The 69,694-nt window shown below is 57.0% G+C and overlaps 1 protein-coding gene and 1 long non-coding RNA gene across 3 annotated transcripts; one reads left to right on the top strand and one right to left on the bottom strand.

The window, feature by feature from the left end:
* Window positions 1-52,031: 52,031 nt before the first annotated feature.
* Window positions 52,032-60,034, bottom strand: LOC101433119 (uncharacterized). Of its 2 annotated transcripts, none has more exons than XR_188102.2 (3): window positions 59,965-60,034; window positions 52,563-52,691; window positions 52,032-52,431 (listed from the first exon to the last, which is right to left on the bottom strand). It is a non-coding gene; the product is annotated as an uncharacterized lncRNA (long non-coding RNA). The 2 variants fall into 2 exon arrangements; XR_001118492.2 differs by having other exon boundaries at window positions 52,032-52,428.
* Window positions 60,035-60,554: 520 nt separating this feature from the next.
* LHX5 (LIM homeobox 5) lies at window positions 60,555-68,525 on the top strand. Its single transcript, XM_004456145.1, has 5 exons — window positions 60,555-60,727; window positions 62,621-62,844; window positions 63,455-63,732; window positions 64,352-64,517; window positions 68,158-68,525. Exons 1-5 carry the CDS (start codon window positions 60,555-60,557, stop codon window positions 68,523-68,525), a joined length of 1,209 nt encoding a protein of 402 aa, XP_004456202.1.
* The last annotated feature ends 1,169 nt before the right edge of the window (window positions 68,526-69,694 follow it).

Below are 69,694 nucleotides of genomic sequence, written 5' to 3'. Positions count from 1 at the left end.
GTGGAAGTTGTGATGCCTTCCCTGAACTTCGTGCGCTCATGGGACATTTAATCCCACCAGGCAAATCCAGAACAGTTTTCCTGGCAGGAAGCAAGAGAATGTCATGCTTCTAAACTCTGAAAGTCCAGCCACAGGCACACAGGTCCTCAAGCCACAGCCCCCCCGAACTGAGCCTGACGAGGGCCGCCGCGCTCCCGTCGGCAGCCGCTTGCCGCGCGGTCATTGGCTTTGTGGTTCTGAGTGGTGGCCGGCTGGCAGCAGGAGCCGGGGTGGAGGTCCTCAAAAGAGGAGCACAGAGGAGAAAAGCTGGAGGTTGAGGACAGGCGCCCAGTGCCTGAAGATGTCCCTCGTGGGCCGAAGACGGCCCATGTGACACTGGAGCGGCAGAGCGCCTGCGTGTGCGCGGAGACGGGGCCCGTGGGAAGAGCCGCTCTCTGCAGCGGCGCCGCTCAGACTTGAGCCCACGTCAGGAGGGAAGGCTCGGGAAAATCGGGGTGCGGGGCCCCACCCCCAGCGCTGCTGATTCAGCGGGTCTTGGGGGGCCTGGGAATCCGCTCGTCTGACAATTCCCCGGGGATGCTGATGCCACCGGCCCGGGGACCACACTTTGAGAACCACTGGTCTAAGGCTATCAAATCAACTTGGCAACAGCAAAGACCTGCTGCCAGGAGCCTGGTTCTGGAGGGGGTGTTCCAGGAGGGGCGAGAGACACACCGAGTGAGGAGAGAAGGAAACGTCTGTCTTGGAGGAACTGACCTTGGACTTTGTCCCCAGGGGCAGCGAGGACAGGCCTTCAGAGCTCAGCTCTGGAGTCAGGAAGGTGTGGGTTCAACTCCAAGGGCACGCTCCTGAGCTGTGGGACCGCGGATGGGTCACGTGGCCTCTATTTCCCCTTCTGTAGAATAGAAATAACAAATCGGCTGTGAGTAAACAGCCTGTGTCCTCAGCAGGGCACATCGGACGGTGACCCGGGGCCTCTTCTCTGACATCGACTCTATTAGCAGCTGGCCCTTCTGCTGGAGGGTTCAAGGGAGAAAGAGGGCCCTGCAGCTCGGTGACGGGGTGAATTGCTCCAGAGGAGGAAAGGCTGGGAACTGGGCCTGAAATTACGATGAGATCTGGACGGGGCTGGAGACGTGGGGCAGCGCGGGGCAGGGAGCACTGCGTAGGGAAGGGCCCGAAACTGGCAGGAGCACGTGGGCAGAGGGGCAGGAGCAGCCTGGCGGGGGCTCTGGGCCCGCATGGGAAACAGAGGATCAGCCCCTCCCAGAGCAGAGAGGTGCAAATAAACATTTTTTGCAGCTTCCTGGAGACCCTGAGCCAGAACCACCTGGCCAAGCCTACTCCAAACTCCTGACCCACCGAAAGTGGGTGAGACAATAAATGTTTATGGTCGAGTTAAGCCGCGATCTGTACTGCATCTGTACTGCATCTGTAATTAGCTTGTGCGCCGGGAGCAGCCTTCAGCTCACGCCTGCTCAGCTCCAAGGGCCCGGATGGCCCCAAAAGGAGCATCGGCTCCTCGAGGACGAGGGGGTGTCCCTCACCTCCAGACCCCAGCACCCCGTGCAGAAGAGCCCCAGGATCACAGCTCCCCACTTGCAGCAGTGGCTAAGGGCGGCCCGGAGCTGCAGGAGGTGGGGCATAGGAGGACGGGCTAGGATACCGGCGCCTGGGGCCTCATGGCTGGCAGGAGCCGCGGGGCCTGGCTCGGGGGTTCCTGGGGTCTCCCTTGGACTGCCTCGGTGGGATCCTCATCCGCAGCCAGTTCCAGGACCTGGACACCAGGAAGCCGGATTCCCCAAAACGTCCTCGCTCGCTTCCCACCACACCCACCCAGCCAAGGCCCCCCCGTCCTTCCTCACCCCTTCCCTGATCCTGGGGTTGGAGAAGCAGAAAAAGGGGAACGAGAGGGCGTTGCTAGGGGAGACTGGACCTTGAAGCAAGAAGCAGGAGAAAGCACACAGGCCTCGGCATCCAGGGCCGGGATCTTCTCCTGGCCCTGCCACTGGCCAGCTCTGGGGCCTTGTGTTAGTTAGCTATCGCTGCGTGGCCGATCAACCCGAAACGTAGCAGATAAATATCATTATTTAGTATCTCTGCCACTTTCTGTGGGCCAGGAATTTGAGAGAAACACGTTTAGGCCCAAAGCCTCTCAAGAGGCCTCCACCGCCCTCAGCCGAGGCTGCGGTCATCTGAAGGCTTCACTGGGCCGGAGGACCCCCCTCCAAGAGCTCGTGTGGCCGGCAAGTCGGCGCTGGCTGTCGGCCGGGGCCTCTGCTCCTTTCCACGTGGGCCTCTCCACGGGCTGCCTGAGCGTCCTCCCCACGTGGCGGCCGGCGTCCCCGAGGCGAGAACCCAGCCCAGCCTCAGGAGTCACATCAGCACGTCCACGGTGCGGGTCACAGAGGGCGCCCCTGGTTCACGGTGGGTGGTCACTGCGACTACCCGAGGCTGTGAGTGCCAGGAGGTAAGGGCCAGGGGGGCTCTGCGGACCTCAAGCAGGAGACGGCCTTCTCTGCACCTCTGTTCTTTCACCTGAAAAATGGGGTACGTTATCCCCTCCCAGGCGGCCCCACAGGTATCCCATTTCCCCTCCCTCACTGCCCCAACGCCCTGGCCCTCTTTCTCTTCCTCAGACATGCTGTGCTCATTTGCGCCTCAGGCCTGCGCACCGGCTGAGCTAAGGGAGGGGGGTCTACCCCACCCCAGCTCTTTGCACGAACGGCTCCTTTTCATCTTTCTGCTCTCAGCCCCAAGCCACCTCCTCAGTGGTGGTTAGGCTAGTGTGTCAACACGGCCAGGTAACTGTGCCCAGGTGTTTGGTCAAGCAAGCACTGGGCTGCCTGTAACACAAGGGCATGTGTGGACTTCAGTCCCATGGACTTTACTGCAGTGGGAAATCATAGACGGCTGGTTATCATCACATCCGTCAGGGAGATCGGCATCAGCAGGAGTGATGCTCAACCCAGTCAGCTGAACGCCTTAAAAGGGGAAGTGATTCCAGCACTGAGAGAGAATTTCCCAGCTCGTCCTGGGATAGCCAACGTCTCCCAGAACTCGCAGTGCCTGGTTCAGCCTGCCTGCGGAACCTGGACTTGTGCATCCCCACGGCTGCGTGAGAAACTCTGATAGAGTCGCATACTCTTGACAGATACCTCTTGTTTTTTTATGTGTTTTTTTTGTTTTTTTAAAGATTTATGTGTTTATTTATTTCTCTCCCCTTCCCTCTCCCCCCCCAGTTGTCTGTTCTCTGTGTCTATTTGCTGCGTGTTCTTTGTCTGCTTCTGTTGTTGTCAGCAGCATGGGAATCTGTTTCTTTTTGTTGCGTCATCTTGCTGTGTCAGCTCTCCGTGTGTGCAGTGCCATTTCTGGGCAGGCTGCATTTTCTTTCACACTGGGCAGCTCTCCTTACGGGGCGCACTCCTTGCACGTGGGGCTCCCCTATGAGGGGGACACCCCTGCGTGGCACGGCACTCCTTGCACGCATCAGCACTGCGCATGGGCCAGCTCCACACGGGTCAAGGAGGCCCGGGGTTTGAACCGTGGACCTCCCATGTGGTAGGCAGACGCTCTAACCACTGGGCCAAGTCCGCTTCCCAGATACCTCTTGCTGATTGCTTCCCTGGAGAACCCTGACTCACACACCCTCAGAGGCCATCCCTGAACCACCACCCCTCACGGGAAGTAGCCCCTCGGTCCCTCTCTCCCAGCCCCTGCTCTGTGTCTGTCACAGCAGGAGTAACAACCTGAAAACTAGCCTGCTCATTCACTCGTGCGGTCTTTCCCGAGTGCCTCACCCACTAGATGAGAAGCTTCGTGAGGGCAGGGCAGCACAGAGAGAGCATATTTCCGTCTCTGCAGAAGGCGCACTGGCTGGTGCGGCGTCTCGAGCAGGGTTTCTCTGTTTCGGTGCCGTTGGCATGTGGGGCTGGGTAACTCTCTGTCCTGGGCCTGTCCTGGGCATTGCAGGGTGGGTAGCAGCCTCCCTAGCCTCCACCCACTGGATGCCAGTGGAACCGCCCCCCAATGTGGGTGACAACCCAAAATGTCTCCAACATTGCCAAATGTCCCCCGGGGGGGAGATGCCCCTACCATGTTGGACAGAGCAGCTGTAGACCATTTTTTACTAGATTGCCCTTTAATATTCTTTTTTTAAAGTTTATTGAAGGAGATCATTCATACCTGAACATACGTAAACAATAAAAGTTGTAAACCTACGAAGCAGACCTGCATAACATCACACAGGTCTCCCGTACATCACCCCACCACCCCAACCTTGCACTGTTGTGAAGCATTGGTTACAAACGATGAAAGAGCATCATCAAAATGGTACTACTCACTATAGCCCATATCTTACATTTGGTGTATTTTCCCCCAAAACACCCTATTAGTAACACCCCATATTAGTATTATGCATTTGTTATAGTTCGTGAGAAAACGTCCTCCTGTTTGTCCGGTTAACCACAGTCCACCTTCCACCTCTGGATTCCCCGTGTTATACAGCCCCAGGTTTTGTACAATCCATTCAAAATGTACACTCAGTGGCCTTCATTTTCATCAGAGTTGTGCTGGCATCACCTCAGTCAATTTTAGAATGTTTCCATTCCCCTAAAGGAAAAACCTCGTACCCCCTTCTACCCCCACGGTTATCTCTTAGAATTGATAGATCTTTTTGGTCATTGCTGCAAGACTATTACAACGTTACTGTTAACTATCTTCCATAACTTACGTTAGCTGCGATTTTCCCGTAATCGCCTTGTTCTTAACACTTTGTACAAGAAGAAGGTTCTTATAGCCCTTTTATACTAAAGGTGTATTTTCAAGCACTGGATAGAGAAGTAACGGGAAAGGGAGAATGGCACTCGAGCTCCTTGGCACAAGAACGTCTGCTTTGGACTTTTCACACCTGGGGGTGGGGATAAGGACCCAAGAGCTGATGACGGCAGTGACCCTAACTACAGACATGGACGCGTGACCCTGTGGCAGTTCCTTCCTCTTCTGGGCCTCAGTTTGTCGATCTGTAGAACGGTTGCAAGTGTGCTCAACCCACGGCTGTTCTCTGGTTTGGGGGTTGCCCTCTTAACAGCCAAAAAGAGTCCCCAGAATTGTCGCCTGGTTGGAGTTCCGTCGCACCCCCCTGAGTGGGGGGCTGGGGAGCGGGGGTGGAGATGAAACAACCCAGCTTGAAGCTGAGACTCCTGAGGTCCAGAGAGGCGGTGTGGCTTGTGCAAGGCCACACAGCCCACGAGCAGGGCGGGATCAAGCGTGTGCGCGCTGGGCATGCAGCCCCAGGTCTGACTCAGTCCCAGGCAGGCCTCGGCGAAGGTCAGACCCTGCCGGCGCCGACATAGCATGAAGGGGGCTCCAGGGCCAGGCGTGGAGGGGTCTCCCGTTTCCCACCCATGCCTTGATAACAGCTCACACTGACTGGCCACCTCCCGTGCGTTAACTCAGCGCATCCATGCGACAGCCCTGGGGCGGGAACTGCTTTTACCATCCCTGCTTTACAGAAGAGGTGGTCAAGGCACAGAGAGGTTTTCCATTTGACCACAGTCGCACAGCCAGGCAGTCGGGCTTGGAGATGCCCCTGCCCTCAGCGTCTGGCTCCAGACACCCCCCACTGTGCGACCCTGGGGGATCAAGAGGCAGGCCAGGCTAAGAAGGGACTTGCAGAGGTTTTGCTCAGCACGTAATAGCAATTTGGAGGTTGAAGCTGCCGCTGGAGGGTCAGAAAGTCAATAGAAAGACTGGAGGGCTGGACTCTGCCAGGAGACTTTGATTCTGTTCCTGAGATACTCCCCCATGAAAACCAAAGATGAGAAGGATCCTTGGAAATGAAAAACCTGAAAATAATGTCAAAATGAGCTGCATTTCCAAGGCTCTGAAGGGAGGCAGATGGCTGGCTCCTGTGGATCCAGGAAAGCTTCCCGGAGGAGGAGGTTTGAACCACCTCTTGGAAGAAGGGAGAGGTGCCCATCAGCACAACAAAGATAAACCCAGGTGGGGAGTGATGTGACCTGGAGCCAGAGAGTTCATCTTTGAGTCCTGCTTCCAACACATACTGGCTGGGCAATCCTGTATGTAATCCTCTCTGAGTCTCAGTTTCCTCATTTGTGAACAGGGACTAACCCATTAACTCTACCTTACGATGCCATTACACAGAGTGAAAGGATGTGAAAAGCTTTGTGAGTCGCAGAGCCACCTGGAGGTGTGTTCAGGTAAGTGGAGTCAGACGGACTCTTGAACTGGGTTCAAGTTCAGGCTCTGCCATGCGTGAGCTGTGGGGCCTGACAGGTGCCTGAGCCACTCTGAGGCTCAGTCTGCATGCCTGTAAATTGGGTATCATCACAATGTCTGCTTCATGGTGATTAGATGAGATAATGCAACACAGGTAAAATGTCTGGCACGGAATAAGCCTTCAGTGACTGTTAGTCATCGTTATTTCATTTTGCAAGACATACATGACACCTACTCTAGGGTAAGAACTTTTGAAGGTGATTTACTTATTCTAAGAACAATAATTCATTTCACCCTGTAACAGCCCTATGAAGGAGGATATCCATCATTATCCAGTCAGGAAAACAGATACCACTTTAAGTATTAAAACAGAGGGGGGGAATCAAACACGATTGTTACAGGTTTAGGATGTTAAATTTTAGCCCCCTGGTAACTACAAAGAAAATGTATTTAAAAGTTGTATATTAAGAAATGAGAAGGGACTCAAAATAGTACAATACAAAAAGATCAAATGAATATAAAGGTAGGCATTAAAGGAAGAAATTGAGAGACAAAAAAGGTACAAGAGATACAAAGACCAAATAGCAAAATGACAGGAGAAAGTCCTACATTATCATTGATAACTTTAAATGTAAATGGATTAAACACTCTAGTGAAAAGGCAGAGATTGGCCGAATGGATTTTTTAAAGTGTGACCCAATTTTATGCTGTTTTCAAAGGACTCACTTTAAATTAAAAGACATGAGTAGGTTGAAAGTGAAAAGATGGAAAAAACATATACCATGCAAATAGTAATCAAAAGACATCTGGGGTTGCTACACTAATATCAGATAAAATAGACTTTAAGTTAAAAACTGTTATGAGAGACAAAGAAAGTTACTATATATTGATAATGGGGTCAACTCAACAAGAAGACATAACCGTTATAAACATTTATGCACCTAATGGCAGAGCCCCAAAATATATAAAGCAAATATTGACAGATCTGCAGAGAGAAATAGATGATTCCACATTAATAGTAGGAGACTATAATACAACACTTTCAATAATGGATAGAACATCTAGATAGAAGAACTGAGCAAATGAAAGAAATCAGCAAAGTGGCAGTGTACAAGATCAACATGCAAAAAATAAGTACTGTTTCTGCAGACTAGTAATGAACAATCTGAAGAGGAAATCAAGAAAAATTTCCATTTACAATAGCAACTAAAGGAATCAAATATCTAGGAATAAATTCAACAAATATGTAAAGGACATCCACATGAAAAACTACAAAACATTAAAAAAAAAAATCAAAGAAGATCTTATTAACTGGAAGGACATTCTGTTTTCATGGATTGGAAGACTAAGATATCAGTTCTACCCAGAATAATTTACAGATTCAATGCAGCCCCAATCAAAATTCCAACAGCCTTCTTCACAGAATTGGAAAAGTCAATTATCAAATTTATATGGATGGATGAGGGGCCCCCAAATAGCCAAACCCTCTTGAAAAAGAACAACAAAGTTGGAAGACTCATATTTCCCCCTTTAAAACTTAATATAAAGCTACAGTAATCGAAACAGCATGGTACTGGTACAAGTGGGCGTATAGACCAATGGAATTGTATTAAGAGTTCAGAAATCAACACTCGTATCTATGGCCCATTGATTTTTGACAAGGAGCCAAGTCCACTCAATAGAGAAAGAATAGTCTCTTCAACAGATGGTGCTGGGAAAAAAAATGGATACCCATATGCAAAAGAATGAAGATGGACCCCTACTTCACACCACACACAAAAATTAACTCAGAATTGATCAAAGACCTAATATAAGGTCTAGAACTATAAAACTAAATATAGGGAAGAATCTTCAGGGCCTTGTGTTGGCAACAATTTCTTAGACTTTACACCAAAAGCATGACCCACAAATGAAAAATAAAATAAATGAAACTTCCTCAAGATTAAAAACTTTTGTGCACCAGAGAAATTCATTATGAAAGTAAATATCTTCATTCTACAGTATGAGAGAAAATATTTGGAAACCATATATCCTATAAATGTTTAGTATCTAGAATACATGAAGAAATACTACAACTCAACAGCAAAAAGACAATGCAATTTTAAAACAGGCAATAGACTTGAATGGACAATTCTCCAAAGAAGATATTCAAATGGTCAAAAAGCACATGAAATGACGTTCAGCATCATTAGCCATTAGGGAAATACAAACCAAAACTATGATGAGATACAATTTCACACCTGCTAGAATGGCTACTATTTAAAAACTGGAAAATAACAAGTGTTGGAGAGGATGTAGAAAAATAGGAATCCTCATTCGCTCTTGGTGGGAATGCAAAATGGTGCAGCCGCTGTGGAAAACAGTTTGGCAGCTCCTCAGAAAGTTAAGTATAAAATTGCCGTATGAGGGAAGTGGATGGCGCTCAAGTGGTTGAGCACCTGCTTCCCATGTATGAGGTCCTGGGTTCAATCTCAGGTACCTTCAAAAAAAAATGAAATTGCCATATGACCCGGCAATTCTGCCTCTAGTTAGTTAAATACTCAAAAGAAGTGAAAGCAGGGACTCAAACAGATATTTGTGTGCCAATATTCATAGTGTAATTATTCACAATGCCAAAAGATAGAAGCAACTCAAGTGTTGATCATCAGATGAATGGATAAATAAAATGTGGTATAATCATGCAATGAAATAGTATTTAACCACAGAAAGGAATGACATTCTGATACATGCAACAACGTGACTGAATCTTGAAGGCATCATGTAGAAGGAAAAAAGCTAGATGCTAAAGGACAAATATTTCCTGACCTCGCTGATATCAAACAATTAGAATAAACAAATTCATAAAGTCAGAAACTATAAATCAAATTACTAGGGGCCAGGGTGGAGGTAGAGAATGGGGATTGATGCTTAACCGTACAGAGTTTCCCTTCGGGGTGATGAAGTTTTGGTAATGGATAGCGGTTATGGCAGCACGTTGTGAATGTAATTGGCAGGACCGAATTATATATTTGGATGTGGTTAAAGGCAGACATTTTAGGTATATGTGTTACTAGAATAAAATTTTTTTTAAATCGTAGGACTGCACAAAACAAGCAGGGAGCCCTAACGTAAACGCTGAACGCGAGTTGAGAGTACAATTGCATACGAATACGCTTCCACCACTTGCAACAAACATATCGCACTAATACAAGGTGTCACTAATGGCAGGGGAGATACGGGAACTCTGTATGTTCTGTGATTTTTCTGTAAACCTGCAACCTCTCTATTGAAAATAGCAATTTTTTTGAAAAGAGGAAATTAAGGCAAGGCGTTGGTTATACCTGTTATAAGGAATTGGTTACAAGCCCGGTTGTCCCCCCCCCCATGCCTCCCCCAGGCTGAGCCCAGGGCCACCGGGCGGTACAGGCTAAGGCAGCCGAGAGGGGTCAGCCCCTGGGGGCACAGAGCAGACAGGGCAGAGCACGGCAGTGGGTCCCGGGTAATACGCCCAAGACTGGCACCAGTGGGGATTATTATTATCCCCTTAATACAAAGCGGGCCCTGAGAGGGAAGGGATGTGGCTCAACCAACTGGGCTCCCGTCTGCCATATGGGAGGTCCAGGGTTCGATGGCCAGGGCCACCTGGTGAGGACAAGCTGGCCCACGCGGAGGGCCGGTCCACGCGGGAAAGCCACCCTGCACAGGAGCGCCGCCCAGCACGGGAAAGCCGCCCCGCGCAGCAGTGCCGGCCAACGCAGAGAGCTGGCGCAGCAAGATGGTGCAACAAAAAGAGACACACGGGAAAGAAAATAAGAAGACGTAGCGGAACAGAGTTGAGGAGGCACAAGAGAATAATCACCTCTCTCCCACTCCGGAAGGTCCCAGGAGCTGCCTGATGAGAAGACAAGCAGACACAGAAGAACACACAGCGAATGGACACGGAGAGCAGACAATGGGGAGAATGGGGGCTGGGGGGGTAAATAAATGTTTTTTTTAAAAAAAGGGGGTCACTAAGAATTTAAGCAACTTGCCCGCGGGCACCCAAGCCCCTCTGGGGCCTGCGCCTCTCTTGCGGGGTCTCCACATTGTTTCTAAACATGCCCTGAGGGCTGGGGCTGGCTTGGGGGGGGCCACAGGCCAGGCCAAGAGAACAGGACCTGCGGCTGGAGGGAGAAAGCAGGCGCCGGTGCCGAAGGCAGGCAGCCGAGCTGGGATTTGACCTGGATGAGGACAATGCCCGAGCCGAGCTCGGGGAAGGGAGACGAGCACCTTCTCCGGAGCCGCATTAGCAGTGATTTCCCGAGGCGAGGGGGCCGGGAAGCGCCGGCACGAGTGTGGCCCATTTGTAATCGCAAAGCAAGCATTTTTCCACCCCTTAATGGGGGACCCAACCAATCGGCGAGGCACCCTATTTCTCTCTGTCGTTCCCCTGCCAAGTCAGCAGGCTGACTGATCTCCCCCGGGTGATTAATTTTCCCCTTGACACCCTGGGGAATGAGACATTTGTCCCAAGGGTAGAGAGACAAAGAGGCAGGGCTGACGCGCAGAAGGCAGCGTGGCAGACCCGGCCCGCCTCCCCAGACGCCCCACGCGTGCAGGGGGTTGCGGGGCTGGGGGCTCGGGAGAGTTTGCGTGGCCTGGGGTTTAGCAGAGGCTGCCTGGAAGACCCAGGAGAGCAAATCAGAGGATACCAGAGCTGCACTGGGGTTCAAGACAGAATCCTGCGTGCAGTGAGCCCAGGCCAGGGTTGTAATTTAGGGGCTGTTTGGGGCTATTTTACTTCTGAATTCCTAAGAGTCTGGATTGAACCAATTAAAGGATTTGTCCCATGGAGAGGGCAGGTGTTTAGAACACATCTTGGCTCTGGGTCTCCCTTCCTCCTATTTTAAAGCTATTACCTGGAGCAGGGGTTCTCCACCTTTTTTGTTCCACGGACCCCTTCGGCAGGCAGGTGAAAACCACGGACCCCTTACTAAGTCCGCACCATTCTGGGTATTATTTAATAAATATAGCATGCCCTCATCAACACATCCCCACAAGAATAATGCTTTTTTGCATTGCAATTCAAGCTCACGGACCCCTTACTAAGAAGCCCTGACCTTGAGGTTGCAGGCTCAGACCCTGGAGCCATACCTTCTGGGTTCAAGTCCTGCCTTGGCCACTTACTAGCTGTGAAATTTGAAGCAGGTTACTCAACCTCTCTGAGCCTCGTTTCCTCATTCATGAAATGGGGCTAATACTAGTCCCATCTCATAGGGTTGCTGGGAGGTTCTAAATTTTAATGGTCTAAAACCTCAGAACAGGGCCCGGTGCATAGCAGGTGCTGCATAAACATTAGCTATTACTCTTTATGCTCGTGGAATCAGACAATGCAAGGGTCTCTCAAACTTGGGCCACTTGCAAATGTCCAAGTATGCTTCTTGCCACAGTAGCGCTGCTAACACAATTTACATAATATGCTTCTTTAAATTGATTCTGGGTTTCATGCCAGTTTATTTTAAAAGAAAGCCCTTTGTCCGGATGTTAAATGGCAAATCACTTAAGAAGGTAACTAGGCAGGGAAGCAGATTTGGCCCAAGGGATAGGGCGTCCACCTACCACATGGGAGGTCCAGGGTTCAATCCCAGGGCTTCCTGGCCCACGTGGTGAGCTGGCCCATGCGCAGTGCTGATGCGCACAAGGAGTGCCCTGCCACGCAGGGGTGTCCCCCGTGTAGGGGAGCCCCATGCGCAAGGAGCGCGCCCCATAAGGAGAGCCGCCCAGGGCGAAAAAAGTGCAGCCTGCCTAGGAATGGTGCCACCCACACGGAGAGCTGACACAACAAGATGACGCAACAAAAAAAGACACAGATTCCCAGTGCCACTGACAAGAATACAAGCCATCACAGAAGAACACACAGCAAATGGACACAGAGAGCAGACAACTGGGGGGCGGGGAAGGGGAGAGAAATAAATGTTTTTAAAATCTTAAAAAAAAAAAAGAAGATAACCAGGCAAATTAATTCCTTAAAAAGAAAGCATCATTATTAAATTCTAGCTACTTGCCGTCACCTGCTGAAGGATCCACGCCTGGGCCTGCTTTCTCCTGCTGAAGGGTCAGCTAGTCTGGAGCAGGGCTGTAGTTCCAAAGCGGTACCCCACAGAGCCCGTGTGCCCATGGAATGGAAAGGGCTGAAAGGGGACGGGGAAGGGCAGAGCGCTCTCCCGTGAGGCTCAGCGCCGGGTGAGGTCCTGCACCCCCTCTCTGAGCGGCAGCCTCACCTCCCCCCCGTGCAGTCATCCCGGGCCTGGCCGCCCTGGTTCCGGCTAGTGACCCCTGGGTGAGTGCACTCACCTCTGCAGAAGCAGCAGTGGTTTCCCGCAGGCTGGTGGTAATAGGAGCTCACCCAGGACTGACGAGGGGCGGGGGGCGCGGGACCCCTCTTCCTGCAGGCTTCCACCTTGGTTTCCCGAAGAGTGACACAGAACACCGGTGCGGGGTGTCCTGCCCTCGGTCCTTTCCTGCCCACTAACCCAGGCTTTCCTGTGCCCGCTGGAACGGGGACCATGCCCTGTGCTTTCCCAGGCTTGTGTTTTGGGGGGAGGCTGTTCAAGCCTCGGCGGGTGAAGACCCCGAAAGGATAACGGGAGGAAGCAAGAGCCGGTGGCCTCTCGGTGCCCTGGGCTTGGAGGTGTAGGGAGGCTAGGAAGCAGCCGGGGGCTGGGAGGGGAAGTGGCACTGGGGTACATGGGCTCCTTCTCCCCTCTGCCTCCGCCTCTCCCCCATCCGAGGATTTGGAGGTGACTCGTGCCGTCAACCCCTGGATGTCCTCAGGAAACCCGGGTCAGGGCAGTGATCCTCGACAGGGGCTCGGGGGCTCTTATGAACTCCATCAGCCAGCATTTATTGACCACCTACTGGGTGCTGGGTTGGACTCTTCTTTGGACTCTGCCTCTGCACCTAGCACTTAGCCTGGCACATAGATTACCACATGTTTATTGAACGACCAAATGAATAAATGAACAAATGGGTGACTGAAATGATTGGATGGATGGATGGGTGGATGGGTGGACAGATCAGAGTTTAAATAATCAAATAGAATGAATAACTAGTGACTATTTCAGAGGTTTTTTGGTCATAAGCAATAGAAACTAACTCTAGCTAGTTTGATCAGGAAGCAACTTATCAGACAGCTATTGAGCAGCTCCCAGAAACCGCCAGGAAGGTGGGAGAAGGAGGTTCGGGAAATAGGCTGAAACAGGGAAGGCTGGGACCAGCGAACAGCCAGGGCTGCGCCACCTCTGATGAGGAGCCCACGGTGACCCACCGCTCCTCCGTGTGCTCTAGACCACGGACCCGGGACACTGAGGCCATGAGCAGGAGCCCAGGCCATTCCTGCTTCACATCCGAAACCCCAGGCAAGGGCATTGGCTGAGCTGAACCCCAAGACCCGTAGCTGAGTCCTAACTGCCAGGGGCGAAGAGAAGGGGATCTGACACACGCACGCCCCGACTCCATGGTCTCCCACCACGATTCGCCCCATGGAAATTCCTCCAAGCGGAAGCAGATGAATGAAGAAATGAATTAGTGTGTGTGTTGACTAGATGGAGACTCAGATGAGCAGAAGGATGACGGCTGGATGAAGGAATGGAAGAAGAAGGGAGAGAGGGAAGAAAGAAGGGGAGAGTACGAGAGGCTGGTAAAGGATATTTGACTGGAGGAGGAAGGGAGAGAGGGAGGGAGGGTGCTGAGAGGTGAGCTACTATTAGGAGGCTCGAGTTCAGCAAAGGCGATGCTGGCAGCTGAGGCGTCTAGGAAGGGCGCCGAGAGGAGACCCTGGCACAGGACCCAGGGGCGACCTGTATGGTCACTTTGCCCTGGCGAGGACCCTCCCTCCCGCAGGATGCGTCTCCCCACTGTCCCCGCCTACACGGGGACCTTCCCACTGTGCCCCTGCTCACTGGAGCACCCTCCCTGCCCCTGCACCTCCACCTCCCACCCATCCTGACCGGGTTCAAGGCCACTTGCCGGGACACCTCGCAGCTGGCAGCAGGTTCCCTCCTGGTTCTGGCTGGAGGACGCCTGAGAGTGTAACGTGAGCTGGCTTGTGCTCTACCTGGGAGCGTGCCCCTTGGAAGCGCTCCGTGGGCTGAGCAACACTCAGAAGCTGGCCAACGAGATGAGCCGCGGTGTCGTCACCGTGGATGAGAGTGCCCTCGGCACTCACCGCACTCACAACGCGCCCACGTGCCAGGCACTGGACTCAGCTCCTCTAAATGCTACAGCTGACTGGGTCTCCACGACAGCTCTGCTCCCCCACCTTAGAGATGAGAAAAAGAAGGCTCAGAGAGGTTAACTAACTCGCCCGTGGTTGCACAGCTCCTGCCTGCAGGAGTGTCCCTCGAGAGCTTGTGTAATCGATGACCCCAGCCTCTGGTTCACTCTAATGGGGATCTGCAATGAGGCTGAGGGGGCAGGCAGTGGGTGTCGCCTTCTCTGTAGTTTGGGCACCCAGACCAGCACCCCTACCAAGGGAGCCATCGATATAAATCAGTTGTCCCTGAGCCCTGAGAAATCTTCCGTCCCCCAGCCCCTGTGTTTCTCCTCAAATGCATATTCAAGATCTCCCACTGTGAAATGTGTGGGTCTGGGCCACTTGCCCAGACATTTGGGCCAAACACACGGTGCCCGGGCCGTTTCCCTCCACCCTGGGGCTGTACGTGGCCCACGTGACTCCCACATCTTCCAAGAAGGCACTTGTACAAGGTGCTCACGGCGGCCGCCAGGCAGGACTCGGCCTCCCGGTTCACGGAGGAGCCGCTCGGGTTCCTGGGGTGGCCTCTGCCAGAGGGGAATGGCAACGGGGTGGAAACAAGGGCCGGGTTTTGCACGAGCCTTTCTAATCCAAAGCAAACAGAGAGCGCCAGGGCCGAGAGCACGGAAAGCAGGCCCTGCCACGCGCCCGGCCGCCGGCGGCGCACGAGCCACCTGGCTCCGGTCAGCACCAACCTGCCCCTTCGCTTGGCAGCAGCCGGGGGGACCTCAGGTGCTTCCTGGCCGGGTGACGGGAGGAGGCTGGGCCGGTGCCCTGGGCCAGGCCGGGCTCCCGTGGCGGGCTGGACGCAGCGGGCTGGGCCAGGGCGCCCTTCCCGCTGGAGGGCGAGGGCCAGCGCGCCACGGTGCGGGGGGTTTTGTTTCCTTCCTCCTGCTCCTGGCAGGGGAGCCCAGCGGAGTTGGCTGCGAGCCCTGTCCCTGGAATTTGCCATCTCAATTAGGACCCAAAATGAGCGAAACACCTGACAGGGAGAGGAGGGAGAGAGGGAGGGAGAGCAGCCGGGAGGGGAGACTTTCCCTGCTGCTCCTCCAGGAAGCACACGTCCAAAGGGAGCGAACAGAGGAGGCTTCAACTTCCTCCAGGTGAGAGAGGGCAGGGCCGTAGTCCAAACACGCTCAGCAGGGAGGCTGGACGAGCTGTCTGACCACTCACTGCGTAGACTTACCTGCAGCGGCCACCCGCACTGCGCCAAGGACGGTGCTGCACGCTCTCCGTGCACCGTCTGCGCCTTCCCGGCATCCCTTGCAAGGCAAGTATTCACTCCTTCATGCCCACAAACACGCACTCAGCACACACAAACCCACATACCACTCCTCTCTGTCCTGGGGATTTGGTGGTGACCTTTCTAGACAGACACAGTTCCTGTCCTCATGGCGTTCAGTGGGGGACACGGGCAATCAACGGGTAAGCAAGTCACTAAATAGCAGAAGTCTTTGGGAAGGTCTCCCGACAGAGGCAGGCAATACCTGAGCAGAACGGGATGGAGAGGAGGTATGAGCCATGTGGGTGGGGGAGAGCCTTCCAGGTAAGAGAAGAGCAGGCACAAAGGTCCTGAGGTGCAAAGGGGCTTGGCGGGTGTGCGTGATAGCAAAAGGACGAGTAGGACTGGCCGAGGGGCGCAGCGGGCGATCAGGCAGGGGGGCACGGGTCGGGTCTTGGAAGGCATGGGAAGGAGGCAGGATTTGGAGGGTGTTGAGCTGGAGTGACATGATGGGGTTGTGAATTTACAAAGAGCCCTCTGCAGGGGTGGGAACTGGGGACGCAGTGAAGATACTGAAGCGTTAAGACAGGTGAGAGGGGAAACGGACTTTGGCCCAGTGTTTAGGGCGTCCGTCTACCATATGGGAGGTCCGCGGTTCAAACCCCGGGCCTCCTTGACCCGTGTGGAGCTGGCCATGCGCAGTGCTGATGCGCTCAGAGAGTGCCCTGCCATGCAGGGGTGTCCCCCGCATAGGGGAGCCCCACGCGCAAGGAGTGCGCCCGTGAGGAGAGCCGCCCAGCGTGAAAAGAAAGAGCAGCCTGCCCAGGAATGGCGCCGCCCACACTTCCTGTGCCGCTGACGACAACAGAAGCGGACAAAGAAACAAGACGCAGCAAATAGACACCGAGAACAGACAACCAGGGGAGGGGGGGGGAATTAAATAAATAAATAAATCTTTAAAAAAAAAAAAAAAAGACAGGTGAGAGAAGATGGGGACTAGGGTGCTGGCAGTGGGGATGGGAGCATTTGAGCCAACAGCCTGGAGATGGAGCCAGCAAGAGCCAACCCTCTTCATCTCCAGTAGAGGAGCCTGAGGTTCAGAGTGGCGATGTGACTTGCCCAAGTTCCCCCCAGGGGATTGCCGTGTTGCCCACACGAAAACCTTTCCCTCTGTGCCCCACATCATCCTTTAAAGCAGGACTCGGCCAAGCTGCACTGTAAAGTCAACATTTCAGATTTGCCACCCGCCAACTACTCGCACTCTATCATTGCAGCTCAGAAGCTGCCAGGGGCGGCGGACTTGGCCCAGTGGTTAAGGCGTCCGTCTGCCACATGGGAGGTCCGCGGTTCAAGCCCTGGGCCTCCCTGACCCGTGAGGAGCTGGCCTGCGTGCGGTGCTGGTGCGCGCAGGGAGTGCCCTGCCATGCAGGGGTGTCCCCCATGTAGGGGAGCCCCACATGCAGGGGGTGTGCCCCATGGGGAGAGCCACCCAGCGAGAAAGAAGGAGCGGCCTGCCCAGGAGAGGTGGCGCACTCACAGAGAGCTGACACAACATGATGACGCAACAAAAAGAAACATAGATTCCCGTGCTGTTGACGACAACAGAAACGGACAAAGAAGAAGACGCAGCAAATAGACACAGAGAGCAGACAACCGGGCGAGGGGGGGTGGGGAGGGAAGGGAAGAGAAATAAATAAATAAATCTTAAAAAGAAAAAAAGCAGCCAGAGGCTCTGCGTGGACAACTGGGCCTGGCCACGTGCCCCTAAGACTTGATTTACAACTCGCCAGGCTGGACCAGGGACCGTGGTTTGCCGACTCCTGATCAAAAATGACCCCGAAAGAACCTTCAGAAGAATTGAGCGACGAGGAATCAGCTAAAGGAGGCAAAATAACCTGACTAACTGATTTGGATCCACGGGACAGAATGTCTGTCCTCAGAGGAAATAAAAATGCCCACGGCAAAAACAAAACAAAAACAATACAGCTCAGCAGCTCCCGCATGGAGCCCCGGGCTGCCCTGGATGCCCCGCACTGAAGCGGGGAAGAGGGCCGAGGCGTCGGGCTGGCGGCAGGGCCCGAGGAAAGCGGGGCGCCCGCGGCCAGCCCAGGGGTCTGCGTCGCAGGTGCACGGCTGGCAGAGCCTCCCCGCCGTCCACACCCTCCGCGGGCCCGGGGGGGGCGAGCCAGCCACAGATGCTGTTCGGGGGCACAGTACAGGCTGGGGGAAGTCGGGAGAGGAAGCACCCCGTGGGGTCCCGCTGTCACCTGGGCTGAGACGGCTGGCAGGGCTGGCCCAGCGGCGGCCGCTCTTCTGTCCTGCTGTGGGTTTATGCCTGCGTGTGTTCGTGGGTCTTTGGGCAGGAGCGTACATTTTTTTCTTTTGGGTTTGTTATTTGGTTTGGCAAAGGGATTTCAGCTTTTAAAACAGCCCCGCGCCCCCCTGCAGGCTCGGATTGCATCTGTCCGGGGTGGGTTTCAAAGCCCCCAGCTGGCTCTCGGGGGCGCCGGGCTCGGGCAGCCCTAGGCTGCATGTTCTCAGCCAGGGCCAGAAGCAGCAGGCAATAGGCAGGGACCTTTCTGGTTGTCCTAACAGGGGCGTGGGAGGTACGCCCAGCCCCGAGGGGGGGAGGCCGGGGAGCTGTCAACACCCCACAGCGCCCAGGGCGGCCCACACCTCAGAGTCACCCACCCGAAGCACCGAGAGGGCCCGGATGTGACCTCGCCACGGGACCTCCGATGGGCGCAGCTCAGGGAAGCCCCCAACGGGAAGTCCTGCTGTCAGAGGCTCTCCGCTGAGGCGTCAGCGCCTCCGAGAAGCCCCCCCGGGTTCCCGCCGGGCTTGGGGGGTGCCCGCCCCTGGGCGCCCACAGCCCCCTCTGTGGCTCAGCCAGGGCCTGGCGCCGGCGAAGCCCGGCCCAGCATTACAATAGAGGGGCTGAAGCGGGGACGCGGTCACCCGAGGAGGGAGCTGAGAGCCCAGCAGGGGCCGGGGAGGTGACACGCCTGGGAGACGGGGACACGGGAAGCTGCTTCCACCCCTCACGGGGAGGCACGGAGGAAGGAGTGGCGTTTGGAGTCTGGGCGCTGGGGTGCCTCAGCAGAAGCTGGGACCACGGCCAGGGACCCTCCAGAAGGACCCGGCGCCACAGAGGAGAAGCAGCTGCTACCTGAGCAAGGGGGGGACACCGGCTCCTCCCTCCCACCCACCTGCAGTCCCCTGCCGTGCCTCCCCCTGCCCCAGCCCAGGTGGTGCTGGGAGGCAGCACCTGGCCACAGGTGAGCCGAGCACCAGCCCACCGCACCCTCCTCCCGGGACTCCTGCGCTGTGCCTAACCCCCCGCCCCGACCTTCCACCCCCCAGACTGGCACCCCCCCAAGGGCTGGGCCCTGGTGGAGGAAGCGCATGTGGGTGGAGACACCCTGGCTCAAGCCACCCTGGGGTGGCAAAGGTGTCTCCTGGCTGGAGTGGACTAGGGGGCAATCCCGTGCCCCCAGCTTCGGGAGTTTAGAAGTCAAGCAAGGTGGTGAACAAAATAGCTGGAAGCTGACACCTTAGTGGGAGACAGAGAGGAAACCAGGCAACAAATGCAGCAGATAATTTCAGAAAACTCTGTGTCCTGGAAGGAATAACGTGGCATGATCCAAAGTGATCAGGCAGCCGGAGCAGGAGCTCTTTTCCCTGAGGAGACGTTCAGGTAGAGACGGGAAGGAAGTAAAGAGCGGAGCCATGCAGAAAGGACAGCAAGTGCCAAGGCCCTGGGGTAGGAGCGTCCTGGGGGTGTTTGGAGAACCGCAGTGAGGCCAGTGTAGTCAGAGCCTAGGGTGGGGGGAAGATGGGAGAGCGAGTCAAGGACCAAGAGTTTTAGGGCCTTTTTTTTTTTAAAGATTGATTTTTTTTTAATTTATTTCTCTTCCCACCACCACCCCCCCACCGCCCACCCAGTTGTCTGCTCTCTGTGTCCATTTGCTGTGTGTTCTTCTGCGTCTGCTTGTATTCTTGGCAGAGGCACCAGGAATCGGTTTCTCTTTTTGTTGCGTCATCCTGGGCAGGCTGCACATTTTTCCTGCAGGGTGGCTCTCCTTGTGGGGCACACTCCCTGTGCGTGGGGCTCCCCTACGCCAGGACACCCCTGCGTGGCACGGCACTCCTTGTGCAAATCAGCGCTGCGCATGGGCCAGCTCCACACGGGTCAGGAGGCCCTGGGTTTGAACCCTGGACCTCCTATACAGTAGGCAGATGCCCTATCCATTGAGCCAAATCTGCTTCATTTTTAGGGTCATATAGACTAGAGTTAGAGACTGGGTTTTAGTTTAGAAGGCATGGTAAGCAGGGGAGAGCTGTAGCAGAGGGGTGATCCTTGTGTTTATCAGGTCACTCTGACTGTTGTAAGGAGACATGGACCAAGATGAACAAATGAATCGAGTTTTCATTGAGTCCCTTGAATTTTTACAGCCTGGAAATAGCCCCCACCCCCCAAAAAAATGGGGACCATTAAAAGACTGGCACACCCTTTTGTCTTACCAAGGTTGAAGATGTTAAAAATTTTAAAAACCTACCATCTCTCGTCACCTTAATTTTATAATAGGAAGGACATTTTAGTACCCAAAAATATATATAATAATGAGGGAAGGACATTATCTCGGAATAAGGAATTGTGCTTTATATTAAATACATTCTGCTTCATGGAAAGTTCCCCCTTTTGTCCTTTCTGTTCTCATTTTCCCTGAGGACAGGTGAACATTTCCTCAGGCCCTGGGGTTCCCCGACCCAGCCCTGGCCACGGGAGGATGGAGCCCAGGCCTGGCCCTCCAAGAGGGAACGTGATTCTACCCCTCTCCCTGCCGCTCCCCGAGAGCTCTCCAGGGTTCCCCACCCTCACCCAGCGTAGCCCCCCAAGCTTGACGGTCAATGGGACCCAGAATCCAGGCGCCCTGCCCAGGGGCCTGGAAGGTGTCACTGAGCCCTAGTTGATTTAACAACTAATGAAAATCAGAACTTATACGGGCTAGGTCTGTTCCAAGAGCTATAGATACATAAATTCATTTAGCGATAATAATTATAATATGTGTAATATATAGGCTATTACTAAATATTTTATAATTACAGGAAGTTTTCTACAGTAATAACCCGATAAGGCAGGTATTTCATTTTCTCTTGAGAAACTGAGGCACAGAGAGGTCGAGTCACTTGCCTGTGGTAACACAGCACATAAATGGTAGAGCTGGAATTCTGCCATGCTCTCTGACTCTGGTGCCAGGGATTTTAATATTTCCATATTATTTAAATCCCCTTTCTCTGCCCAGGCTCTAGCAGAGAGAATTGCAGAGGGAATTCTGGAGGGAGGGAAGTGTGAGTGGTGAGGACGGGGCAGAGGGCTGAGCGGGCAGGGGAGATGCCCGGAGCGGGGGCACTGGGGAAGGACTTCGATGACCAGGAAGCATTTGGGCCTCTCTCTCACCCTAAGAAGCCCCCACACCCTAGCCCTGAGCCGGGGCTTTCCCTAAGGACACGGCTGAAGAGGGCAGGAGAGCCCCTTCAGAATCTTCTCCAAGACCTGGGTCCCACGCCCCTCTTCCTCACCAGGTCCACCCTTCAAAACACCGGTGCACACCTACTGTGTGCACTGAGGATACAGATGTGCAGAGGCTGTCTCTTCCCTTTTCATGCTGGTGCAAATGAGCGTGCAATTACAAAGAGAGGAGGAGAGCAGGCTCAGGCCACGGAAGACAGGCCTGGGGACACTGACGCCGGGAGCCAGTGGCCTGTGGGCTCAGGTCTGGAAAATAGGTAGGAAGGGCCTGGACCCAAGTCGCTCAGCCCTCCCCGGGCTTCGAACAGGAGTTTCTGATTCCATCGGTCTGGAGTGGGGCACCAGCTCCGGTGGTCTTTAAAATGTTTGCCCAAGGGATTCCGATGCGCAAGCAAAGTTGGGACACTCCGGCTTAGGTAAAGCAGGGAGAGAGACGTTCCAGGCATCGGATAAGCTTGAGCAAAGGCCCGGGGGCTGGGAGGAGCTGGCTGCTTTGGAGGACTGGAAAGGAGACTGCCAGAGGAGGTGGGGGGGGGCAGGCAGCAGGCCCTGAGGGCCAGGCACCCAGTGGGGCTGCAGGCAGCAGAGGGGGAGTGTCAAGGAGGACCTTTGACAGGTCCCTTTGTTTCCCACCCTGGGGGTGAGAAAAGGAAGGAGTCAGTTCCTCTGGCCCCGACAAAGAGCTTTCTAGAATCTTGGCGCTGGACAGACCTCTCCTCCTGATGTCTTTTTCACCCTCCACGCCCAGCTCTGCCCCAGCAGTCTGCGCAGCTTTGCCATGTCTCTGAGCCTCGGTTTCGCCTGCACTCAGATGGAGATCAGGGGTTCTGCTTCCCGGAAGAAGCAAGTGAGATTTCGTGGGGCGGGAGGATGGGGGGCGACATGGGGGATGGGGGGTGAGCAGGCAAATTGGGCGCCTGCTCGGCGCCAGGCCCTGTGCCGGGAGCTGGGGATGCAGGAACGAGCGAGGTCGGCCGCTGCCCCCAAGGAACTCACGTCCAGGCCGAGAAGGCAGAGAGCTAGACGCGTGCCCAGAGAGACCGGAGGGGGTGCCGGGGCAGGCGGGGGGCCTCGCCGCGCTGTTTGCCTTCCTGCCCCGCGCTCGGAGCTAAGGTGGGGCAGCTGCGCCCGCGGGAGGACAACGGAGAGGGCAGGGAGCGGAGCGGGCAGGCAGGGGGACGGGCAGCGGGCGGAGGGCGGGCGCGGGGGTGCAGGCACCTCGCCTTTGGGATCAGAGGAGGCGGCCCCAGAAAGCAGTCGGAGCACACAAAGGCAGCCAGGAGGCCGCGGAGGAGCCTAATGCAGCCTTTTAAAAAACAATAAATAATAGCGCCGGTGATAAATGCAGCCCCTCGTCTGAACGGGCGGCTGGAGGACTGGCCCCTTCTTTCTAATCACTTAATGACCCCCAAGAGGGCGGAGGGGGGCCTCTCAGGGACACCCCCCCCCCGCCCCTCTCAGCTCCACGGTCCATAAAGAGAAGCTCGTTCCTTAAAGAGGGTCATTGACAAACCTCCTCATGGGGGGTGGCGGGGCTCCCGGGTGACACACCCTTCTGGTCGGGGACGAGGGTCACGAGGAAGGAATTGGCTCGGAGGCCCGAGCACATGAGCTCCCGGCCGGCCGCCCCCGCCCCCAGCTCTCCAGCCAGGAGCCCCGCGGCTGGCACGCTCCCAGGCAGCTATTATTGCTTCCCCCATTGTCTGGGCCTCCCGCACCCCTGCCCGGCCCCCCCCCCTCCTCCTCAGACCCCCCCCTCCCGCCCCAGCCACCCCTGCGGCCCGCCCTCCGCCTGCATCCAGCCTCTCTCATAATAGCATCCTTTTCACGGAGACAAATTGTCCAGCCTCAGGATGCACCTGAGGACTTGCGCCCCTTAACAAATGGTCTTTTAATTTTCTACCAGAAGGGCAGAGGGAAGGGGGCTGAATCAATCACACATCCATCTTCATCATTGCTGCCAAGGGACTCTTTTTGCTGGCTGGCTGCCCCTGGGGAAGATGGGGTGAAAGAGAGGAAGGGGGTGGGGGGCGCCGTCGGAAGGGCCGTGGGGGAGGGGCGGCTGCGGGGAAGCCAGGCCCAGAGGCTCCCGCCTGGCCGAGGGACCGCCCCGCGCGCTCCGCCTTAGCGTTCCCTGGGAGTCAGACCAGCACCACCCAGGGAGGGAGGTATTGCCATTTTGACAAACCGGGAAACTGAGGCCCACATAGGAGATGGTCTTGCAGCAAGGTGGTGACAGAGCAGGGATGGGAAAGCAGTCTGGGCTCTTGGCCGCTTCCCGCAAAGGCTTTCTCCTTCCGCCCTGTCCCCCACTTACGAGCTTCCTTCTCCACCAAGGGAACCATTCTGCCAAGCCCAAAATGTCTCACCTGTAAAGCGGGACTGTTGAGAGTGCCTACTTCCCGAGAGTGTGATGGAGACTGAGTGAGATAATCCATGTGAAATGCTCGGCACAATCCCAGGCACCGAGGGAGCACGCGATCCAAGGCAGCGATATATTCCCTGAAGGTTCCAGAGCCAGGGTTTAGGTTACAAGCCTGCCCCTCCATCTATCCCCCCCACAAAAAAAATGGCACCTCTACAGAGGAACTTGGTTTCCTTGGAGTCTAGGGAGCTGGTGACCACCCTCAGGCCAGGTATGCTCCTGCCTCAGGGCCTTTGCATGGGCTGTGCCTTCGGCTGCTTCCTTCATGGCTCACGCCTTCGCCTCCTGGTCTCTGCATAAATGTTACTTCTCCAGTGAGGCCTTCTTGGACCATCCTACATAATATTGCTATATAGCCCCATACTATTTTCCTCTGGAGTACTTGTCACTATCGAACATATTTGGGGTGTTTCTTTTATTTATCTAACAAACACTTAGATAGCATCAGTCATGTACCAGACACTGTTTCAATTACTGCCTCATTTAATCTTTATAACAATCTAAGAGGTTGGGACTATTGTTTCCCATTTAACAGACAAGAAACTGAGGCCCCTGGCCAGGTTGCCGAGAGGGCCTCTGAGCAGTGACACCCACTAGCAATGAGCACACCTGGAGCCCAAGTTATGGCTGCTTTTTTTTTTTAAGATTTATTTATTTATTTATTTCTCTCCCCTCCTGCCCCCCCCAACACGGTTGTCTGTTCTCTCTGTCTATTTGCTGCGTCTTCTTTGTCCGCTTCTGTTGTTGTTAGCGGCACGGGAATCTGTGTTTTCATCTTGTTGTCAGCTCTCCGTGTGGGCGGCGCCATTCCTGGGCAGGCTGCACTTTCTTCGCGCTGGGCGGCTCTCCTCACGGGCGCACTCCTTGCGCGTGGGGCTCCCCTACGCGGGGGACACCCCCGCGTGGCAGGGCACTCCTTGCGCACATCAGCACTGAGCGTGGGCCAGCTCCACACGGGTCAAGGAGGCCCGGGGTTTGAACCGCAGACCTCCCATGTGGTAGACGGACGCCCCAACCACTGGGCCAAGCCCGCCGCCAGTTATGGCTTCTATATACCATTCCCCCTGCACAAGGAGCAAGAGCACCTTAGAGAAATGGCTGATTCCAGGTCTAGGGCAAGAAAAGTACAAGGTGAGCCTGGAACATCTTCCTGTACCCAAAAAGGAAGGAATTTTTCAAAGAACAATGGGGACAGGTCAAAGGGCCCAGGAGCCAGCTTGAAGGGGTTCCTATTGGCCAAATCCAGGGCAGTTTGAGCATCAAAATAAATATTGATAGAAAAGGATTATTGTCTATTGAAGAAAATAAGAGTTCACAAGTCCATGCCAGAATAATAAATAAGGGACACGCTTCCTTACGAGCGTAAACCAACTAATAAATGTAAAAGGATTGTTGGAATTAGAAAATCTTCATTTGGGAGCTATGGTCTTCATAATTGATTCAGGTGAGAATCATCCAAGGGTACTAACCAGTGAGTCAAAGTCCAAGGAGTAAGCAGACACTTACATAGGCCAAGTATCTGCCCACAAGGTACTTTTTCCATTAGCGAGGGGAAAACAGTGAGTGTGCAGTGGAAAAACCTGGCAGATACCACCTTACGCAAGTGATCAACAGTCACAGCCCCAGGAATGGGACAAAGAGACGTTGTGTGCCTCCTGAGACAATGCACAGAGAAGAAGACGGCATCCCCGGCACAGGATCCCTGCCAAGATCCACAACCCGCATCGAATCACGCAGACGTCTCCGAAGTCCTTGTGCCGAGGGACCTCTTACAGGCAGCCGGCCTGGACGCCTCAGAATCATCAATGTCACGAAGTCCAGGACTGAGGAACTGGTCCCAGAGTAAGGGAGTCTAAGGAGACATGACACCTGGCGACAGGTGGGACTCAGGGTTTTCTTCTCCTGGGTGGGACATTCCTGAAGGGCATCATGCAGACAAATGCCAAGATGTGAATACGGGCGGTAGATTAAATGGTAATAGTGTATCAAGGTTAATGTCTTGGTTTTCTCCTACTACTGTGGTTACATAAGAGAACGCCCTCGTTTTTAGGAAACAGGTACTGAAGTACTCCGGGCTATAGAACACAATGTCTGCAACTTACTGTCAAAAGGCTCAGGGGAGGAAAGCGAATTGGCTCAATGGATAGAGCATCCGTCTACCACATGGGAGGTCCAGGGTTCAAACCCCGGGCCTCCTTGACCCGTGTGGAGCTGGCCCATGCGCAGTGCTGATGCACGCAAGGAGTGCCCTGCCATGCAGGGGTGTCCCCCATGTAGGGGAGCCCCACATGCAAGGAGTGTGCCCCTCAAGGAGAGCTGCCCAGCGTGAAAGTAGTGCAGCCTGCTCAGGAATGGAGAGCTGACACAGCAAGATGACGCAACAAAAAGAGACACAGATTCCCGGTGTCGCTGACAAGAAAACAAGCAGACACAGAAGAACACATAGAGAATGGACACAGAGAGCAGACAACTGGGGAGGGAGGGGGCGGGCAGGGAAGGGGAGAGAAATAAATAAAACATAAATCTCAAAAAAAAAAAAGGTTGGGGGGAAATGACTGTTAATGGAATGAATGAAGTGCTCAGGTCCTGGGGGGCAAGGGCGGGGAGCCTGGATGTGGCTCAGAGTCACACTCTTGGGGTGGCTCAGAGTCCACTCTTCCACCTGGTCAGTGGGCAGAGGAGGCTCCCCTCGGGGGCAATGCCCTGGGATGCAGGCTTGGCGGCCCCGCAGCCCCACCGAGGAAAGACTCTCCATTTCCCCCCCCCCTTTAGGCCTTCAACCCCACCGCTGGACTAGCCTGGGTTGGCGGAGCGCCTAGGACGCCACTCAATGGGAAACGCAGTCTGCACCCAGCCCGGCTGGGGGTTTAGCTCAGCCCCTACCCTGAGGGGAGATAGTTTTAAAAAAACATTCACTCCTTCTCTCTCCCTCCCCTCACCCCTCCTTTTCCCTCCCTCCCCCCAAATCCATCCCCCAAGGGAAGGAGGGAGGACAGGCGCTATGGGCCCCCGGGAGGGCCGCCTCCCCCTCTGCGGAGGGAGAACCGAGGGAGAAGGTTAATTAGATGTTTGCATCCAATTTACGTCTTGTTTGTGAAAGCAGCGTTTCTTCAGCAGCCTGGGCGCCAGCACCCTGCCCTCTATCAGGGCTTCGCGGAGTGACTTCACAGCTCCGGAACTGGTTAGCCGGGGTCAAAACGCGCCCATTATCATTTTATCACTGCCTCTTCCTCTATAATTACGGAGCTCTGCTTCCCCCTCCCCTCGTCTGGTGTTTAAATCCGCCTTCTCGGCCTCCTCCTGGGCTGGGAGCGATGGGCCTTGGGGAGGTCCGGGCGGGCCAGAACCGAGCGCCCGCGCTGCCTTCCGAGGGCTGGGCTCTGAGCCGATGCCCAGGGCACAAGAGCAGCTGCCCGGCCAGAGGGCAGAGTCCCCTTGCAGGCTAGAGGCCAGGCTGGAAAGGCAAGTCAACCCCACCGTCCCGTGTGCTGCGAAAGGGAGTGGAGCGGACTGCAGCGAACGGAGGGCACAGCCGTGGCCCAAGAGGGCGCCGTTCCTCAGCTTGGCCGTTGACTGGCCGATTGGCCACTCTCGGTCCTCATGGGGCTTCAGGGAGAGAGAAGGGAGAGCTCTGGGCAGTGGGACATCTGCCAGGTTGACAGATCTTTCCAAAGAAGTTGGACAAACAGCCCCAAACTGGAAAACGACTCAAATGCCCATCCACACAGAAGAGATGAATAAGATGTGGTTTATTCTCATGAGGGAGTATTACGCAGCCACGAGAATGAACGGTCAGTAACTGCATGCCAGCGTCGGGGTAAATCCTGCAAACGCAGTGCTGATCAAAAGAAGCCCGACTCCGGGAGCATGGGTGAGGTCTTCCCAGCGCCTCGCCCGCCCCTGGCCCGTCCTTGTTGAATGTCCAGTGACTGCCAACCATTCGGTTCAAGAAGGCCACATCCAGAAACCAGCCTCCTAACTGGACTCTGATAACCCCGGGCAGCCCGGGGACTGCTCTGCGGCCCCCCTCACCGCCAGCCCCCACCTCCCAGGCCCAGCCTCCGGCGGCTGCCCCGCCCGCAGGCCCGGCCTGCTGGGACCTGTCAGTCACTCCAAGTCCGGCAGGCACCGCCCACTGGAGACCAGATGGAGCCCTCCAGACGCAGACCAGACCCTCGGGGAGCCAGACCCCGGGGGGCGTGGAGTCGGGGGAGGGGTTCATTAACCCCTTCACCCCCGCCCAGCCCGATGTGCCTGGGGCTGGGATGCAAATCGAGGTGGGCTTGGTGGGAGGGGAATGTTCCACCTTTCTGTGGCTCTGGGAAGTCCAAGGGGGGGTCTCCTGGGAGCCGGGGGCTCACCCTGTCATTCCTGTCCTCGGGACATGGAAGGTAGCTCTGCTTTTCTTCTTAAGATTATTTATTTATTTATTTATTTATTTATTTCTCTCCCCTTCCCCTCCCCCGCCCCGGTTGTCTGTTCTCTGTGTCCATTTGCTGCATCTTCTTCTTTGTCCACTTCTGTTGTTGTCCGCGGCACCGGGAATCTGTGTCTCTCTTTGTTGCGTCATCTTGTTGTGTCAGCTCTCGTGTGTGCGGCACCATTCTTGGGCAGCCTGCACTTTCTTTCGCGCTGGGCGGCTCTCCTTACGGGTGCACTCCTTGCGCGTGGGGCTCCCCTACACGGGGACACCCCTGCGTGGCAGGGCACTCCTTGCGTGCATCAGCACTGCGCATGGGCCAGCTCCACACGGGTCAAGGAGGCCCAGGGTTTGAACCGCGGACCTCCCGTGTGGTACATGGACGCCCTAACCACTGGGCCAAGTCTGCTTCCCTATTCTTTTTTTTTATGATTTGTTTTATTCATTTCTCTCCCCTCTCCCCTCCCCTTTCTCTGCTCTCTGTGTTCATTCACTGTGTATTCTTCTGCATCCACTTGCATTATCTTGTGGCACTGGGAAACTGCATCTCTTTTTTGTTGCATCAACTTGCTGCATCAGTTCTCCATGCGTGTGGCCCCACTCCTGGACGGGCTGTGCTTTTTTGATGCCAGGCAGCTCTCCTTGCGGGGCGCACTCCTTGCACGTGGGGCACCCCTACATGGGTCGCTCCTGCGTGGCATGGCACTCCTTGCACATGGCAGCACTGCACGTGGGCCAGCTCACCACACAGGTCAGGAGGCCCCGGGTTTGAACCCTGGACCCTCCATATGGTAGACGGATGCTCTATCAGTTGAGCCACATCTACTTCCAGTAGTGACAAAAAGGGAGCCTGCAACCTCTCCACCTCCACCTTACACAAAATCAAACCAGCCTCCCAGCGGCAGGCAGGGAAACTGAGACCCCGAGACCACCCACTCCTCAGGGGCAGGATGGCAACGGGAGCCCTGTCTGCTGAGTCCATGGCCAGCGGTCTTGCCCCCTCCCCAAGGCCAGGGTCTCCTCCCTTGGAGGGCTGACCCTGCTGCTTCCCCCAGCCCCGCCCCGCAGCCCCTCCGCCCTCCTGTCCCAAGCAGCAGTTCTCAGCAGAGAGTAAGGCCAGGGAACTCCTTTCCTGGGGAAAGGAGGTTGGAGGAGGGAGATGCTGCCTCTTCCCCTGACTCCCAGGTGTTCGGGGCTCCTGCAAAGGTAGAGAGTGGCTGGGCCTCAGTTTCCCCCTCTGCCGACCCTTGGCTGCCCGGTGCAGGATATTTGAGCTTAAGGGCCTGATTCGAGGGGCCGAGTCAGGAGGTCCAGACGTTGGGAAATTGAGGACACAAGGGGAGGAGCAGAAGGCAGGGGGGCCGTGAGGCTCGGGGCTGGCTTCGCTCCTCTGCACGGTCATAAGCTCTCTCGAGGTCTCAAAATGAGGGCGAAGGGGAGCGGACGTAGCGCGGGGCTTGAGCGCCTGCGGCCCCTGCACGGGGTCCTCGTACAATCCCTGGTACCGCCTTCAAATAAATAAATGGGAGGGAGGGAGGGAGAAGCCGGTCAGCTGATACCACTTTGTATTAGAAACTGTTCTGTGTGCTTTGCCTCCGTGTCTAGACACACCCTTCAGCCACGCCACACAGGGGCGTCACTATCTGTACTTCGTACTGGGGAAGCGGAGGCTCAGAGAGGCCAAGAACTAAGCCGAGAGCACACCAAGCTCCCTCCTCGTTGGCAGAACTGGGGTTTTAGCCCTGGCCGGGGTAACTGCGAGGCCAGGCCCCTTTCCCTCTGATAATGGAAGCACCGCCCTTACAGCCCTGGAGGGAAATGCAAATAAAACCACCGGGAGTCGAGGTCCCCCTCTCCCAGGACCCGCCCCCCAGCCAGCCACAGCACGGACTCTCGGCTCCTCAGGAGGGAAGCCCCAGCCGTGCTCACGACCCCCGCGCTGAAGCTTTGGGGCTCAGGGACCCCTTCTGTGGATGTTCACCAGTAGGTACCCCACCCTGGAAGGTGGCAGGGGCTGCCCTCAGGGAGCTGCCAGCTCGGGACCGGAGCAGACACTAAACAAAGCACAGCCACCGAACTGTGCCGCTGTGGTTCAGGCGCTGCGGGAGAAAAGCGGGGTGCTGTGAGAGAGAACAGAGGCGACTTCTGATGGAGAGTGGGGACAGGTCTCCCTGACAGGGTGACACCTAGGCTAGGAGCATAAGGTGGAGAGGAGCCAGCACGTCAGGAGCAGTCAGGCGGAGCTGAAAGTAGGTGCAAAGGCCCGGCGGCAGGGAAGAGCTTGGTGTGTGGGTGTCGGGAAGCCAGCTCCTCTCTGCAACGGGGTTGGGGCAGAAGGAGGGCGACATGCTCGTTTCAAACACATGAGTAGCGTCCACTGTGGGCCAGGTGCCTGCCCCGGCATTGACACCTATCAGTTCATCCAGCGCTCATCAAGAAATGGGTACCGTTGTCTCCCCATTTTACAGACAGTAGGAAAGGGACAGAGAGGACGAATGACTTGCCTACAGTCACATAGAAAATGAGTGGAGGACCAGGCTTCCACCCCAGGAAACCTGGCCCCAGGGGCCTCCTTTCCCAGCTGCCTCCTGCCTTGTTCCCATGCTGTGAGGTGAGCCCAGGGCAGCTTCCTGGGACAGGTCACCAGGCCTCCCCGGAGGAGTTGGGGATTTCACTCTCAGGCCCACAGAGTTTTGTTATTTTTTTTATTTAATTTAATTTTTTAATTATCTTTTTTTCAAGTTAATAGATCACCTAAAATATTACATTAAAAAACATAAGAGGTTCCCATATACCCCACCCCCATCATTCTTTAAGTGTACTTTTTTGAAGACACATAGATCTCAAAAAATGTTACATTAAAAAATATAAGAGGTTCCCACATACCCCACCCCCAACCCCACTTCTCCCACATCCACAACCTCCCTCATCATTGTGGCATATTCATTGCCTGTGGCAAATACATTTTGGAGCACTGCTGCCCCGCATGGATTATAGTTTACGTTGTAGTTTACACTCTCCCCCAGTCCATTCAGTGGGCTATGGCAGGATATATAATGTCCAGCATCTGTCCCTGCAATATCATTCAGGACAACTCCAAGTCCTGAAAAAGGCCCCACATCTCATTTCCTCCCTCTCCCTGCCCTCAGCAACTCCCATGGCCACTGTCTCCACATCAATGTTACAGTTTCTTCCATTACTAGTCACAATGGCTCTATAGTAGAACACCAGTAAGTCTGCTCTAATTTGTATTTTATTCCTCCATCCTGTGGACCCTGGGATGGTGATGTCCTCTCCACCTCTAGATCAAGAGGGGCTTAGGTCCCCCAGGGATGACGGATGAGATTCTCCTGCTTGCAGCTGTCGGCACCCTCAGTTCCCTGGGTTGGTGGCTGACCATCCCCACCTCCCTGTTAGCTGACCTGGGTAAGACCAGTGAACCAGATGGTAGGAGTCGCCACTCTGCTGAGGCTCAGGGCCCCGCCGGCCCCTGGCAGTCCAGAGACTCGTCTCCTGAGCACACACCAACCCCAGCACCAACCACGAGGGTTTAAAGGAGGGAGCCGCGTGAGGCCATCTGTGATTCTGAACTCCCCCCAGCTGCTGGGTGGGGAGGAGATGGGGGGGAGAGGACGGGGAGGGGGTTAGAAGGTGGGAGGGCAGCGGCCGCGCTGGGCAGGTCTACGCACCACGTGGCCCCTGGACACCGCCCACGTGCTCGGGTTCACACCGTCCCCTCAAAGCCCTTGCCTGGATCCCCGGCACGGCTGAGGGTGAGACAGCAGCTCCCACTTCACTCCCAAGGGTGATTTGTCCTTCCTTTAGACCCCACCCGCACAAGACCCCCTGACCCCTGCCCTGAGGCTCCTGCCCGTGGGCCCAAGTGGGCAGCGCCGGGTGGGCTTGCCCTGCCGGCCCTGGCCCCTCCCCCGCCCGCAGCCCCCCAGCTCCCCTGGGCAGATCAGAAAGCCTGTCCTGGGGTAGCTGGAAGAAGGAAGGGGGGGCTCCTAGTGGCTTCTCGTGACACTGTCATGGCAGGACTATTCGCCGGAGATTAAAATCCAGTTCGTAATAGGCTTTCATCATTTGCCCGATGCAGGGCTAGCAGCTGGGCGGGGGTCCCTGGGACACTGAGATGGGCATGGCCCCGGCCTCGGGTTCGAGGCTCCTGACAGATGACCTTGCCTTTTGGCACTGGGCGGTGGAAGAGCTGGAAACCCACGCGGCTGGGGTTGGGTGGCAGCTGTTCAGTTATTCTTTCATTCGTACTCACCTTTCTTGATGCCTACTGAGCGCAGGCGCTGTGCTGAGCGCTGGGGGCCGCGGTCCCTGCCCTCGGGGAGCTTTCAGTCCCTGGGGGCAGAACAGTGATGAACCAGCTGTCAGACGAAGGAACCAAAATCCAGGGCTCGCACCCCATTCGAGGAAAGATCCTGAGCTAGACGGGGTGCTCGCCAACTTCCTCTCTCCCCCGAATGTCTCCAAACACTGTCAGTGATTCTATCTCCAATTGTGGGGGGTGGGGACACATAGCCCAGGCCCAGGCTTTTTGTTCAAGTCCCGAATGGGTCACTTCCTATATATTTTTTATTCTTTTTTTAAAAATAATAACAACAACAAAAAGTAGAAGAGAAAGAGCTCTTGTTTACATTTTTGAAGAGCTGTGGCGAGCAGTGGTTAAGCACACGGCCTCTCTGAGTTCGAATCCCAGCTCCCCCACTGACCAGCATTGTGACCTTGGACGTGTTTCTAAATCTTCCTGTGCCTCTTTCCCCATCTGAGAAGGGAGAGAACAATTGCACCAGGGGTTGCCATGAAAACTACATAAGTCAATCCACAGGCAGCACTTAAAACATGGTATCCAGCACACAGTCAGAGCCGTGTAAGCAAATGGGCGCAAAACCAACACACGTAAATGGCATCCCTTGCAGGCGGCCCCGCGGACGGGGCCCTGCCCGTGCAGGCTCGCCCGGCCGCCCCCAGGCAGAAGCTGCCCGTGTCCCCGGCCCGGAGCGCCTCAGCACAGGACTCAGGGCTCTGTTTCTGGGTCCCCGCCGAGCCCCACCTTCGGACCTCGTGGCAGACGGAAGGCTGGACGGCCCTGCACACTGAAGCGAGAATACATTCCACCGCCGGGAAGCGGAGCCCCCGACACTTTTGCTCGGAGGAGCTGGAGATTATACCTTCCCCGGCTTGAGGTCCTGCTGCTGACCTCAATGAACAGATGGTGACAAAAGACCTGGCGGATCCACTGGGCCCCCGCCACAAAGTGCTTTCGGGGAGTAACAGGTTGAAGATCAATAGGGAGCGGGAAGGGGAGGGGTTTCAAAACTAGCTTAGTGTGGAGGGGATTAAAGGGACAGCGTGGAAGGTAGGGGTGGGGGTCGGCGGCGATTCCCCCAGCAGCCGGGGAGTGGAGAGGCGGCTCTCAGACCCCGAGCGGATCTGGGTCGGCTGTAGATTGCAAATATGTCTCCTATGAAGCTGACCCTAATTGTGGCACTTGCTGGGGATGTCACACAGTTTTGGAAGCTGAGCATTGCCCTGCGGGGCTCCTGCTAGAGGAGCCCGAATGGCAAACGTGGGGAGAATTGCCACCTCCGACTGCTAATCATAGCAGCTCATCTCTACCGAGAGCGCCTGTGTGCCAGCCCCGGGCTGAGCACTGTCCCTGTGTATGAGCTTCCCATTGCTGCTATAACAAATGGCACAAACCTGGTGACAAAACAACACCAGTTGGAAATGGGTTTCGGGGGGCTGAAACGAAGGTGTCTGGAGGCTCTAAGGGAGAATCTGTTTGTCTTTTCCAGCTTTAGAGGCCACCTACCATCCTTGGCTCGTGTCTCCTTCCTCCATCCTCAAAGCCAGCAGTGTAGCATCTTCTCTCCCCTGCCCCGGACCTCTGCTGCCATCACCACATCTCCGAACGTGCTGCCTATGACCCCCGTGTCCCTCTTTTACAGACCCTTGTAATTGCATAGGGTCTACCCCAATAATTCAGGATAATGTCCCCATCTCAGGGTCCTGAACCTAATCACAGCTGCCTTGGCCCTTTGCCATTTAAAGTAGCACATCCAAATGGTCCAGGAATCAAGATGTTGACTTTTTTTTCCCAGGTAATACCTGGATTGACTCATCTCACCCTTTCAGCTACTTTACGAGGCAGGGACTATTATCCCTCCTATTTCACAGACAAGAAAATTGAGGCTCTGAAATGCAACCAATTCATCCTAGGCCACACTCCCAGGGAAAGCGGGGGCTCCTTTCTCTGGCTTTGAGCCTGGGCAGACAAGCCCCTTGATCCACCTGCGCCTGAAGCAGTCTACCATTCAACTGTTCAGTTCGTGAACTAATCCATTTTCTTTTCTGGCTCTAGCCAATCAATATGGATTTCCTGTGACTTGCAACCAAGAGCATCCTGGCAGACATGGGAATCGTGCGTGAGGCTCCCTCTCCCCAAGGAGCAAGGCTGACAGTGGCCGCAATGCCGGTCATTTAACCTGCCAGTCGGGGTCTGATCTTTAAAAGAGATGAAGCCTCAGATTCATTTGTTCATTCCACGAATAACTATTGAATGCCTGCTCTGCGTCGGGCAGCTTCTGGGTCAGGAGTTGGCAAACTTTTTCCGTCAAGGGCCAGAGCATAGATGTTTCCAGCTTTGTAAGCCCTCCATCTCTGCCGCAGCTCCTCAGGCCTGCCATTGGGGCACAAGCGGCCGTGGACGGTACATCCACGAGCAGGTGTGACCGTCCCAGCAGAGCCTTCTTTACAGAGACGGGCCGTCGGCCTGCTTCGTCCACGGGCCACGGTTTGCCGATCCTGTTCCAGGCCGTAAGACTACAGCAGTGAACAAGGCAGCCGAGGTCCCTGCCCTCGTGGAATTCACAGACTGATGAGAGAAACAGACAATAAATAAGTCAATCACCCCCGTGGAGTAGCGGCAAGAGGCGGGAACTGCCATGAAGGAAAAGAAAGCAGGATGAGGCGCTCCTGGAGGGCAGTGGGGAGGCTTCTGCGCAGGGGTCATTGGAGGAGGTGAGTCGGGCAGGGATGGGCAGGCAGCGGGGACAGCAGGTGCAAATGCCCTGGGGCAGGGCCGGGCTCGGCAAGTTAGAGGAACAGCGAGGTGGCCACGGCCCGTGGCTAGAGCAGAGGGGGCATGTGCAGAGGCCGCGCCGAGGCCTTCAGCAGCGGAAGTGTCTGAAGGGCACCACCCTGACCCAGGCCTCGTTTTCCAGCGCCTTCCGCGGCAATCCCCACTCACCCGCACAACAGTGAACACAGCTGTCAAGGCTTTTCTTTTCAGGGGATGGGGAGGGGGGGAAGCCAACAATCTATTAACCCATCAATACAGAACACCGCCGATCCGTCCATCACCCGGGCGCCCGTCGATAACTCCATCTCCGGGCTGACAAGGCGGGAGAGAAAAGGGAAAATGAAATATTTATGATTTCTTGAGGGACGAAGCCCTTTCCCAAGGTGATGTTTTCAGGTTCAAGCACATTGAGGTTTCCTTTGCAGAACAGTCTGCTTCCTTTCCCCTCCTGCCACCATCAGGTCAGGCAGAGCCATCCTCCAGAGCGGGGGGTCATAAAAGAGATCTAGGAGCAGAGGTCTTTGCTTTCAGACCCTATGTGTCTCCGTCACCCACTCTCTGTGTGACCAAGAGCAAGTGACTTTACCTCTCTGAGCCTCTGTCTCCCATCCATGGCACGGGGGCAGCAATCGCAACTATCTCTTGAGGCTCTCATGAAGATAAAAGGCGATGGTAGGTGTGACGTGCTCAGCGCAGTCCTGGCCCACAGAGGACGTTACTGGCGTGAGCAAGCATGTCCGGGGTGCTTGTGTGGCCTGGGTCTGGAAAGGCAAAGAGATTTGGTGCTAGGAAGGGTATCTCGAGCCGGGCAGGGGTCCTGAGGACGGGCGTGGGGCATGAGGACCTGTGCGGGATCCCTGAGGGAGCCAGAGGTGAGCAAATTCCTTCCCTGCCGCTGCCCAGCCCTTCTTTCCAGGAGACTGTAAGATGAGGCCCCCCCAGGACACAGTCGGCACCCCGGGATGCGAGAGGAAGCAGGATCTCCCCAGCATAGGAGGAAGACAGAGTCCTGGCCAGGCTCCCCAGCTCTGGAGGGAGTGGGTGGGTGGGTTTCGTCTTAACAGCCAGTGTGGAAATTAAATTGACTGTTCTCAAGATGCAGGGTGTGCTCTCATCATTGATGATGCAAGGCTCCCCTTTTGCTTTTGCTTTTTAAATTATTTCCCCTTTATTCCTGCATTAGTCAGCTAGTGCTGTGATAACACTGCCTAACAAACAAGCACAAAATCCCAGAGGCTTACAACACACTCATGTTCACACTGCGGGTCTCCGGGTCCAGGCTGGGCCCAGGCTCCAGAGCGGCACGGGTCTGTCCCGCGTGTCTGGATTCTGGGCCCCAGCCTGAAAGTGCAGCAGCTCCCGAAGCATGAGCCGATCACGGCAGGTCATAAAGTGCAAAAGAGTGAGGGGTCCCCGTGCACACGGAAAGCCTCAGCTTGGGTCACATCCCGCTGGCCCAGACGGGGCACAGGACCAAGCCAAGGTCAAGGGGCAGGCCGGTACGTGCCACTTACGGTGAGAATAAAGCAAAGGTGGAGAAGCATAATTCTACATACAGCAAGAGACGGTTTGAAGACTCGGAACAATGGCCTAATCTACCACGAGTCCCCTGTCGCAGTCCACTTTCCTCTCACTCTCAGGAATGTCCGGCCAGATTTTTAAAGTGTTATCTGATTTGATTATCCTACATTTTATTATTTATAGCAAAATAGGATGCTTTTAAATAAACTGCATTGAGACTGATTTATAGCCAGGAAAGCGATGCCCTCTTTAAAGTATATCGTTTAGTAGACTGTGATAAGGGCATTCATTCCTGTAACCTAACTCAAGATGTTAAACATTTCCCTCATCCCGGAAAAAAGTTCCCGATTGCCTCTTGGAAGTCAAGTCCACCGGCCCCAGCCCCAGCTCCAGGCAACCATCGATCTGCTTTCCGTGCCTATAGATGAGTTTTGCCTGGTCCTGGACGTCGTCTAAACGGAGCCCTCCCATACACAGCATTCGGCGTCCAGCTTCTCTCACTTCAGGGAGGCTTTTGAGAAGCAGCCCGTCGCGGCCTGGACCAGCAGCCCGTTCCTTTTGCTCGCCAACTAGTAGCCCATCGTTGGCACATGCCAGCGGTCGACGGACTTCAGGCCCGTTTTTAACCTACATAAATAGTATGGTTTTACCCATCTTATTCTGCTTCTTACATGTTCACAAAATATTTGTAGAGCCCCCCACGTTGCTTGGGCCGCTCAGATGGGCCCTTCCTGACGGCCGCCTGGTCACCGACACGTCCCTTCGCCTCGTTTCCCCTCCGTTCCCCCAGTCCTTGCCAGGCGGGCTGCCCGTTGCCAACGCTGACAGTGCGTCCGCGGGCATCCTCATACGTGTTTCCTCGTGTACGAGTGTGAGGTTTTCTCTGGGGTTTATCCCCAAGAATTGGGTTTCTGGGGCATGACATCATCCTGCAGTACTGACTGCTGCCCGGCCGACACGCCCCCTTTCTGACTGTTACCAGTTAGTGGGAAAGCAATAGTAAATCATTATGTTTTCCTATGCAGTTCTCAAGTCACTAGGGCTTCTTTTCTTGGACTCTTATCCAGACGTGCTGTCGACGTGGTGAATCGGGCAGCTTTCCTTTTTTTTCTTCCTAGGACAACTTATATAATGCAAGAATTATCTGCTTCTTAACATCTGTAGAGCTCCCCTATAAGACCATCTGGGCCTGGCACTTTCTTTTTTCTTTCTTCTATTTTCTTTTTTCTTTTTTGGTGGCAAAGTGAGGCAGTAATGCCCTAGAGTGCCCTTCCCGTGGCTTTCTTTGATGCCCCCTGTCCAATACACATGGGCCAGAGAAAATGCTGCTGTGACCAGGTGGGTGAGGAAGGGACGAGGAGGGAGCACCGAGCCCGGGAAGCCAGCGATCCAGCGGGGATGTGCCATATGGAGAGCTGGCTTTGTTTGGATTGGAAGTGACAGGGGAGAGAGAAAGGGAGTGGCACTCTGGAAGCGGGCTCCTTCCCGCGTGCCTGTGCACGTGCTGAGCGGAGCCCGGCGGCTCTTTGTGTACTTGCCCACGTCCACTCCGCCCCAAGTCCATTTGCACAGGTGTCTTCCACGGTGCATGCGTCTGTCCCTGTGTGTGCACAGACGCGCACACCCACCTGCCTATTTGTTCAAGCTCTGGGGAGTGTGTGTGTGTGTTTTACAGCTGCTTATCATCGATCGTTTACGTCATCTGACTATCACACTGTGTTTAGTGCATTTGTATCCGTTGTGTTGTTGGTAAAGCCGCGGCACACGGGGTAGGGGTGGACGTGCGTGCGAGGCACTTGTGTGTCTGGATAATGGAACAGTACACAGAGTATGTGTCTCATACATTACATCGACGGAGTATTTTATGTGTGGGCTTATTTGTTAAACAAAATCCATGCCCCAATTGTGTTTGCTGTGTGCACACATGGGAGTGTGTGTGTGTGTGTGTGTGCAGGACGTGTTACTCCCATATCTATTTATTTGCATTTATTTGCACATTGGTGTCTGTCCTTTGCACCCACACAGCCTCCCCCGGCCCCCCGCCCCGAGCCTGTTTGTAAAGACACCCAGCATAATGCGGCTGTGTGTGTGAACGCGCGTGTGTGCTTGCCTTTTATTTTGCTCACTGTTCTGTGACAACAGAACGCTTTCCCCCGCTTACCTCCTCTTCCACATTGCAATCCTTTGGGGATATCAAGGGCATGCCAGAGAAGGGTTACCTGGAGGAAAGGGTTGCTAGGCAACCAAACACCCACCACCCCGGAGCACCACCAACCCAAAACTCCGTTCCAGGCCTGCAACCAGATTAGCATATTAATGAGGCTGTAATTTCCCCCGAATTGTCTGCTCGTACACACTCAACTCACAGCACACTGGCCCAGGAGTTTGCTATGCAAATAAACTGGTTTTACAGACTGCGACTTAATTAACTCATCAAGTTCATCCTCCTAACAGAAAAGGCAGACGAACTACAGATTAATGAACCTGTATTTGCTCGCCCCTCTCTCTCTCTCCCCTGCCACAGCAAGCCCGTTTCTTTTCATGGCCCGTTTCTCTTCCTTCTCTCTCTGAACCCGGTGGCTCCTGGAACCCGTCGGCGGTTGCTCTCGCCCGTCCACGGGCATCTCCCAGGCCGAGCCTGCTCTCCCGGCACGCGCCCCTCCCCCCAGAGGCCCCTCTTCCTCCTCCCTGGTGGGAGCCCCCGGGCCCCCCAGCGGCTTGCAGGGATCTCCGTGGCCTTGGTGCTCAACCTTGCCCACACAGGCTGGGGGGGCGGAGCGGAGGGCTGGAAACGGGGACGCTGTTCCTTTAATGAGAGGAAAGCACGGGTTTTATTTTTGACACACGATTCGTAGTTTCGCCCCAGCCCTGATATTCAATCAGCTGAATACAGAGTCTGGAAGAAGAGGCATTCTCCCTGCCTGCGTGTTAATTAGAAACGCCAGTGCTGGCGGCCGCCCACACTAATCAACTTTCTCCATGTCTTGCTGGAAGACACCCACCCAGGAGGGGTCTCTGAAACTCTTGCGGGGGAAGTTAGCAATGCCCCCCCCCCCCGCCCCGATGCTGGAAGCCCCTTCAGAAGGAGCGGCTTTGAACACCGGGTGATTTCTCCTTAAATCCCTTTTCTTTTCTCCCTAGACGTACCCCTCCCTGAAGCTGGAGGGTGGTGCCACCTCCTCCAGGAAGCCACCTCTGGTTTGGTGAAATAAGCTGGATGGATCTAAACCTGGAAGAGAGCTCTACATTGGAAGGTGAAGACATTTGCGCTCCCCCGTCCTCCCCTCTAGACAATTTCTCCAGTTTCTCCTGTGCCACAAACGAGCTGCTTGCTGACTTCCTGCCCCTCTCCAGACCCCTGCCTCCCTGCCCAAGTTTGGGCCCTACCGTTTCTCACACGGATTGTTGCACCAATGCCCTACATCAGTTCTCCCTGCCTGCTGTCTTAGTTCCTTCCAACTAGCCTTCATTGTGCCATCAGAGAAATAAACCAGGCCCCTCCCCTCCCCTGCTCAAGCACCTTTGATAGCTCTCTACGGCCCCCAGAGCAAAAGTCCAAATGTAGCATAATATTCCAGGCTATCCATGGTCTGGTAATGCCTGATCGGCCTCATGTTTCCCCAGTATGCCAAATGTCTGTGGTTCTGAAATATATGTGAGTATAAGAACCACCTGGCCCCCGTGTTAAAATGCAGATTCCTGAGCCCCTCCTCAAGAGATGCTGCTTCTGCAGGTCTGGGAAGGGGGCCCAGGACTCTGCATCTGTAGCCTGTGTCCCAGGTGATGACGCTGTCAGAGTGGAGACCCTGGGCTCCCGCCGCCCTGCGAGCTGAATCCCCCTCCTGCCTCCACCTGATGAAGCGCCCCTGCCCTCAGGTCTTGGTCGGGTCTGGCCTCCCTTCGGGAGGGCCACGTCGACGATGCCTCGTGGCACTCGTCCCCACATAACCTGCCCAGGAAGCAGTGTGGGCAGTGGGAGCAGGGACCCTGGTCGCCCCCCGTCCACACTCAGTGGGCACCTGTGCGGTCCTGGGGTGGTTGCGCGCGACACCGTGGGTTGCATTAGAGGTGAGTCTGAGGTTCTTTGGGGTTTCGTTCATCATCCATCAAAATGAGGAGATGTTTGGAAATTTGGGGGTAAAATGAATTCTCTCGAAGGGTTGTTCTTACTGATTAATCAATAAAATCTTGAGTGTACATTTTAAAGAGTGGGTTCTGGAGTTCATCTTCCTAGGTTTGACCAACCTCCATCTCTCCACCAATTGCTGTGTGACTTTGGGCAAGTGACTTCCCCTCTCTGCACCTCAGCTTCCCCATTTGCAAAGAGGCAATAATGATCCTGGTGGAAAGAGATCCACTCCCCGAGATGGCTCCCTCATCTATCTGCGCATTGTTCCACTGGTTGTCTGTTCATTGTTTCCGCTCGTCTGCTCATCTGCTCATTGTGTCTGCTTGTTGTCTGCTCCTTGTCTGCTCATCTTCTTTAGGAGGCACCAGAAACCAAACCAGGGCCATCCCATGTGGGAGGCAGGTGCCCAACTGCTTGAGCCTCATCTCCCCCTTGGAAAGAGATTTTAAAATGTCCACATAAAGCACTTAAACCCGCCAGTTGGTGCTCAATGACTGGGATCGTTGTCAGTAATAAGACACCATGTCCCTGCTCACCTGACAGCTCTCCACCGAGCGCAGCGCTCCTGCACCCAGCGCAGTGCCTGGCACCCAGTAGGCGCCCGGCCAGGGGATGCTCGATCAATACCAGTGAAGAGTGAACAGCACGGGGCGCAGCGAAGCTGCCTTCACACATCCGCGCAGCGCCTGCACTCACTCCCACGCAGAGACAGACACACTCTAAGACCCAGAGACACAGACACACAAAGACTCACACAAAGGGAGACGGACACTGATACTCTCAGACCCACGTACTCACGGTCAAAGACAGACACTTCTGCAGACAGACACAGGCGCACATGCACCCCATACAGGCCGACGCGCGCGCCGACACGGTGACACTGTCACACCCACGCACGCTCTGTCCGTTTTGTTCTCTGGCGCCGGCATCGAGGTGGCAGCGGCCGCAGCAGCTGCCTGCCCCCTCCGTAACAAGCCCGCATTTCTTTGAAGAGTGTCAGAAGGTCGTCCCTCCGCTAAACAGTGCCACCCCCTCCTCCCTCCCTGCTCCTGGACCTGCTCCACCATCCACCCGTCACCCCAGGTCTCCGGCCACCGCGCCTCCCACCGAGCCCCACTGCAGGCTCCCCCCCCCGCCCCCCACCATGAAGAGGGGCCGCTGAGGCCTCACTGGGGGGCTGGGCAGGGCTGGCCTTCTAGATTCCCCCAAGCTTCCCTCCAGCACCCCACCTTACAGATGAGGAGGCAGCAGCTCAGAGAAGACAAGCTCATTCCCTCACTCATTCATTCAAGATTAGGCTGAAACATTTGAAACTGCCATTTTTGAAAGGTTCAAAAATGGCCAAACGTCGGCCAATTTGAACGGGTCGTCCTAATTTTAATGAGTACGTGCTTTGTGCCGGGCTCTGGGCTAGGCCTGGAGATCCAGGGATTGCTCTGAAGGGGGCATTCTAGCTGGCGAGCTGGACAACACAGAGAAACACGCACGTAGCACCGTACTTTCGGTGGCCGCAAGGGCTAGGAAGAAAAGAGGGCCAGGCGAGGGACAGGTGTGATGGGAGAGCGGGGCGGGGCGCTGTTTTAGATCGGGAGACAGACAAGCAGGACCTTCTGGGAAAGTGGCATTTGAGCCGAGGCCTCGTGAGGCCAGAGTCCCCCCGGGCCTCTGGCCCAAGGATTTAGCGGCAGAGGGAGGAGCAGGTGCAAAGGCCTGGAGCAGGGAGCATGCTGGTGGGCAGAGGAGCAGCAGGGAAGCCAGAGGGGCTGGAGGTTAGGGCAGGGGGTCCAGGGCAGCCAGGCCACCTGGGCAGCTTAGATTTCAGTGAAGCGTTACAGAGCGGCCGGAGAGCTTGGGAAGTGGCCGGATCTGCCTGTGCTAAAAGTGAGGTAGAGATCAGCTCGGGAAGGGCGAGGCTGGAAGCAGGGAGGCCAGGTGAAGGGCACAGCCTCTGTGCAGGTGAGAGACTGACGGCCAGCGCACCACTCGCCCAAGGTGTCTCGGCGGGCCCGGGAGCCTTGGGGCCGGACCAGGACTTCGGCCGCCACACTCTTCCCTGGTGTCCTGTGACTCTGGGGACTCCAGGAGTGGCAGGAGGGCTGAGGGCAGTGCCCCGAGCCGCCCACCAGCGGCCAGGTCTCTGGTCTGCCCCTGCGTGACCCTGGGTTCGTGACCTCTCCTCTCCGAGCCTCGGTTTCCCCTTCTGTCGAGTGGGGAGCACAAGAGCCCCATCGGGGTCGTCGGGAGGGTTGGCTGGGACAAGGCAGCTTGTCCCAGGTCCTCCTGAGCGGAGGTCGCCGTGCGAGGGCTGGATTTTCTCCTTTTCTCTCCTCCTTGGCACCCCTCCCCTGTTCCTCTCTCCTTCACCTCCCCCCTCTCCTCCTCTACGATCACGTCCTCCCTCCTTGTGCCCCCTCCCAGGCCCAGCTTTCTTCCATGTGATTCCATTTCTATAAAATGTTAGAAAATGCAAACTAATCTCCAGGGACAGAAAGCAGGGCTGTGGTTGCCTGGGATTGTGGGGAGAAAGGAGAGGAAAGGAGGGATTCCCAAGCGGCTAGGCAATTCCAGGGTGCTGCATATACTCACTGTCTTAACTCGGCTAGGCAATTCCAGGGTGCTGCATATACTCACTGTCTTAACTCAGTAATGATTTCAGCGTCATAATTCAAAACTAATCAAAGTGTACGCTTTAAATATGTGCGGTATCTTGTATGTCAATTGCACCTCAAAAGAACTAGACAAAAAAAAAAAATACCCTCTAAGCAACCCCACAAAATCTTCACAGATTCTCCACCTCCTCAAAATGCCCAGGCCGCTGGCTGGCAGCCAATCAACAACAGTGTATTGAGCACCTACTGTGAGCCAGACCCTGGGCTAGATGCTGGGGGGGGACCAGAGCCAAGCCCAGCCCTCAATGAGCTCAGAGCCCGTGTGGAAACAGACAAGGGAGCTGGGGCGCCCAGGTTTCCAGAAGGAAGCATGTGTAAGGGGGACCCTGAGGACAAGCCAGGCCTGGGGGAGTGGGGGAGGAGAGCCTTGACACTGAAAGGGAGGGGACAGGTTGGAGAGCCGAGTCACGGCTCAGGAGAGCTGGCCTGCAGGGAGGGAGGGGCAAGAGAGGGAGCCTGGAGGGGCAGGGGCTTAGAAAGCAACTTGGGGGGTGGCTTTTGTCCTGGAGGCCATGTGGAGTCCCCAGGGGGCTTTAAGCATGGGAATAAACTGGGCAGTTTTTTCTACCCCAAAATCTCCCTCTCTGGGACTAGGATTGGGGGAGAGACGGGAGCAGAATGCCCTTGTCCTGACATAGCCTTGGCCTCAGGTAAGGCAAGGCTGAGGGTAGGTGAGAGACGTGGAAGAGATTTGGGGGTGATGGGATGGGGGTGAGAGAGGAGCCAGGCGCGGCTCTGGCTTGGGCGGTGGGTTGGCCGGTGGTGCCAGGAGAGGCAGCCGGTGACGGCTCAGTATTGATCACGGGGAGCCCGAGGGGCCCGTGGGCTCCCCTGGAAGTCTGTTGAGTGAGCAGTTAGGTAGCTGACACTGAGAGCCGGGGCTGCGGAGGCTTCTCTTTTCAGGCTGTCAGAGCCCCATGGGTCCCGGGCATCTCGGCACCTGCAGCAAGCGGCACCCGCGGCTTGACGCGCTTTCGCTGGTGAACCCTTCCCCGCGTTGTCTCTCCAGGCCGCACGCATGAGTCCAGGCTCAGGAGGGCTCTACGTATAGGCTGCGGAGCTCCCCATTGCTCCTTGGTCCCCGCCCCAGCTCCCGTGGTCCAACTCCCCCAAACCTTCCCCGACTCCCACTGGGGCTCTCCATACCTGGAGGAGAGTGGTTCTCTGACTGGCCTCCCTCTTCATGATCCATTTGCCCCCAAGAAGAAACGGAGCTCTATGTCTTGCTAAATGACGATCAATACACCTCGGAGAGCTTGAACGTAGTTCTCCAGGAAGCTCTGGCTGATGTAAATTGGGCAGGGGACACACAACTCCCAATTCACGGATTAGGGGGTGCAACAGAGAGGTTCGGTGACTTTCCCAAGGTCACATGGCAAGCCTAAAGACATGGTGGAACATGGCTCATCCCTGACACCGGCCCGTCCTGCCTCTGCTTGCCATGTCCAAAGTTTGGTTCTAAGGACACTGAAGTCTGCAAATTAGAAAAGCCAAGAAGAAGTGCAGAGGGCTGCGGTGACTTGCCCGTGGGCTCACAGCTGGAGAGTAGCTTTTCCCTCAGGGTGGAGAACAGGGCCTGGAACTCCTCCTTCCCCAGCTACTTGCTTCCTCGGGGAACTGCACGTTCTATTTATATACACCGATATGCCTGGTCACCACAAACTCTTCTTCCTTGGGACATTTTGTATATTTTCCTGGTTTCACATTGAATTTTCTCCACTGAATTCCTGGGCAAAGACTGGCCTGCTACATCTCCCTGCTCCCCAGCCTCTCGCAAAGTGCCTCGGTCACAGAGGAGGCTCAGTGGATGTCTGTTAATGCATTTCCTTTTTTTTTAAGATTTATTTTATTTATTTCTCTTCCCCCACCCCCGTTGTTTGCACTCACTGTCTGCTCTCTGTGTCTGTTCGTTTTGTGCTCATCTTCTTTTTTTCAGGAGGTACCAGGAACCAAACCTAGGACTTCCTATGTGGAAGAAGACACCTAATCACTTGAGCCACCTCTGCTCCCTGCTTGTTGGGTCTTTCATTGTGTTTTCCTCATTGTGTCTCTTCGTTGCGTCATCCTGTTGCGTCACCTCGCCATGCCAGCCCATCACATCAGCTCACTGTATTGTTCATCCTCTTTAGGAGACATGAGAACCAAACCCAGGACCTCCCATGTGGTAGGCAGGTGCCCAACTGCTTGAGCCACAACTGCTTCCCCATTGTCAATGAAGTGTAACAGGAGAAATCATTGAAGAAGAAGAGAGACAAGGCCACTGACTGGATAAGGGCCCAGGACCCCAGGTGGCTCTTTGGAAACCTGGGTTCCTCTCCCTGTCCTCTTTTCCACCATGTGGGAAGAGCCAAGGCAGTCATCCACCTGGAGCCTCAGTGGTGATGTCTGTAACACGGGAGTAAGGGTGGAAGGAAGGGTTTGAGATCTCGGCAATCACAGCTCCCATTAGACGACTCACTCCTCCCATCAGACAGAAAGGGACGGGACCTTTCCGCTCCTTTACCTCCCTTCCCCTCCCTGGACTTCGTTGGGATCAAAGCTCAGAGAGGCCCGTCTATGGTGGAGGATGATCAGCTCAAATGACCACACCCAAACCCATGCACTTAGTAACAAATACTCGATCACTAATAACTGATCACGGCCTTTATTTTTGGGGCACTTGCTTCGTGCCAGCGCTGTGCTAACCAGTCCACCTATATCAGCTCACTTAACCCGCCCAACCCTGTGAGGTTATAAGGTGTCTCGTGTCATCATTATTGTCCCTGTTCTGTAAATGAGGAAGCTGAGCCTCGGAGAGATTTAATAACTAACCCAAAGGCACCCAGCTCTGTACGTGTCTGAATGAAGGAACAGCCCAGCAGTCTGAAGCTTTTCTTCCTCGGATGCTCACAGTAACCAGCAGCTCGTTGTATGTGGGGTGTCCTCGGACTAGGCTGAGGGCAGCGTGGGTGCAGGGAGGCTCCTTTGCAGTGACACCTGCAGCGCCTGGCACAGCGCTTGCACACAGTAGTTGTCCAATCCATGCCTTACTGAATGGGCAAATGAAGGCAGGCACTTTGCATGCGCCTGCTCTGCCTTCGTCGGCACCACCCTCAGACCCAGCATAGGCCAGTCCGACGGTGGCGGCTCAGCGTCCCTGCGTTTTGCTCAAGGGGTAGAGGAGGGTCTACTGCCGGGGACCTGAGGGCTGGCTCCAGATCAGAGCTGATTTTGTTCCACAGGGAACACTTGACAATGTCTAAGGACATTTTGCTTGTCACAGTGGGGGGGGGGGGAGGCGCAGAGCAGGAAGTACTGCTGGTATCTCATGGGTGGAGGCATCCTTCAGGGCGCAGGCAGCCCCTGCTGCCACTGGGAATTATCCAGCCCGCAAGTGCAATAGCACCACAGTGGAGAAAGCCCGCTCTGCGTGGACGCGTAGCAGATGAATTACAGGTGGGGGTGCCCAGGGTCGTTGCAGATATTTGGGGACAAAATGCTACGGGGTCACCTAGCTATTCATTCCCTCATTCAAAACACTTGTATCAAAACCTCCTGAGCCTCAGGCTAAAGCATTCTCTGATCCGCTATCTGATCAAGCCACCTTTTCATCCCAGTTCTTTGTAGCCTTGTTTACTCCTCTCTAAACAGGAAAAACCTTTTTCGCCAAATCCTTGAGATGCTTGCTGATCTTAGGGTCCCAGCGTTTCCCTATTGCAATAGCCCCTGCCCTCCCCCTTTGTAATAATTCTTTTGAATAAATTCTTGCCTTTCAAAAAAAAAAAAAAGCCCTCCTGATAGAAGACGACTGTCGGGGTAGGGGGGTAAGGGAGAGGCAAAGACGAATTTGACCCTCCACTGCGATGCTCTCAGCCCCTGGGGACACTGGTCGGGAGAGGAAACGCCAGCTGGAGGGTACTGGGCGCTGTCCACACTCAGCCAAAGGGAGGAAAGCCCAGCAAGAGGGAGGAGAAGGCAGTTTTGGAGTGACTCCAGGCAAGAGGGCACCCTCGCACTTTAGTTCCACCGTACGTGACCTTTCCAACGCTTGTCAGTGAGATGCGCCAACACGGGGGGGGGGGGGGGACCCGCATGGAGAGAAAGATGGCTTCAAAGCGGTGGCCTCCGTTTTCATAATCTCTGGTCTAATCACAGCTCACATGTGTGCATCACTTTACAGAAGCTTTCCTAGACAGTCATATTATTGTGAAAATTCCTGGTTAAAAGCATGCGAATAAAAAGGGAGAAGTACAATCGCATCGCGGTCAGGAATTGAGACTCCAAGTCATGCAGATCTGGCCACAAATCTGGGTCGGCTCTACCACTTACCAGCTTGCTAGCTGTGTGACTTCCCTTTCCTCAGTTGCTCCATCTGTAAAATGGGATGGATGACAACCCCCTACCTCGTGAGGTTTTTCTGAGAATGCCGGGACACAAGGTGCTTTCCATGTCTCATCTCCCTTCCTAGTGCAACACCTGGCACCTAAAATGGCTCAATGCCTTTTTTTTTAAAGATTTATTTATTTATTTCTCTCCCCTTCCCCCCGCCCAGTTGTCTGCTCTCTATGTCCATTCACTGTGTGTTCCTCTGTGACTGCTTCCATCCTTATCAGCGGCACTGGGAATCTGTGTTTCTTTTCGTTGCGTCATCTTGCTGCATCAGCTCTCCATGTGGGCAGCACCATTCCTGGGCAGGCTGCACTTTCTTTCACGCTGGGCAGCTCTCCTTACAGGGCACACTCCTTGCACATGGGGCTCCCCTACGCAGGCGGGGGACACTCCTGCATGGCAGGGCACTCCTTGCGTGCATCAGCACTGCGCATGGGCCAGCTCCACACGGGTCAAGGAGGCCCGGGGTTTGAACCGCGGACCCCCCATGTGGTAGGCAGACGCCCTATCCACTGGGCCAAGTCTAGTTCCCTGGACTTTTTAAATGTACACAGATAAGGGAGTGATCATTAATGTAACAAAAGGATTTTCCATGAAAATTCTCTTAATGTCAGTTGTGCATTTAACACCTGGTGGCATTGACCAGCGTGGGATGGAAACCCATATTTGCAAAACACTTCTATTATGAAGAGGAGGTTCCCCTGTAGGATGACAGCCACTACCGTGGCCCCAAAAAAAACCCTCTGCGAAGCAGCTCTGAAGACCTGAGACTGGATATTGGAAGGCCCTTTACGAATCCTCTCTCCAAGAAAAGAATGCTCACCTTCCTTCTCTATCTACTCCAGATTCACCCACTTTCACCCACTCAAGGAGACCCTTCTCTTTCTAGAGAGTAAAGAAATTAGCCCCAAAACAAGGCCCCGTAACAGCAGCTAATGTGTGGGATGCTTTCCAATCTCTCAAACTTCCTCTCCCCAAATGCTCCCAGCAACCCTAGGAGGAGGAAACAATTGTTTTCCCCATTTTCCTTATGAGGAGGCTGAGGCTTAGGGAGGTGAGCATTCCTACTTGCCCATGGCTAGTCAGGATTGGAGCTAGGACTCTAAGCCAGGTCCTCTAACTTCAGAGCCCTCTTTTCCCTCAACAGGTAAGAGAAGGGCTCTTGAAGGAGGAAACCGAGATCTCCAAGGTTTTCCCTTTGTATCTCAGTCTCTCTTGGTACCATCGCTTCCCCAGCTCCTAGCTCCCTCTGCTCCCCCTTTCCCCTCCTATACCGCTAATAAAATAGACCAAAACAATCCCTCATGACAGGTATACTGCTCTTATCCTCAGTCCACAGAAAAGGAAACTGAGACTCACGGAGAGCCTAAGTGACTTGCCCTATATCACGTGGCTGGAAAGCAATGGGGCCAGATTCCAACCCAGGAGACTCAAGCTACAGAGACTGAACTCTTAACACTAAACAGTGTTACCTCCCCCAGAGTGGGTCATGTTGAAAAAAAAATTTTTTTGTAAGTTTTCATAATTTAGATGTCTTCCTTATCTGCTGGGTTTTCCAGGATCACCCTTTGGTTTGTAACCTAATAAAGATCTCAGGCCCAACAAGAGCTTATAAAAATCTCTGAGAGCCTCTCTGAGGCTCTAGACCCATTTTTCCACCCCAATTTGACTTCTCATCCAGTCTGCAGAATCCACCCAAAGACTGAACCTTCCTTAAGTCCCTGGGCAAACTTTTCTTTTTTCTTCTTTCCAAACTGAAAGCCCACCCAGCCAGCTGCTCCATTTGCAGAGCCTGGAAGACTGGCAAACACAACCCAGTCCTTTCTCAGCTTTGCCCATCCCTCTGCATGCACTTCTGTGGCTCTCTCGTTACTCATTCGTTATTCATTCAGTCAACTACTGTGTCCTGAGCACTTCCTATGTCTAGGTACTGAGCTGGGCACTGGGGATTCAACAGTGACCGTGACAGCACCATCTCTCTCCCCTCATCTTACTGTGGAAGACAGAGCACACGTAACTAAACACATGAATAGGGTAATTCTAGATCTCAATAGAGGCTACGAAGTAAATAGAGAGCTAGCATAGATAGTGCCTGGGGATGGCGCCCTATTAAATAAAGTGGTCAGAGAAAAACTTGAGGAGTTGACATGTGAGTTGAGCCGTAAGTGATAACAGGGAGCCAGCCTAGTGAAGAACTGAAGACAGCGGGGACATCCAAGTGCAAAGGTCTTGAGGTGAGAAAACCTAGGTGTTGTGAGGCACAGCAGAGAGCCAGCGTGGCTGGTGCAGAGCTATTGAAGAGCGAAGTGTTAGGAAGGGTGGGCAGGAGACAATCATAAAGAGCCTTGCAAGCCAGAGCGAGGAGTGTGGATTTTATTCTAAGTGCAATGGGGAGCCATTGGAGGATTTAAAAAAGAAGAAGGACAAGATCTGATTTACGATTTTGAAATATAACTTTAGTTACAATGCGGAGAATGGATGGCAGAGGGGGGTAAGGGTAGAAGAAACAGGGAGACCAGCCAGGAGGCTACTGCTATAAAACAGATGGAAAATGACAGTGGCTTGGATCAGGGTAATATTGGAGGTGAATATAGAAGTAGATGGGTTTGGAATATATTTTGGAGGCAGAGTTAACTGAACTTGCTGATGGATGGGATGTGGGGCAGGAGAGAAAGGGGGATCGAGGAGGACTCCTGGGTGTGGATCTAAGAGATGACCCCCTTTTCACCTTAGGCTGGTCCCATTCTGTGAAACACCCATTCAACTCGCAAGAAGAGGAAGAGCCCAGTGTCTGCCAATCTTATTTCAGAGTTGGGGCTTGAACAAGTCATGGCCAAGTACAAGTCATAGGCCATGATAGCTGGGGAATCCCAAGGGACTATGCTATAAGAGTTAGCAATGTGACCACTGGTGGACCCCCAGTATAACCACAGCATGGGGTATCAGTGCAAGCCAGGGCCCCAAAGACAATGAAACCTGAGTTAGAATCGCAGGCCTTGACTGTGTAATCTTAGGTTAATGAACCTCTCGGAGCCTTAATTTTCTCATCTGTAAAGTGGAGCCATGATAAAAGTCTATCCCTTTCCAGGATTGCCATGAAGATCGAGGAATCACATGCACCTAATGGGCACTCAGTAAATGACCTTCACCCACCCAAGGTCAGGGCTTCTTTCCTAGAACCATAAGGTTCTGCATTCTGAGAGGATGAAAGGTTCATGGTCCAAATGGATGACCAATTTGTCCTTAATGGAAGATCTAAGGGTGTTTGGGTGGGACATAATAGTCAGGGTCTGGAGAAATTGGGATGCCATTACCCCAACTCAGAGAGGCAACTCCTTATTACAAATTTTGAGAGCGCTCATTCCTCTCCCTTCATGGGTAAATTAGCTCTAGAATGTTCAGGTGGGAAGCCTGAGTGATTCTATTCCATTGAATTGGCAGGGTACTCTCCCCCAATGTATTGACAATGTAAATAACTGGGCTTAGCAGACACCCCTCAGGGTGGGGAGGCTTGGAAGGTGCTGAGAGGACCAAAAGAAAAGGTGGACCCAGGGCACGTGGGCTCTGTGGTAGACAGCATCTATGAGATGCCAGAGGCAGTGTGTACAGAGCCCCGGAGTGGGAATATTTTCATGATTTTTTTCTCCCCTGCACAAACTTCTTTAGACAGGTGCTGCATACAAATAGGAGCAGAGGAGATGACGCTTGGTTATACCCCATGCCAGGCATCTAGATAAACCACACACGTTTAGAAAATGAAGCACCAGATTAAAGATTAACCCTTTGGTAGTCAAACATTTAAAAGGAATCATTTCCCTCTTAATAATCCTGAAGACCATTACCCCTGCAGATTTCATCTCTGCCTCAAAGGGTTGAGTCAACTTAATGTCCATCTCTGACCCTCACAAGCCAGCAAATTGCCTAGATGTCACCTTCATGTTTGACCACAAATCCTCCCCAGGCCCTTCTATTTTTCTACCCATGAAGGTAAGTTTCCAGGGATATGATATTCCCCAAACTCAAATTTCTAAACCCCTTGCCTCTTCTTCAGAGTCTATCAAAGGACAGATACACACCATTCATTACCGTTCAGGTCTATTGTTTTAAACACGAATTTCCACTTCTTTGGCGGTGGGAATAGCTATTTATATCTGGTTTAGAGAACATTTAAAATGAGCCGTTCTTAAATCATTCATTTGGGAAGAAAGGAGAAGACACGTTTTTAATCAATCATTTTGTTTGATAGGAAAAATAATAAATATATGGGTATGTATATACCTGCGTACAGGTCGGGGGTTCTAAGGAGAGGCAAAAGGAGGGAAATAAACGCAGGAGAAGGCAGGAGCCCCGGAGTGAAGGAGGAAGAGGAAAAGGAGAGCGAGAGGGAGAGGGCCGGTTGCAGGAGCCCCCTTGCCCCTGCGGCCGCGGACGGGTTCAGCACCGCGGACAGCTCCCGCCTTTGTCTCGGTCCGAACTCCGGCGCCCGCGCCCAGCCGTGCAGCGACCGCTCGCCCCCTGCCTGCTCCGCCAAACCTGCTTCCGGGAGAGAGAGAGAGAGAGCAGAGCCGTAGAGGCTTTACCACCACGTCCCCGCATCCTCCGAACTCGGCCCCGACCCCATCCCACCCCGCCGCCGCGGCCGATCGCTACTTAGTTTCGCCTGGTACCTCGACTCTGTCTCACGAGGTGTTAGGACGCCGGTTGGGAGCTGGGAGTCACGGTGGCAGGTTCAGTTTGGGTTTGGAATTCGTTTTACTGTCCAGTCGCCCACAGTCTGTCCCCAGTCAACGTGTCACCTTCGGGGGAAAAAAAAAAAACTGCGACGTCGTCTGTGTCGCCACACAAGGACGCCAGGCTGAGCTTCGGCCCAAGGCCCCGCAACATCAAATCCAGGGGAGGAAAAACCGAAATTCAGAGAGGGGCGCCAGAAAGCTGAGGAAGCACTTCCTTCGAGGCAGCCGCGGTCCAGCAAAAAAGCCAAGAACGTCGTTTCGATCGCAGACCCTGCTCTCCCCCCCCGCACGAGTTCCGCAGCGGGTTTTTCTCTTTCGCCCGGAAAAGCGTCTGGTTCCAAGTTGAGCAAGCTTCACCCACAAAGCTTCTCCAAAACATTTTTTTCCCCTGGACCCTTTCGTAGGATCCAAGGTAAAAGGGATTTTTTTTTTCCTCACGGTCTCCTCTGCCTGAAACCTCGCTTTCCCCGGGGTGGGGGGAGGGAATGGGGCGCATCTGAAGCCCACTCCCCAAATCCTAAGCCCGCATGCTACACACGCCGAGGGTGAATACTGGAGGCGCTTGGCCAGGCTTAGAGAAAACGGCCCGCCGAGCTGTGATTTTGCGCTCGCCGAATTCTTTTAGAACTTGAACCCTGGAGTGGGGGGTAGAGGAGGAAAGTAAGTTTAAGAACGAGCCTCCCCCGCCAAGAAAACGCCACCTCTTTCTCTAGTCGCCTGCGAATGTGTCGGGAGGAGAGAAAAGGGGCCCTTCCCAAACCCCAAAGCTCGGAGCCCCCACATGCTTGTCCCGGGCGGGAAGAAATCAGCACCCACCAACCAGCAAAATGCCCCCGCCGCCGGCACAAGACCCTTCAACCTTCCCCCCCACCAACCCCCCTCTCCACACAAACACACCTCAAAAACTCCCTGAAATTTTTAAAAACAGCATCCCGCCCTGCCCCGTCTCTTCCCGCCGCACACTGGGGGCAGCGCTGGGGAGTTTTGGAGACAACAGGACCCCGGAGCGGGTCGGCAGAGCAGAAGGGCGCGCCGCGGGGTAAACATACTCGCCTGGGGAGGAAGGCGCTGGGGGTCGCCTTCCCTGGGCCCCTCCCCCCTCCCGGGGTCCACGGTGGTTGGGTCCTGGTGGGGGGTGGGGGCCCAGGAGCCCCCCCAGCCAGCTCCAGCTCCAAGCGTTCAGCAGCGCTGCGGTGTAAACCGCCGCTTTCCGATGCAGATTTCCCTTTTAACACCTCCTAAACAAAGGCTAATGAGGCCACTGCATTACTCTATCAACACACAATCATTAACAGCCGAGAAATACACACACGCACACGTGCGCGGGAGCACACACACACACACACACCGCGCAGGCTGCCAAAGTCGGGCGAATTCTAAAGGAACCCATATTAAGCTAACAAAAAGGAGGTGGGATACGGAGGGGCGGGGAGAGGGGGTGGGAGAGAAGCCGGAGAGGAGAAAGGGGGTGGGGTGGGGGGAGTGCTATCCAGTCGAGAAGAAGACCAGGAGAAAAGAAAGGGAGCAAGATGCAGTCTGGAAGGCAGGCTAGCTCTTCTGAGGGAGGATAATTAGAAAGTCTTGGGGAGCCTCATTTTGGGGTGTGAGGAGGTCCCTGGAAAGCTCTCCTTTGGGTTCCAGAGACAGACAGCTGGGGCTGCATCTGGGAAACAGCCCCTGGGCCCCCACGGGCTGATGCGCCCAATGGGGCCAGAGCCGCGGTGACCACAGCCCCATTTGTCCTCGGACGCCGCAGGACCGCTGGGGCGAGGAGAATCCGAGGTGCCCTCGGCTCTGCAGCCGCAGAGTGCCCCGGGCCGCTGGCTGCTGGCTTCTCCGGGTAGCGCTCTGCATGGAGTTCGGGGCCTTTCCCACTCTGAACAAAAGCGTCCAGGTCTCCTTCACAAGCCGGAGGGGGGGGGGCGGTTCTGGCCTGCACCTTTCCCCATCTCCCTCAGGCCTCCCTAGGGTCCGCAGCCTGCTTCCTCCCGGCTACTGGAAGCCAGGTTTGCCTGGGGAGGACGATACCCTGCAGGAGCAGGCCCCGCAGCCCACCGGGTTGGGCCCCTCAGCCGCATTCCAAAGGAGGAGCTTAAAGGGAGGAAATTAGGGACCCCACCCACTGCCCTGCCCCAGCCGGGGAGGGCCGAACCTCTGAGCTGGCCGGCGCTCACCGCTCAGGCTCTCACGGCTCAGGTGCTCACTGCGGGGCTGGGTCTCCCAAACCCCAGGAATTGCCCAGCCGCTGCTCCCTCCCGGGGATCCGGGCCCTGCCCCTGGCATCACAGGGCTGCCCAAAGCGATGTCCACCGGCCGCGGCCTGTGCCCCAGGACGGCACAGCCAACCGCGGCCTCCTGGCCCAGGCGCCGTCCCAAAGCCACCGACTCAGCGGTGCCCAAGCCCTGCCTGCTCCCTCCCGCAGGCCCCTCAGAGTCCCAGCCAGATAATGGGTTAAGGGTTGAGTTCAGACTTAGAGTCATTCTCCAGGTGCTGGGAGGGGAGAGGGAAAGGTGGAAAGCTCAGGGAGGAGTGAGGCTGTGATTTCATTCCCTGTTCCCAGCAGCTCTCCCTGTGAAGGAAGGAGTGAAGGAAGGAAGGAGGGAAGGAAGGAGAGAAAGAGGGAGGGAGGGAGGGGAGGGAGGGAAGGAAGGGATTCCCTGCCTTTTTGATTAAACGTCCTGGGTCGGGACTGCCCAGTTAACTAGAACATTAATTAAGCAGTGTGCGATGCAGCTGACAGGAAGGCCCTGCGCCCTGCAGAAATGTTCCCGAAAACAACCAGTCCTCCGCGGTGCGCAAAAAGGCCACAGCCGCCGCCTTCGGTCCGGACTCTCAGCCGTTCCGCCTAGGCCCTGGTCCTAGGAGACACGCAGGGCTGGACACCCTCCCCCCCTGGACGCGGGGCTGCCCCCAGCCAGCCCCTGCAGGGACCCCGAAACGCTCATCCACCCTTATCCCCCACGTCCACCCGCTGCCATCCCTCCCGCATCCCTGCGCGGACCCCTAGGCCTGAGCCCGCGCCCTGACCCGTGCGCTCGCTCTCCGCCTGGGTCCCCCCCGCCCCCGCGACCAGCCTGGGCGCGCACGACCCGGGAGGCATCCAGCAAACGCCAGCTCCCGAGGCCAGGGCCTGGGGACCCGGCCTGCCCGCTCGGCTCTCTGGGTCTCGCCCGAGCGCCAAAACCCCGGCTTTCCTCGGGCCAGCAGGCGGCGGGGTCCAGCCTCCACGCCCGCTCCTCCTCGGGGGCCGGGTCCTCTCGGCGGCGGGCCGTGCGCGGCGGCGCGGCGGGACGCTGAGTGTGTGTGCGCGGCGCGGCCGATATTTACACCCCAAACAAAATAATTACACTTTTGTCGGAGGGAGAAAGCCAGTGATTAGGCGCGGGCTCTTTGCGGCAAAACAGTTTCTCAGTGGTACACCAGTATAATTTTTCACGGCTGGCTGAAATCAAAGAGGGGAGGTAATGAATCCGGCGAGCAATTTAAATTTACAATTTGTAACGCCGCCGCCGCTGCCGCGCGGAGCCGGCCGAGAGCGCAGCTCCGAGGCGCTCGCTGCGTTTGTTTAATGTTAAAGCTGCGCTGGCTCTTGGGGGGATGGGGGGCGCCGAGTCTGCGGGGGGCGGGGGGGGGGGCGGTAATGATCGCAGTCGGGAGAGGACCGCTGCGTTGTCCAAGATGCGACCGAGAGAGAAGGGCGAGGGGCGCGCCTCCCCGGGCCCCCCGGCCCTCGCGGCCCCCGGTGCGCGCATTCCTCCGGAAGGCAGGCCACGGGTGGACCCTCAAAGAGGGGAGCTCTGGGAGGACAAGGAGAGACACTCTGGCGGGCGCCAGAGGCGACGTCCAGTCCCGCCTGCCTGGAGAATGTCCCCGGGCTGCAGCGTTTCTGGTGAGCAATGGGGAGACGAGACAGAACTATCCTCTTCAGCCTGCGGGAAGGTCAGCTCCCAGCGCCCAGGAGGGTCCCCATTCGGAGCCGCAACCCCCGTCCTGGCTGGGGAAACCGAGGAAGGCACCCGGCACACCCCAGCTCAATGCGCCGAGGAACTCGGCACCCGGGCGGGTGCGCGCGTCCTCGCCGGTAATTAATTACCGAACTCAAGGGGGAATATGCAAACCGCATATTACTAACTCTACAGGGCTTAAGTGATTGGAAACAGATTATTATCTTGTTTGTCTTTTGTCTGTTTTACTTATCCCGCCGCCGTCTGTCGAGTTGTAATGGTGATACGCTTTACTCTAGGAGGAAGATTTTTATATAGTAAATTCCATCAACATCTTGTATAAGTGACATTGCGTCTCCATGCATTACCCTGTTAAGACACAAGCGGTTTATTAGTTACATATAGAAGGGATTTCGCTGCCTGGTCGCCATCTGTTAGCGTTGTTAGGGCAGGATAATGGGTCTAATAGTTGGTCTGATGGCGTTTTCGGGTGCTGTGCACCCAGGAAGGTGGGGGGCTTTGAAGGGCCCGGCAGGGTGCAGCGGCCAGGCTGGGACTCAAAGCGTCGGTGGCTGTGGCTGGACTGCTCTGAGGATGAGTCCCCAGGGCACCTCCAGGAGTAGCGACCTGGGGGTGGGGGTGTGAGATCAGCCACAGAGAGGCAGGAGGCAAGTCCAGGGCTTCTGGAAGGGGAGCCCTCCTCTCCTGCAGCTAAGGATTCGGCCCGGGGTGGCCCACCCACATCTAGGCTTGGGGACCCAGCTTGCTCTCAGAGACCCGCTTCCCCATCAGTGCAGCCCCCTGGGCCTGCCCCCGCGGCTGCTGCAGCCGGGCTGTGCGTGGCAGTTAAGCACATCCAGGAGACTGGGCAGGGTGGCTCTGCCCGAGAGTCAGCCGTAGCAGGGCACCCGGAGGCCGCCGGGGTGGGCAAGGCTGGGGCTGGGAAGACACACCAGGTACGTGGTGGGAAGCTGGGGACGCGACTCAGAGTGCCTGAGCGGGGGAGGGGGCCAGAGGATGGGGTTTGGATATGACTGCGTGGTACGCGGCACCCCAAACAACGATGAGAGTCATTTGCTGCGGCGCTGAGCCGGCCGCTCGATTTGGACACCCAGCGGAGCGGCAGAAGGAGAAAAACAAAAGCAAAGAAGGAAAGTGGAGAAACGAGGGAAGGCGGCAAGCAGGAAGAGGGAAGAGACGAGGCATCAGAGAGAGACGGAGCCAGAAAGGAAAACAGACCCGAAGAGAAACCCCAGTGAGACAAAGAGAAGGGAGGGCAACGCGGCCCCCGGAGCCAGCGGCTCGCCTCCGTCCTCTTCTGGTTCCTTCTGCTCTGCCCTGCTGGAGCTCAAGGGCCCTTCACGCCCCAGGCAGGCAGGACCGGGTGGGTCAGAAAGTGCTGTTGCGTCTGGGGTTCCGGGAGCCTCTCTGTGCCCCGGCTGCGCGCAGCAGGGAAGGAGGTGGAGAGGCCAGGCGAGGTCCGAGCTGCTTGCCACTGCCCAGCCGGGCGCCGTCCACCTTCCTGCTATGCTGGGTAGACACCTGTCCCCCAACTAGCTGGGGGACGGGGTAACAGCCCGACAGACAGAAACTCCTTCTCCAGAGGCCCAGCTCGTGGGCCAACGCCAGCGCCCTCGACTCCCCGACTCCAGCCAGACCAACTCCCCTAGAGCCCGGGGGGTGGGGAGTCGGATGGAGACAGCGCTGGGCCTGGAAACCAACAAGGAGAGAAGAGGGCTTCTGGGGCCTCCGTCAAGCGCCCCAGCACAGGCGCCACAAGTCCTCCCTGCCCCCACCCCGATTCACGAGGGGAAGCACTGCCCCAGCAGCCACACAAACACAAACAAACCTACAGGAGCGGCACAAACACAAAAACTGCTGCCTACACAAACACACACACACAACCACCGCACACAGTGACTGGCACGGATCCACACAACTCTGCACTCACAAACACCAACCCAGTTTGGTCACATACACGTGGGGTCTCAAGCACACACATGCACACAGATAGACACATTCAGATCTTTTCTGAAGTGCACCTTTACCCACTGGTGTCCACATGTACACAAACAGACTTACACGGACATACATTCGCACACACTATTTGTGTACGCACTCGCATTCACAGGGTCTCAATAAGCACACACATACAGAAACCAAACAAAGTCCACACACTAATACATACAAACGTTAGCAGGACTGTTCACAGAAACAAACACACACAAACGTATACCCCAAAAAAAAATGCACATCCCGAAGTGCACTCACACAATTGATTCCTGACACTACCAACAAACACACAAATAAATAAGCAAAAACGACACAACCTACAGACACAAATACATACAGATGATGACGGGGCAGCAAATACACACTAACAAGCACAGCAAATACACCAAAGGAACGTTCACAGTCCAATCTTGGCACCAACACGCACTCCTGCTCCCGTCCTTGGGCCCAGGCCCTAGCGCAGCAGCCCTCTTTCTGGGGGACAAGAACAAAAACTGCGCTGTGCCTTCCCTGCTCCCCAGCTTGGAGGGGCAGTTGCAGAGCTGGTCCAGTGGGGGAGGCCCAGGCCCCTCCCACCCTCCTCAAGCCCCCTCCCCGCCCTGCCCACCCCCAGCATGAGTCCACCACTCCCGGTTCACCCTACGAGGGGCCAAATTTGCACGCACAGCCCCTACGCCACAGCAGGCCCCTTGCAGTCACTCGTGTCCCCTGACTGCAGCAACCCCTCCCCAATGCCCCAAACTGGCTGACCTGGGATCCAGAAGGTGCAGTCAGGAAGCAGAGCCCCGGTGGGTGCCAGGCCGTCCCCCCTGCCACCTCCCAGCGGGCTGCTGGAAGGCTCGTCTGCCCTGGACCTGTCCCCCAACTCGCCCAGAGCTCCGTGGGCAGCTCGTTCAGGCCCCAAACTCCGCAACGCCGGGCCAGGCCAGGTGACACCGCCCCCTCCAAAACTGGATCTGAACCCGGGTCCCGTGGGGGGGAGGGGATCCTCAAGCTGGGCGGCCTCTGCTTTCTCTCTCCATGAGAAAGGCCCGGCTGGGTCCCAGCCCCGGGTATGACAAAAGAAGCAGGGCAGGTTCCTGGAGCCCAGAACCGCTGGGGTAGCCCCAGGGCACACACCCCCGGAGCGCCGGGTGGGGGAGTCCAACCTGGGCGGGCTGAGCCGGGGAGGAGGCGGCGGCTTGGAGCTCGCTCCGGCCCTAGGGCAACTTCTGGGAGTTTCTGGGATGGCGAGGGGGGAGGGGGACCCTACCCGGCTAGGCCTCGGAAGCCTGGCCCCCCAATTTTTGTGCGAGGAGAGCGAGGGAGAAAGCCAGAAGCAGTTTTCGGATCACCCGGCACCCGCCCCCCAAGCCCAAACTGAAAGGTAAATACTTACTTAGCCTCGGAACCAGGTACAAGCTAATACTCAACAATACTGATGCCTTGTTTTTTTTGCTCTGTCCGGACCGCAACGCTGTAGCCAATTTAGATATGCTATAAATTTAAGAGGTTGCCATGGCCACGGCGCGCCCATTGGCCGCCCGGGCCCCGACGTGCCTCGCCACGTCACCAAATCTGAATAAGGATGCGCGAATTAGGCGGCGGCCAGACAAAGATGAGGATCTGGACCGCTTGAAAGTGGGGGAAAGTGCCGGCGCCTCCGCCACCGGGGAAAGCCGCTGGGCAGCGCCGAGGCCAGCAGCCGCCCGAGACACCTGGGGGAGCCGGGAAGAAGCGCCGGGGCGCGCGGCCCAGGGCATGGGGCTGTGAGCGCCGCACACGCGCCCCCCTCCCCGGGCAGCCCCGTGCCAGGCCGGCGATCGGGCAAGGACTTGACCCGCCGAGTCTCGGTCCGGCCCGGACTCGCCCGCCCGCGGCCGCCGAGGCAGGAGGCGGAGCGCAGCGGTGGCGGCGGGGCCCGGGGGCCCGAGGGCCGGGGGCCCCGAAGGACGGACGAGGCGGCCCGAGCCGCCGGGGCGCGGGGCTATGATGGTGCACTGTGCCGGCTGCGAGCGGCCCATCCTCGACCGCTTCCTGCTGAACGTGCTGGACCGCGCGTGGCACATCAAATGCGTCCAGTGCTGCGAGTGCAAGACCAACCTCTCGGAGAAGTGCTTCTCGCGGGAGGGCAAGCTCTACTGCAAAAATGACTTCTTCAGGTAAGAGGCCGCCCTGCCGCCTGCACGCCCGCCCGCGCGCTCGGGGGACCACAGGACCCAGCCCAGCCTCTCCCTCTCCCCAGCTCAGCCGGGGAGCAGAGCCGCACCCGGGCCTCCTCGCCTCCCTCCAGGAAAGGGCCCGGCGGGCAGAGAAAGAGGCCTCCCCTGCCTTTCACTGCGCCTCCCGGCCAGGCTCGGAGCGGCCGTGGGGCAGCAGGGGAAGCCCTGACAAACTTGCTCTCCACCGTCTCTGCTCTGAGCCCACGACTGAAGCTCCAAGTTCCCTTCCTGGGAGAGGAAGGCTTTTTGCCAGAGTTAGGGGTCGCTGGAGGCTTCTCCGGCCAGGCAGAGTGCAGTGAGCAGAGAGGCTGGACTCACGGCAGGCGGGGGGCTCAGAGCCCTCCTGGACAAACGGAAACTTCCCTTTTCCAGAGGGGGCCTAGCCAGGAAGGTCTCCCCTGGCGACGGGCCGAGGGGTCCTTTTCCACATCCCCTCCCACCCTCTTAAACATTTTCTCCCGTGTTGCAAAGCGCAAATGAGGATCTGAAGCTCCTGGGCCCAGCCGGGGCTGTCACTTACCCCCCTCCCCCTGCAGGCCCTCCGGCAGACCGGGGCTGCTTTCCCCTCTGCGCCTCAGTTTCCCCAGCTGGGAAATGCCCGGAAGACAGTGAGTTGTCGGCCGCTCAGCCCTGCCTGCCCTCCCCACCCCACCCCCACGGGACCCCGGAGCGGGCTTTGTGAGTGCGAATTCCGGGGGCCGCCGAGGAAAGGGGGGGCTTTCTGAACACAGCGGAGAAAGGCAGCTCGCCTGCCCCCGCGGCTCTGCGCTAGGGAATTTGAATAGGAGAAAATGTCAGCCGCGCCTTTACACGTGTAAACTCCCGGGCCCCCGAGGCCCAGCGCCCCTAATGTGGCGGTGCTTGCAAAGCGCCTAATGATTTTTGATAAGGTGCATATGGCCAATTACGCTGCCGGATAAGGCCCAAAGTGACTTATGGCTTCTAATGCCCTCACTACATCAACGTCACCCAAATTCACCCTGTTGAGAGACGTGGGTGTGAGTGGATGTGGGGCCCGCCCGGAGTCCTCGGCCCTGCCCCCCACCCCGCCCGTCTAACCCGTGCAGGCAGGGGCCGGCTTTCTGCAGCACTCAGGGAAGAAAGAAAAGGAATTCGAGCAGCAACGTGGGGAAGGAGGGGGGCTCGGGGGATAGTGCCTCGTAGCCGTGCAGGGTTCAGGATTCCCTTCTGCTCTCGTCCCTCTGCTACCTTTCAGAGCCAGAGATTTCTGGAGGGTGGGGGCTCAGTACCCATTTTCCAGAGTCCAGCCCCCTGAAGGCCCTGCTTTCCTCAGGCTCCTGAGTGGGAATTGGAAATCCTCCCTCTTGTCACTAGGAACTGGCAGGCAGTTCCATCCTCCCGGCTCAAGTCTAGCTCAGGAGATGGGCTCCTGACCCCATTCTAGGACCAGCCCGGCCAGGTGCCACGGCCCTATCCAGGTCAGGGTGGCGAGGCAAGGGCTCCTAGCAAAGCCAAGAAACCCGCCCGGCTGAAAAGTCTTTCGTGGCTTCAAAGGCCGAGCCTGCTGCCTGGAGCGGCTCCTAGGCGACTCGGGGAGGGAACTAGGGCGCTGGGGGACGTCACCTGACCTGGGCTGAAGGCTGCACCCATTATTCTCTCCTTCCCGGTCCCCGTGGAGACCGCATCCCAGCACAGCCCAGGACAGCCGTGAGAGCAGTCTGGGGAATTTGTCACGCTCCAGCCAGGGGGGTCGGGGTCGGGATCCCACTTGACGGAAGTGGAAATGGAGGCGCGCGGGAAACGGTCAGGGGCTGGAGAGAAAGGGGCCCCGGGGCCCGCGCGGCCGTCACCACCCCCGTGTCGTGTCCACAGGCGCTTCGGCACGAAGTGCGCAGGCTGCGCGCAAGGCATCTCCCCCAGCGACCTGGTCCGGAAGGCTCGCAGCAAGGTCTTCCATCTCAACTGCTTCACCTGCATGGTGTGCAACAAGCAGCTGTCCACCGGCGAGGAGCTCTACGTCATCGACGAGAACAAGTTCGTGTGCAAAGACGACTACCTGAGCTCACCCAGCCTCAAGGAAGGCAGCCTCAACTCAGGTACGGCGCCTCCGCCCCTCCCCAGGCCCAGCCGGGAGCCACCTCCTGCTGTGCCCCCTGGACACTCCCCACTCTGCCTTCCCACCCGCTCACCCCCAAGGCAGCTGGGGGCCAGGTGGGGAGGGGGGAGGGGGGAGGAGAGGCGACGGCTGGAGCCAGTCCTGGGAACCACCCGCTTTTTCCAAGGTGCTCCCCAAGCCTCCATTTGGAATGGCACAATTGTCCCTCCACGGTGGTTTGAGCGCCCGGTCATTTTTAGACCTTGGGAGGGCACTCATTGGGGTCCGGAGGAAAGAGAGGAAGGAAAAGAAGATCCCAGGCCCCGGAGGCCTCTGTCCCTCCTCCCTTCCCCGAGTCTCCAGAAGGCACGACTCCCCTGCTCGCCCACGCGAGAGTGGAGAAGCGCGGAGCCGGCTGGAGAAGGCCCCTTCCCACCGCTCAGCCCAGCCGGGGGTGGAGGGCGGGTCCCTAAGGGAGGGGCTACAGAGGGCTTTGGCGGTGGGGGCGGGGTGGGGGACCCTGCGCGGCCAAAGCCGGCGGCAACTGGCGGCCGCCTCGGAGGGGCTTCGCCGCCGCTGACGCCGCTGTCCCCTTCCCGCTCCGCCCGCAGTGTCATCCTGTACGGACCGCAGTTTGTCCCCGGACCTCCAGGACCCACTCCAGGACGACCCTAAGGAGACGGACAATTCGACCTCGTCCGACAAGGAGACGGCCAACAATGAGAATGAGGAGCAGAACTCCGGCACCAAGCGGCGGGGCCCGCGCACCACCATCAAAGCCAAGCAGCTGGAGACGCTCAAGGCCGCCTTTGCCGCCACGCCGAAGCCCACGCGCCACATCCGCGAGCAGCTGGCGCAGGAGACCGGCCTCAACATGCGCGTCATCCAGGTGCGGGCCGGCCCGGGGCGCCTCTTCCCAGCCCCGGCGCCTTCCGGAGCCAGGGGCCGGAGGGGGAGCCTCCCACTTGGAGAGCGCGCTGGGTTGGGTTTGGGGCCAGATGGTTGCGCCCGAGGTCAGGGACCGCGGGACCAATTCTGGGCCAAAAGGCAGGCGGTGTGACCCGGGGCGGCACGTCACCTCTGAGCCCTCCCCGTGCTGCGGGCTGTTTTAAGCCTCCCCGGGGTCCGGGACCCTTCCTTTCCGCTCATCTTCCGAGCAGAGGCAAGGTTCTGCCTCGGGCAGAAACACAGACGGCCAGAGCCCAGTTCAGGAGCCGAAGGACAGGGGCGAGAGCCAAGCCCGGGCGGGAGGCCTTTATGAAGCCGTCAAGAGCGGGCGGGCCGGGGACCTGGAAGCCCGGGTCTTTATGAGTCGCCCCGCGGGTCGGCGAAATCCTTCACCCTTGGCTGGTTCGCGGAGGCCCCTCCCCAGCCCTCCCGGCCTAATCCGGCCCCAGCCTCAGGGGACTCCGGGTGCACCGGAGGCGCTCGACCCAGTGGGGGCGGCCGGGGCAGGGAGGGGCGCGCACCCCGGAGCCGGGAGCTGACTGCTCCCTCCGCCCGGCCAGGTGTGGTTCCAGAACCGCCGCTCCAAAGAGCGCCGCATGAAGCAGCTGAGCGCGCTGGGCGCCCGCAGACACGCCTTCTTCCGGAGTCCACGGCGCATGCGTCCGCTGGGCGGCCGCTTGGACGAGTCGGAGATGTTGGGGTCCACCCCTTACACGTACTACGGAGGTAAGGAGCCCCGCGGGACACGCACCCACGCACCTCGATCTGCGCCGTTCTGGGGCCTGAGGGTGCAAGGCCCTTACCTGCACACCTGGAGAACTTCTCACCCGCCCACAGAAACACACACACACCCCTACGCAGGGCATGGAATTGTGTTCCCATTCACACCCTCCCCCACAGACCCCTCGCGATACACCCGATGCACACAGGGACACGTGGGTGCACTCGTGCAGAGACCTGGGGGACGCACCTCTAGACACAATCACACACCGGCACACTCAGGCCAAGTTTATTCACTGACAGACACACCCAGGGTCACACGCAGACACACGCGTTCCCGCCAGTCCCCCACGGCCTCAAGCCCTCGCCAATCCGCGCGCCCCGGCACCCCCACCGGCCACAAGGAGCCTTCCTGCCGCCCCTGCCGGTGCGCCGGGTGTACTGGCACCAGCCGGGAGCGTGCTCGCTGGAGGGCGGGCGCGGGGCGAGGATGGGGGTAAGGCGCCTTCACCCACCGGGGCTGCCGGCCCGCTGGCTTGGGGCACAGCAAGTCCTGTCGCCGGCGGGGGAGGCTCAGCGTCTGGTACTCTTAGCCCAGATGCCTGGCAGTTGCTCTGGCCAGGCCTCCCCACCCGGGGCCGGGGCTGGGAGCCAGGGCCGCCGGGGCTGGGAGCCAGGGCCGCCGGGGCTGGGAGCCAGGGCCGCCGGGGCTGGGAGCCAGGGCCACCGGGCCGAGCGCAGGCGCCGCCCTTGCCCTTTGGGGCGGCCACAGCTGGACGCTCCAGTTGGCTCTGGGGAGTTCTGCAGCTGGAGCTTCAGAGCTGTGGGCAGCTTGGGGCTAGGTCACTCCTTCTCTTCCTCCCTCCCCTCTCCCATCCCCCTTAGTGGCCCAGGCCTGGCCAGCCATCCCGACCCCACCCAGCTTGTTGGCACCTCCTTGCCCCCAGGCACGCAGCACTGGAACGCAGAGGGCACCTTCCACCTCTGTCCCTGAACCTCTGCTTTTGAGGGCGCCCCAGGACTGCCTAGGTCTGAGAGGAGCCTGGGATTCTGAGTGGTCCCTGTCGCAGGCCTGGAAGAGGACGGAGGGGGCCCCTGTCGAGAAAGGGGGCTCCTTTTTTGGTGGCCAGGAAGAGGTGGGCAGCGGCGAGGCCGGGGCAGACCCCGGGCAGAAGCCTAAAGAACCCGGGAATGCCTGGGCACAATCCAGGACCTGGGAGTCAGGGCTGCACCCTCTGCCACGGCCCCCTGGAAGGTGCCGGCAAGATGGGCTTCTGTGAGCATTCTCCGGGTAGGGGCAGGGGGCAGGCCCGGGTTTGGGGGGCTGGAGCTGCCCATCCCAGAAGAGGACGGACAGTGGGTGCACCCCCTGGTCTCCACGCGCATTCTCTCCAGTCTAGTTTTTCCTCCTTCCCCACGAAATCTCGGCCCCGGGCAGGGAGATGGTGGAGGCGGTCCCGGCCCGGAATTCTTCCCGCCTGGGTAATTAACCGAGGTTTCCCGGAGCCCCCGCGCGCCCCACCAAGCTTGCCATCTCTTCCCCCTGTGCGCTTGTGGATGGGGCGGGGGACTCGACCGTCCCGGCCACGCGGGCCCCTCTTTCCCGGGAATGGAGGGGGGCCGGGCTCCCCCCTCGCAGGCCCGGGTCAGGCAGCCCCGCCTAATCCGCGCTGGGAGATCGCGGCGGCGGCGGCCGGCGGCGGGCGAGAAAGGGGCCGGGCGGCAGGGCCGGCGGCTCCCCGTGGGAGCGCGGACAAAGCCCCAGCTGCGGCTTTTGTGCCCTTTTCAGACGGCGTTTGTTCCAATTACCTCCGGCCCGGCCGCCATATGGGCGGAGGCGGCGCGCCCGGCGCGGGGGCCGCGGGCCTCGCTGGCTCGCCTGCTCTGCGGGCGCGGGCGTCCCCCAGCCCCGGCCCTCTGGGGCCCCCGAGTCGCCGCTCTCAACGTCCCCCTTCACTTTCGGGGAGAATGGGATCTGTGATTTTAGAACAGTAACTGGCGACCGTTCCAGCGGTTGTCTCCAAATCGCACCTGCAGATACCACCCCCCACCCATAATGTGGGGTGAATTCCGTGTTTGGAGAGTGAAAGGGGTGGCGGGTGACATCCGGAATTCGACGAGTTCCCCAGGACGGAGCTGACGGCGTGGGTTTTCAAAGGAGCCCCGGGCTTCGCGCGCTGCTTTTCCCGCCGTAGGACGCGGGTTGTCCTCGGTACCGGCTACAGGGTGTTCCTTTCGTGGGGTCCCGCGCCCCAGTCCTTTAGGAGACCGACTTGGGGGACCCAGGAAAGCCCCGGGAAGGGGCTAGTGGAAGAGGGCAGAGGGTTGAACCAAGGCAATTTTGTTGAGGCAGGGCAACCTCGAGTCCCCTGTGCCTCCTGAATTTGTGGACAAAATGTGCGTCCGCGCTCTTTTCTAGAGAGAGCCGGGTATCTTTCACCAGATTCTCAAAAGGGTTCAAGGTCCCCAAATGGTTCAGAACCATTGGCTCAGAACCACCCGGCGTCAGACGAGGTCCCCGCGTAGCTCTGGCGAGTGCTCACGTCCACCCCTGCCCCGAGCCGCTGGGGCTCAGTGTGCGCGGGCCGACAACGCGGGTCCGAACCGTCGGGCCCCACTTTCCACCCCCGCGCGGGGCTGTACTTGGCTCGGCGGGGCGGGTAGAAGGGCTGCGCTCGGCCGCGGCGGGTCGGAGGAGAGCTCTCGGCGGCCGCCCCGAGCGCCCCGCGGCCAGGTGCGCGACCCCGCGCGGTGCCGCGGCCCCTCCGCGCCGCTGCCTCTGACCTCGACGCTCCCTCCCGGGCCGGCGGTCGCCCGAGTCTAGGACCTCTCCGCGCTCTGGTCCCCGTGCGCCCCGGCGTCCGCGCCCTGTGCCTCTCGTGGGCCCCTCGGCCTCCGCGGCCCCCGGCCGCCTCTCAGCTGGTCCACGGTCGCGCCATTTCCGGGTGCACCGCCCGCATCTTGCGCCCCGCTTCTGAGTCTCTGGGCTTGCGCTCCCAAGTGCGTCGCCACGGCCAGCTCGGCTCTCCCTTTCTCTTTCTCGCTGCATCTTCTCGACTGCGTCGCTTGGCCTCTGGTGGCACCGAGTCTTCCGGCCCTGCCGAGGCCTCGGGTTCTCTGGGTCTCCAGGTGCCCCTCCCTGCCTGGCCGCGCATCTCCCCGCGTTTGGGGCTTGGCGCTGCGTCCGCCTTCGCCCTTCGCGCCTCTGCGTCCCTGCCTGCGCGCTCGCGCTCTTTGTATCCCGCACCGACTCCAAGACCCTGCCTGGGCTCCTCGCCGCCGCGCTGCCCCCTCTGTCGCAGTCAGGGCTCCCGACGCGGAGGGCGACCCCGGAAGCCTCTTGCTCCCCTGCGCCCCGCGGTCTCTGGCTCTCTGTCTTTCCTCTTGTCGCCCTTGTTTTCTCTCCCGCAAAGCACCCCCCGGGTGCGCCCTCCGCCGTCTCGAGGGCCTGCCTGTCGCTTCCACAGGTCTCGGGGGTGGCTCGGTATCCTCGAGACCCCCCGCTGAAGCCCGCTCCGCTGGTCCGGGGTCCCTGCGTCCCTGACCTCGCCCGCGGGTCCCCTTTCCCGTGCCTCCGGGTTCCAGGCGCACGTCGCGGTCTCTGACCTCTCGCGTCTTCTTCCCCCCACCTCCCCACCCCCCGCAGACTACCAGGGCGACTACTACGGGCCGGGAGGCAACTACGACTTCTTCGCGCACGGGCCGCCGTCGCAGGCGCAGTCCCCGGCCGACTCGAGCTTCCTGGCCGCCTCGGGGCCCGGCTCGACGCCGCTGGGCGCGCTGGAGCCGCCGCTCGCCGGCCCGCACGCCGCCGACAACCCCAGGTTCACCGACATGATCTCGCACCCGGACACGCCGAGCCCGGAGCCGGGCCTGCCGGGCGCGCTGCACCCCCTGCCCGGCGAGGTGTTCAGCGGGGGGCCCAGCCCGCCCTTCCCCATGAGCGGCGCCGGCGGCTACAGCGGACCCCTGTCGCACCCCAACCCCGAGCTCAACGAGGCCGCCGTGTGGTAAGGCCGGGCCGCCCCGACCTGCGCGCGCCCCGGGCCGCGCCCCGCCGCCCCCCGCCCCGCCCCGGCCGCAGCCTGGCCCGCAGCCGCCCCGCCGAACCCGAAGGCCGGGCGCCCGCCGCCCGGGGCTCCAGCCCGCGTTCCCTCCGGGGTCCGCGCTCAGCCGGTGGCTGCTCCTCGGCCGGGCGCAGGGGGGTGGCGGAACCGACCCCCATCTCCACCCGGTGGGCTCTCCGGGACCCCCCAGCCCGCCCGCAGCAGCGCCCTCCAGGCGGCCACGAGCCATTTCTTGGGACCAAAGTCGATACTCCAGAGGGTCAAGAGATTTCGAGCACGCTCTAGACTTCCCCCGACGCGCCCACCCGCCCACCCACCACCTCTTTGGACCAAGAGAGGGTGGAGGCCAGGGGGCGAAGACGAATTTTTTCCCCCTTCTCTGCAACCCCGAGTGGCATTTTGTAATCTTATTTCTCACTCTGCTTTCCCCGTCTTAAAAAAGCAACAACAAAGAAACAGAAAGGATAAGTAAGAGAGAGAGAGTGAAAGGGAGAGGCGAGGAAGCGCTGTGAGGAATAGAGACGGGGCGCGCTCCGGCGGGAGGGAGAGAAGATGGAGAGCGAGCGGGAGCCGGGCTGGCCAGGCGCGCTGGGACGGGGGTGCCGTTGCCAAGACAGATCCACCTGCGAGCGCGCGCCCCCTGGTGGCCAATCTTGAGGCTCAAGGTCGGCTCCTGGAGGAAGAGGAGTTGGGGGCGGTCAGGAGCTCGCCAGCCGCGGGCCAGCGCCCCCCTCCGCTTTACTTAGCTGTTTATCCTGAGCCAGGGTGTCCGGGCAGGACTCGAACACTCGCCCACCCTGCTCTCCCAGGGAGGGCTCAGGCCCACAGACCGCCCTCCTGCCCCAGGCCTGGAGGCTGGGCCGTCAGGATGTACAGTACTATACTTTTTTGGAAGTTGAACGCTTCTAGTTTCCTTATTTTGTATAAAGAAGAAACAAATAAAGTATGTTTTTGTGTTTACTGTTTATTTATTGTACTCTAGTTCTCTGGGGTTGGACATTTTTATATTTTTGAGAGGAGGGTGGGCGGAGTGAGGGAGGGAAGGCAGAAAGAGGTTTACTGAAGAAAAACACACTCCAAAAAAAATCAACTTTTTTAAAAAGAAAGATTAATAAA

Source organism: Dasypus novemcinctus, chromosome 19 (genome assembly GCF_030445035.2).
Source record: "Dasypus novemcinctus isolate mDasNov1 chromosome 19, mDasNov1.1.hap2, whole genome shotgun sequence".
NCBI lineage: Eukaryota > Metazoa > Chordata > Mammalia > Cingulata > Dasypodidae > Dasypus > Dasypus novemcinctus.
This window is presented reverse-complemented; position numbering and strand designations above follow the sequence as displayed.

Bases quoted from the DNA above. Each gene is read 5' to 3' on its own strand.
- LHX5 (XM_004456145.1), top strand. From the start codon at position 60,555: ATGATGGTGCACTGTGCCGGCTGCGAGCGGCCCATCCTCGACCGCTTC. The intron at 60,728-62,620 runs GTAAGAGGCCGC...TCGTGTCCACAG, and splicing joins TGCAAAAATGACTTCTTCAG to GCGCTTCGGCACGAAGTGCG. The intron at 64,518-68,157 runs GTAAGGAGCCCC...CACCCCCCGCAG, and splicing joins CCCTTACACGTACTACGGAG to ACTACCAGGGCGACTACTAC.